At 42.1% G+C, this 72,089-nt stretch overlaps 4 protein-coding genes across 4 annotated transcripts; all 4 read right to left on the bottom strand.

Moving 5' to 3' along the window:
- Positions 1–15,259: 15,259 nt before the first annotated feature.
- Positions 15,260–18,332, bottom strand: LOC139823262 (uncharacterized). Its single transcript, XM_071795642.1, has 2 exons — positions 18,130–18,332; positions 15,260–17,828 (listed from the first exon to the last, which is right to left on the bottom strand). Exons 1-2 carry the CDS (start codon positions 18,330–18,332, stop codon positions 15,260–15,262), a joined length of 2,772 nt encoding a protein of 923 aa, XP_071651743.1.
- Positions 18,333–25,802: 7,470 nt separating this feature from the next.
- Positions 25,803–33,001, bottom strand: LOC139823263 (uncharacterized). Its single transcript, XM_071795643.1, has 2 exons — positions 32,207–33,001; positions 25,803–25,967 (listed from the first exon to the last, which is right to left on the bottom strand). Exons 1-2 carry the CDS (start codon positions 32,999–33,001, stop codon positions 25,803–25,805), a joined length of 960 nt encoding a protein of 319 aa, XP_071651744.1.
- A 6,887-nt stretch (positions 33,002–39,888) lies between these two features.
- On the bottom strand, positions 39,889–41,973 carry LOC139823264 (uncharacterized). Its single transcript, XM_071795644.1, has 4 exons — positions 41,163–41,973; positions 40,944–40,983; positions 40,505–40,895; positions 39,889–40,383 (listed from the first exon to the last, which is right to left on the bottom strand). The coding sequence occupies exons 1-4, from the start codon at positions 41,971–41,973 to the stop codon at positions 39,889–39,891; spliced, it is 1,737 nt and encodes a 578-aa protein (XP_071651745.1).
- Positions 41,974–42,163: 190 nt separating this feature from the next.
- LOC139823265 (uncharacterized) lies at positions 42,164–46,986 on the bottom strand. Its single transcript, XM_071795645.1, has 2 exons — positions 46,842–46,986; positions 42,164–43,113 (listed from the first exon to the last, which is right to left on the bottom strand). The coding sequence occupies exons 1-2, from the start codon at positions 46,984–46,986 to the stop codon at positions 42,164–42,166; spliced, it is 1,095 nt and encodes a 364-aa protein (XP_071651746.1).
- Positions 46,987–72,089: the final 25,103 nt, after the last annotated feature.

The raw sequence follows: 72,089 nt of genomic DNA on the forward strand, positions 1-72,089 counted from the left end.
CTGGTGGATAATGGATTTTTTCGTGATTGAGCGCATACACGATTCTCTCTATTTAGATACTAACTTTTTGAATTTGTTACACTTAGGGCCGGTTGTTCCACCTTTCGATAAATCTCGGCTTACTCGACAGATTACTACCTATAGGATAAATCTTACCGGGTAGTTTACCAGCTATTTAGTGAGCGTTGTTCCACGGTTATTAATCCTATACAAATTCTATATTATCATATTCGTTAAATAAATCTGGACGTGGACGAACTGTATATCGCTTGCGAAGCACCACTATATATATTTCTTCATCAGATTCTTCGTTATCATCTTCGTCACCATAAAGAAATTGATTTTCGCATAATCCTGGTTCCATTTTCGATACCGTCCGATACCGTCCGTTCGATAATATCCAAATTCTTTATCGCAAAATATTAATATACAAATGCGTGAAACGTCAGATACACCAGCGCTGCGCATCTCCCGCTGACGGGGTATGATTTCTAATCCCACTACGCATTTATCTTTCAGATAAACTATCTGGTAACTTATCTGATGGATAAAATGTCTGTAGAGCGTTGTTCCATTTCTCGGTAAAACTTAACTTCCTGATAAATGGCCACTATCGACAGATAAATTACACGGTACTTTGGGTACCGTGTAAGACTTATCTGACAGATAAATGCGTAGTGGGATTAGAAATCATACCCGTCAGCGGGAGATGCGCAGCGCTGGTGTATCTGACGTTTCACGCATTTGTATATTAATATTTTGCGATAAAGAATTTGGATATTATCGAACGGACGGTATCGGACGGTATCGAAAATGGAACCAGGATTATGCGAAAATCAATTTCTTTATGGTGACGAAGATGATAACGAAGAATCTGATGAAGAAATATATGTATAGTGGTGCTTCGCAAGCGATATACAGTTCGTCCACGTCCAGATTTATTTAACGAATATGATAATATAGAATTTGTATAGATTAATAACCGTGGAACAACGCTCACTAAATAGCTGGTAAACTACCCGGTAAGATTTATCCTATAAGTAGTAATCTGTCGAGTAAGCCGAGATTTATCGAAAGGTGGAACAACCGGCCCTAAGACTTATTTTGGGGTATGGCAAACTCTTTGGTAATAAAGTTTTTAACAAGGTAGGATTTAAGATTATGCAATATAATTATAATTAAATTATTGTTTGAGAATATTACATATAACATTAACATAATTATTTTTAAGATAATTATGAAGAAGAGGGGTTTTCTTACCGATTTGGCTGAAACTTCACAATTTTGTATATTTTGGTGCGTAAAACATAGATCTGTAAGTTAAAACTGTCGCTGTCAATTTTGGGAAAAATGTTAAGCACTAAATTGATTGTTGCGTGGTTAGGATGTTTGTTATACCATCATGATGTAGACGTACATGATCATGCATAGTGACGTAAAAGTACATGCAATTACAGTACTAGTGCAGTATAATAGTGATCTCTCATAATAGTTTGGCGCCTTTTATTATGTGCTATTATTTGACTTTGTATTTATATAGACTTTTCAATTTACCAATTATTTTCTGCTTTAAAAAAAGCATTGACTCTATTTCTATTATCTTTCTTAACTATATAGTTAAAGAAGATAATGTAAGTAGTTTTACTAGGCGGGTTCAGGCCCGGGGGCTCCGAGGGGAGGTGAGGGAGGGGGGGTATCGGATTTCGCGGGGGGTGAGGGGGAGGGGGAGGAGCGGGGTATCGGGTTACACAAGGATATCGGGTTACACAAGGATATCGGGTTACACAAAAGTATCGGATTTCGCGGGTAGAGGGGGGGGTTGACCTTGACATACCACCGGGATGACTCACCGGGATGAGTCACCGGGATTACTCACCGGGATGACTCACCCGCGCCGCGGGTTCGCGGTCGCGGTCGCGCCGCGGGGTCCGCGTGGGCCGCGGGGGCCGCGTGGAAGGGCCGCGGGGGCCGCGGGGGCCGCGGGGGCCGCGGGGTCCGTCGAGATGCGGGGGCCTCGTTCGCAACAACGCCGCTAGGCGGCGCACAATGGTAAGACTAACTCGATAGGGCACTGCGTAGTAGCGTGTTTTTTTGTCGATAACGCATCGAACCTGTCGGAACATGTTCGTCGTAAACAACATTTTTCTAGGAAAAGGGGGGCGGTTATCGCGTAGACTAAACAATCTATCTACGCAGTACGTGAAAGACAAAGGAAAAAATTACGTCATCGGGACGATGATCGACCCGATAACGCATCGAACCTGTCCAAACATGTTCGTCGTAAACAACATTTTTCTAGGAAAAGGGGGTGTTATCGCGTAGACTAAACAATCGATTATCTCATAGACTAAACAATCAAACCTGTCGGGACACGTTCGACGTAAACAACATTTTTCTAGGAAAAGGGGGGCGGTTATCGCGTAAACTAAACAATCTATCTACGCAGTACGTGAAAGATAAAGGAAAAAATGACGTCATCGGGACGATGATCGACCCGATAACGCATCGAACCTGTCGGAACATGTTCGTCGTAAACAACATATGATAAAAGTTAGGTATAGGGAAGGACATGCACGCAAAAGAAAAATACATCGTTCGTTTTAGGGTGTAAAAAAAACCTGTTTATTTAACTCTTTTTTTACATAATATATCTTACGTGCTAAAAAACTAAAGCTACGAGCTCACAATCGATGAGCTGATTCGTATTGAACGCATCGCTAGCGTATATTGCATTCGACGCTTCTGTGACGTCCTGGGTGATGCGAGGTGGCTCGATCCGGCAGAACGTCTCCGTCGAAATCAATTTTTATGGGTTCTTCTTGCAGTTAAGGAGGTAAAACCCCAGGATAATTAGCTGTTGGTCGGCGATGTAGATTATGGCTCCTTGGATCCGTCGAAGGTAGGTAATTCAATAATCTTTATCTTTCTTTTGATATAATAGAGTATGATATTTATTGTAGAACTTTTACGATACAAGTGGGTTATGTGGGAGGATGGAACAAGTATAAGATATGTGACCTTTCTTGGCTCGTTCCACACTCTCCGTCGAGAGGGTGAAAGATTCTGCTTTTAAACAATTTTGGAAACGGTAGTGGGAGGTGACCGCACCTCGTTACAATGAGTCATAAGGCGTTGTCTAGCGGATGTGAGTCTACTTCTAGGGGTGTGGCTCACTTGTCAGCAATGAGTCATAAGGTGGTATCTTGAAATTCATTACCTTATATGGTCATGCGTTGCGTTCTGCTTCGACATGTCCATATATGGTCTATGCGAAGACTAGATTCACTCGAATGAGTCATACAGGTGACTCATCTGAATTCTATTTTATTCTCTAGTCTAGCAGCGATTTGTATTGAGAGCGATACCTACTTTCATTATGAAATTTCAATATGACTTTTATCAAAAAGGAAAATAAGAAATCTTTAATATTTTAATTTTAAAATATGCAAATATATGTTGAATATTATTTAAGTTTCTTTAGACATACTTTACATAGGGTAGAATAATTCAATAGTACAATTAAAGTCATTATTAGTATGTCTAAAGTATAAAAGATATTGCTCTCTTCGTCTAACAGTTAATATGATATATCTGACTCTCTCTTTCTCTCTTTCAGATCGTACAATACTCGCATCTCGCTCGGATTCGCGTTCCTTATGCTACGCATATACAATTCTATCTTTTCAGGTTCGTGAGTGGCGCTTCAGTGTTTGACGCTCGAGACTTATATTAATTTTAGTAATGTGAATAGGAGAGGCAATTAGAGCCAAGCGCGGTAATCAAAGCGCAAACAATTTGTAAAAATAAATATATATATATTAACGTACGTTTCGACACATTATTCGTGTCCTCTTCAGCGTTAAAAGTTACATATACGAAGATTAACAAAAAGATAATAAAAAGAAGTCGTGTACAAGGCGTAGTCAATAGACGAACAAAGCATAAAAGACGCAGTCAAAATTAAAAAACAAGGATTGAAATCCTATGGATGTACCGTTGTCGAAAACACAGAAATTAATTTATTTTATTAATTAATTTTAGTAAATATATAGCGGCGGTAATAATGATTCTAATATCATGTTAATAATATACCGTGCAGGTAGAAATAGTCAGCATTCTCATTAGTACAGGAAATCAATGAAATTAAATTGTTCATATATATATATATAATAAGATTTTTATTATTTTTATATCTCGCGAATGGTTGGGAATTTGATAGGAGTGCATAGGAAACATATTGTAGGACTTTCACTAAAGTATAATATAGTATTGGAAAATTTTATTGTTGATATATGTATTTGTTAATAACAAATTATTAATTAAATAAATTGGTACTCTTTAATTCGCGTATTGATATTGTTATGTTCTTTTTATTTAAGAGGTTTTGAATTTCTAATATCATTTTGTTTATGAACATTCGTTATTTTATTGTTATAAATATTTCGTAAATAAACAATTGCAGAAATAAAAGTTATTATCATTTTTCGTAGGTGTACTGATGCAGAGTTTACGTGCGCGGTCAGAATTCGTGTTTACCCGGACGAGTTTTCATCCACATAATTGTTTCATTTTTATTTTAATTTATTAAGAGTCTATAGGGCTATCCTTGTCTTACTCTCTGTGAACTGGTATTAAGCTATCCTCGTCTTTCATGGGCGAATATTCAATTTTTAATCTTGTTTATTAGTTTAATTAATTTAAATAAAAAATCGGCGTTAACGTTACTGGTGTTTAGGAGTATGAGAGATTCCATTTTTATCATAATAATTAAGTGTCAAAATTTTCGTTCAGAAATGAAATTTTCTAGTCTTAAAATGTATAAAAGACTAAAATATTAATGTAAAAGTGATTTGGTCTTTGTAAGTCTAAAGGGTAGGAAATTCAAAATGGCGGACGTGAAACTTTAATAATTTATAACTCGAGAACGGTAAGAGATAAAAAAATGGGGTTTCTTTTGTTGTATTCAGACAATTAAGGACATTATTTTAGGTTGTTTAAAATTTCTGTGTTTTATGGATTTCCGTAATTTTTAATTATATCTCGGAATTAAGAAGAGATATGATGTGGGGTTTTTGTGAGGTTACTTGACATGCTCTGCTGAGTGTCTGCAGTGATTTTATATCATCTTTAATAATAATTTTATGATAAACTTTATTGTTAATTAGTTTATTTTGAGAGATACAATAATGGTTTATAACCAAAAGTTGTTTGACTTTTTGTGATAGTTCCAATAGTCACACTAACTAGGTCTGTTAATAATATAATTTAATTGTTTATAACAATCATGTTTGAGAAATGCTAGTAAGATAATTATTATTTTAGCGTGATAATATTCTTTGGGCACAAAAGGTTATGTTCTTATGAATAATCTGTTTTTAATTTATTTATTTATATTTTATTTTAATTTTCTGAGTTTATTCTTATGGATTATGCATTTATTCATGTGTTAAATTGAATTTATATTGCATAAAGAATCTCATAAGGCTTGTAATATTAATTTACGATCAAGTTTAGTGATTCTGGGGAGTTTTAACAAGCAATTGTCCAAAAGTTTATAGTGTGATTCATGAAAATGGGGCTTAAGCTTGAAAGGGTACCTTAAGGCGGCCATGTTCTCTAGGCTTGTGTCTACTACTTTAAGAACGCGTGTTCGCATCAGCTGAGTGATTGTTGTGACAGTTAATTTAAAGAGTGATTGTAATATTATAATATTGTTTTCAGATGCTGGGGACTTCTAGCAATAAAGGTAGAGAATCGAAAAATTTATGCGGGTGGAATATAGCGGTGATTATACCGTCAGACGTGACACTTCCCTGGGATCCGTCACGGTGGACGCGATATCGGAGAACTGCGCAAATTTTGCATCGACCGCCGCAAGGATTCTGACCAAACGATCGAATCTCGCTTCAATGCACCGATCGAAATCGAACATACGATGCAGCGTCGATTCGGTCATCATCAAGCGTACGTTTACAGATTCAAGACGTATGAGTTTGACGTTATTAACCGACGTACAAACTCTCACCGTTAGCGGTCCAACGTTTATAAAACTATGGGCATCTTTGAAGTCGTTGCGAAAGAAATTCTGAATATTTCGTCGTTGCTCGTAGAGTGCCTTCCACGTTTCGAGAGACAACAGCAGTTCCTTTCCTCGATGATCTCCAACGGCAATCTCCACATAGCTCGGTGGGCCCACGTTGATACCAATTTCGAGGAATTTGTATCCCGTAGCTGTCAGCGCGTATCGTCTGCTGAGTATGCGAACCGCGCGACGGTCCCCCGAAATGCTGGATAAAAGAAATGAAATTAGTTTTTTTATTTTTATAAGTATTACAATATGCAAAGATATAAAAACTGGGGGAGACTCTATATGTTAATTTTCTCTCAAACGAAACTTACCTATCATATCTGGCCTCATACGTTTGAGTTTCAACGTTGTGAATCGGCACGTAATAATTCACGGCATTCACGCGTTTTGCACCGTTGTTGCTGCTGCTGCTGTTGCATCCTTCAAAGGAGAACATTTTTCGCTCTCTAGGCTCTGAGAAGTTGTCCGTCAGTACAAGCGATCGCGACAAGCCTGCTCATATGAAATTACTCGAGTATACGCGACAACTCCAAAAAGTAATAATGTGGTGGTGAGGGAAGGGGGAGCGGGAGGGGGAATTAATGTTTATAGAACTGCGCAGTGGATTTTTTTTAGGAGAGAGGGAAGTAAAACCTACTCTAACGGTGATGATGGGGGAGGGGAGGAGGAGTAAGAAAGAAAACATAAAAAAGTTATATATAATATATTTATTAAAAAAAGATCGCAAATCTTTATGGCGTCGCGCGCGACCACCAATTAAATAGTTTTATTACATTTTGTAACGCGCAATTCTTTTCATGTTTTCCGCATCGCATAGTATTGGTGTCATCTAATTTATTCAAAGATTCGATATCTTCGTAATGCGCGTCCAGAGTCTCGACGATTAGGTTTTTTCGCGCATAATTCTCCAGCAGATCCACCAGCCATTCTCGTTTCTGGCATCCCTTGACGTACACGAGAGTCGGCATCTCGTCGTCATCGTCTTCTTCTTCTTCTTCTTCTTCTTCCATACCAAGCACGGCCGACGTAATCAGGCGTTTCACCATGCTGTACGGCACGTTTCCGTCTTCCCATCGTAATCCATGGTGATTGCGAATCAACCAGGTAGCGCACGATTTGTCCGATTTTGTGAGGAGATTCCACGGCATGGGGTACGTAAAGATATGATGCGTCAGAACGCAGCCTTTTCTCAGCACCGCCACCTCCTTCACGACAAATTTCATCCCGACGAGGAATCCTTGCAGGTCCACGAACGTTGGTACGGACATGACGAGATTTCTTTATCTCTCTATCTCCCTCGTCGATGCGTCAATCGAGAGGAATGACGCGCAACTCTGCAAACCGTCTCGCGACACTCTGATTTATACTTCCCCCTCCCTCCCTCCCTTGCCCCTCTAAATAATTGTATCGGAGACTGATGGAAAGAGAGAGAGAGAGAAAATAATATTCACGTCGACGTTGCCGCGAACACTCAGACTATTTTGCGCACCACGTTCGTCAACGGGTTGTACTCAATCACGCGGTCGTGTATGATGAGACAGTACGCGGAGGTATTCGGCGGTACGTTCTCCATGCAGTCGAATTCTATTCTGACATCCACGGTGGCGTTTTTGACGGATTCGTTTTGGCGGGAGCAATCGATGATCACGAACGGGCCGTTACGTAGAAAAGTCGAGACGGTGAGACTCGGCTCGAGATATTCGTATCCGTAGTAGCCCTTGCAGAAACGCGCATACATATCGTACAGAATCGCCCATTTGTGATTGCCAAAGTCCAAATTCAGATCGTCGTACGGATAAACTTCCGAGTTTAGATAGAGTTTCACGTTGGTCAAGTTGCAGTCGTCGAATCGGCTTGTGTCGGCGGACATGACATTCTTCCGACCCGTCTGCAGAGCGAAGACGTATCGCGGTTTCTCGAGCTGAGTCGCGGTTTTAATAGCCCACGAGTGCTTGGTCGTGTTCTGCAACAGGGGATACTCGTACAGATCCCACGAACGGAAACCTATACTCAGATATCGTCCGTCTTCCAAGGCGCGCAGCATCGACAGCTTGTTGATCTCGTTCAATACCACGTGAGGCATTCGCCATTGTATCTTGAGTATTTTGATAGTAGGCTCCAACGCGAGACTTCCCACTAGGGAATTGTTGTCGTTGCGCGCTCGTATCAAGATCAATTCGTGACGAGCGTTGATCACCACGCGTTTGTAATCCTCGTAAAATCCCAGTAACAAGTTGAGCGGTACGCAGAAATTGAAATATCCGTTCGGATTATTATGTGGTTCTTAGCCCGCGTTTCGCAGGATCACGCTTCTGTCGGACGATACCGTAACGTAGTTCTTGAGCGTGCTGGTTATTCCTACGTTTTTGCAACGATCAATCTCTATACCGTCGAGCTCGTATCGAATCTCATCGAACATAAACGCGACGCAATTAGTACCCAATACCACATTATCGACTTGGTCGGCTGCTCTGGTCACCGTCAATGTTCCTTCGATGTAGAGAAAACTTTCGCACGGCAACGTATACAGATCCTGCTGTTGTATGGGTATTCGTATCTCGTCGCTATAATCAAACGTTGTGTTAGCGTACGGGTTGTACGTGTGAGTCTCGATCTTGACGATGCGATCGTCAAAGACCGGCTCGCTTCCGATGTTGAGAATTTCAATCATCGTTCAGATGTTTCGCACCGCGAATCTCAGAGATTGTAAAAATTTAACGTTTGACGCGTTGAGCTTCTTTCTCGTCGCTTGTTTAACGCCACCGAATGTCGACTTGACGATATCGTCGATCGGTGCAGCCGTAAAGATATTACTGTTATCTGTCGCGTGCTCCGAGTCGTTCAACACTAGCATCTCATGTGTCGCGCGTACACTCACGCTCACGCATACACTGGCGCGTTATCGCTCTCGTCGTCGTACGTGCAATCTGACGGTGATCTCTTCTCCGCGAAAATCGAGCAATCGTCCGTCTTGATCAGCGACGCGTATCGTTAGATTTGTAACGCTCCGCGCGATGATCGGTAGATAAATGATCTGTGTGCGCCGGCGTTTCCGATATCTTATATCCCGGTGGTACGCTCGGTGAAAATTCGTGTATTGTATGAACACGTTTGCCGTTGCTGTACGCACCCGCGGTCACGTTACACTCCACGCGGATAATGTTTACGTTGATAATATTAATCGGTGCGTCCGATTCGTGCCACTGTCCCGGCTGCAATATACGCGTCGACGAGAATCCCAGCAGCGATCCGACGTTGTTCGGTTTGTTAAAATTCACTCTGAAAGCGCACTTGATCTCACTCTTTATCGTATTGTAATTTGCGCGAAGCACTATCGGGTATTCCGCGACCTCGTCTTCGTGCCGTTCGCGCGAACGGTCTCCTCTCGCGCGATATCCGCGATCGACGTACGACGATCGTCGTCGGAACGAACCACGCGTCGCGGACGTTTACGTTAAATTTCACGTTTCAAAAACTCGTGTATGGCTCGTATCTCGTACGATCCCTCGGGAATCGTAATTTCCGTGTCATCCTCGTCGAAATAAAATTTATTATTCGAAGAATTCACGTTCGGAATCGTGTGATAAGTCTCGAAACACGTTAGACCGAGCTCGTAGTCACCGTCGCTCAGATCCACGGCGGGAAAATAATGCTCCGCGAGGATGCTACTCTTCCCGGTCAGCGTAAACGTTATAGACATATCGGCGGAAGCTGGTCGACGAACACTGAGTCTCCGCACGGCGCGTCGTCAGGTTTTAAATTAGCGCCGATCGTCATCGATCGTCCGGAGAAATTGCAAGCACAACTGGCCACAGATGCTCTGATCGTAGCGCTGATAAGACGTGTGATTGTACTCAATTTTCGTCACACTCGGTCCGAAATATTGCACCAGTTCTTTCGGTGGTCGAAGATTGCCGAAACTGTCGAAATATACGACTCAATCTCCCCTCTTGGCGTACGCTACCCAATGAGTACCGGGGCCGGCTGCATCGTCCAAATTCACGATACCGCTCTCGTTTCGACGTACACCATCGACGATCGGTAACGAATCACGCATGAAAACACCTCTGAAGAACGGTACGCGCATTCGCCTTGCCAGTCGACTCAATTGTACGTTAGTCGTAACACCCGTGGGCATATTTAACGTCTTCTTTGATGTTTTTTTTTTAATCTTCAACGCTACTCCTCGCCCGCGTTTGTGCGGGCCGAGATACAGTCCCTGTCCATATTTGTACGGAGCGAGATAAAGTCCGCGACCTTCCATGGCGCGATTGTGACGTTGCGTCTCTTCCAGCTGACGTCGCGCGGCTTTGCTAGCGTTCATCGCCGTTGTAATTCCGGCCGCTCCGCCGGCCAGAGAACCGAGAACTCCCAACAACGGTAGAATCGGCAATACGCCGCCTCGTTTCGCTGCCGAAAGTATCCGTTTTTTTGAATCCGCTCTTTTCTTCATCTTCATCTTCGTCTGGGTCTTCGCCTTCGTCTTCGCCTTTATTTTCAAACCCATTCCGAGCTTCGTCTTAGCCTTCATGGCCGCCCAGACGGCTGTAGCGGCAGCTCTCTCTCCGAGAGTCGAATCTCTCGCGATGACGCGTCCCAACGCTCTCTCGGCGAGTATCTCGTCCGCCGCGTGTCTCTCGGTGAGGCCTTTGTTACGCGAATAGTCTATGTCGTGCTCGCGACACGCCGCGTCCAATGGATTTACACCCGGATCACCTCTAGCCAATCGTTCTCGCAAACGAGTTCCCAGACCGCAATACTGATAGCCGGGAATGTGCAGTTCGAACGTAAGTGCACCTATCGCGCGATTAAACAGGCCTCTACCTGTTTTTATTTTTTTCGTTGACATTCGCCGCAATCCTTTATCATTGGCGCGGGACCGTCGATGTGCGTTCGCTGCCACGGTTGATTGTAATGTGCGTCACAGCGACGATAGGTCTGAACCTCCAAATCCGCCTTTATATGCTGCGGAAGCTTGTCCCACACATAGTAGACGTGATCACCGCACACTTGCAATAGAACGGCTTTCGGCACGAATTGCAGCTGTTCGGCGCTAAAATCGCGAATGTCCGAAGGTCTCGACAGCAGGACGAACATCTTTGCGACTGAGCGATTCGCGGTGTCGCGCACCTATAAATAGACGTTCGAACGAGAAAGTTCGATTCAGTTGTACAAAGTGTGAGGAAAAAAATGAGATTCGTGCGGCAATTTTTAGCGATTCGCGTGACGAATTGCGACGACAGATCACGGTCGATGGAGGGCAACGCGGATAGGCGTAGACACGGTACGATGCTGCCGGCTACTATACGCGCGATCATTTGCGGTCCCTCGAATTGCGGTAAAACCAACGTGCTGATAAGTTTGCTGGAAAGTCCGCACGGTGTACGTTTCGAGAACGTGTACGTGTACTCGAAATCGCTGCAACAACCGAAATACCGATATCTGGAGAATTTATTGACATCAATCGACGAAATCGGCTACTACACCTTCTCCAATAACAGTGACGTCATTCCACCGAGCGACGCGTGTCCGAACTCGATATTCGTCTTCGACGACGTGGCGTGCGATAAGCAAGACACTGTGAGAGAGTATTTCTCGATGGGCAGGCACTCGAACGTCGACTGGTTTTATCTCTGTCAGACGTACGCGAGAATACCTAAACATCTGATACGCGACAACGCGAATCTGCTGATCCTGTTCAAACAGGATGGTACTAATTTGAAACACGTGTACAACGATCACGTAAATACCGACATGTCGTACGATGAATTTTGCTCGTTGTGCCACGATTGTTGGCAATGCAAGTACGGATTCGTAGTAATAGACAAGGACAGCGCACTTTCAAACGGTCGATACAGAAAAGGATTTAACGTGTTCGCGATACCGCAAAAGCGGTCAGTCGTCGCCGATACGTCGTCGAAGGTGAAACAACGTTAGTATTACGGAGAAAGAGATCGACACTCTGCTTTGTCCCCCCCCCCCCACGATGGCTGCGATCGACGGGAGCGAGACGATTCGCGAACGCGAGAAGATTGTGAAAGATATTGCGAAAACGAGTAATTTGATTCGCAAGAAACTTCGCGCTTTGAAGACCGGTAAGATCGAGAAGGACATTGAGTTGGACACGCACTTTAAACCTCTCATCGAGCCGTTGAAAAAGATCGTCGACAACTCGAGCTTGATCGCGGTGAAAAAAGAGGAGCCGACGGAGAGCGACGCTGACGTGAAAATCGAACCGCTATCCGTTCAACAGCGCGAGGAGGAGGTGGAGGATGCTACACCGAAGAGAAAGAAGAAACGATTAGACTCCAGGTCGGATCTGTCATCGACACCGCGTAAATCTAATCAATCGATTGTACTACCGATAACCTCTACACCGATAACCTCTACACCGATAACCTCTACACCGATAACCTCTACACCGACGCTAACCGTGCAAAGTACAAGTCCCGAGTTTCTCAAAATCGTGGATGTTATCGAAACCACGGACGACTCGATCGGGACGACCGTTAAAAAGCGGTTGCAAACGTCGAAGGATCGAGAATGGTTTATAGAATCGGTGCAAGATCACTTGGGTTCCCTGAGCCGAATTTACATCGCGTCTGCTTTGAGCGCCTATCCAACGATAGACACCACATACGGCGTTTATCTCGGCAAGAATGAATTGATGCTTGGTAATAAACGTTTTGACGTGGATAAAGCGGATAACATTTATATCGACGGCGTACAATACGCCGGCACACCCGGTATTTACGTGTTGATCTTCAAGAAAATACCCGATTACGATATCTACACGGAGGACGATATGCAAAAGTACAGGAGCATACTGTTGGCAACGAGTGCTCATAAATACAAGCACGATCCTCACAAACCACGAAAGGGCAACGTGGGATACTAGTACACACAGGTAATCGCACCGTTGATGTCGACCGAATCCAAGAAGAAAAAATCCGGAAAGGGATTAATCGCGCCTCGCGCGATGACGCTAACCGACAATAAGATCGACTACGTGCACTGGGACGACCCCAACGAGCTGGTGGATCGTCTGCGATTGCTCGACGCTTCGCGTCAAGCTGGCAACAATGCCCACGACAATGAGATCATGTCGATCATCGAGGAACTTCGCGAGGCTGGGCTTATTATAAATTAAACGGTGCGACAGCGATCCGTTCAATCGGTGTCGAAATGCCGATCAATAAATTTGGATTGTTCGAGCAGCGCGAAGACGCAACGAATACCATTTCCTATCATTATCGGTGGAACGGATTAGTGAGAAATTTCGTGCGCGACAACGCTCTCTGTCGCGCCGCCACGGACTTTGATGCAAGATCGCGCAAGATTCGTCGCGTAGCGCAACCTGAGACTGACGGTGACGCTGTTAACAAAATATACGTTGATCAGTGCTTTAAACGATTGGAAACGGCTAATGAAGGATGAAGAAACGGTTCAGCAGAAACGACTATCGAACGGCGACGAGTGAAGAGAAGCAACGGTTAATTAACGACGGTGACGAACAGCAACAAACGATTCGAGAACAGTTGTCTGACGGCTGTCGAGCGGTTCAAGAACGGTTGTCGGACGGTTGTCGAACGGTTCAAAAACAGGTTAGGAACGATTACGAGCGGTTTAGAAACAGCTGTGAACTACGCGGAGACAGGAAAGGCTACAAACGGCTAAAGAACGTCGACGACGACGACGACGATGAGTGACAAGAAACAGTTAACTGACAACAACGAACGACAACGAACGGTTCGAGAACGGCTCGAAATCGTTTCTGAGCGGTTCAGAAACAGCGATGAACGATGCAGAAACATAAACAGAAACGGTTACGTACAGCCAAAGAACGACGACCGACAGCCAACGAAACGCTAACCGAACATGAGACCGTTAAAATCGACCGATGTGGATAAAAATATCGAAAAGCGACGGTTGGTGGACGAATTGCACGCACCGGCGAGAAGAAATTTTCCCCGCAGACACGTCATAGTGCGAGGGTACGACGACCTGTGGCAGGCTGATATCATCGAGATGCGTCCGTACTCGCGTTTCAACGGAGGCTACCACTACATACTCACCGTCATCGATGTGTTGAGCAAGTACGCCTGAGCCGTGCCGCTCAAGGGTAAAAGCGGCAGCGAGACAGCTGACGCAATCGCTGAGATAATTCGAGATAGCGGGAGGTGCCCTAGTAATCTACAAACCGACATGGGGAAGGAATTTTACAACACCGACGTGCAACGTCTCGTGAGAAAACACGGTATAAATCATTATTCCACGTATTCGGTGATGAAGGCGTCGGTCGTCGAGCGATTCAATTGCACGTTAAAAAACAACATGTGGAAAATGTTTACGCTCAATGGAACTTACAAGTGGTTTGACGCGTTATCACGAGACGTGTCGGATTACAACGCGCGCAAGCATCGAACGATCGGCATGCGACCCGTCGACGTTACCCCCGCGATCGCCGAAAGACTCTTGGCTACGGTGTACAGCGCGATAAAGATCGCGGGTCTGGCAAAGTTTAAAACGGGCGACTCGGTACGCGTCAGCAAATACAAGACAATTTTCGAGAAGGGTTACACGCCGAATTGGACCACCGAGGTGTTTAAGATCGTTAAAGTGCAGCATACCAATCCCGTAACCTACCTACTCGAGGACTATCGTGGAAAATCCGTCGCTGGAGCGTTCTACGAGTACGAGTTGCATCGCGCGACTTATCCTGACGTGTATCTCGTGGAGAAAGTACTGCGCAGGAGGGGCGACGAGGTTTACGTGAAATGGCTGGGATTCGATGGATCACACAACTCATGGATACACAAGGACAATGTGATTTAATTCGTTCAAACTGTATTTTATTCTTAATATAAAAAATGATACATGTAAAGTGTTTGAAATATGTTATACATATACAGTATATAATAAAAAATATTAAATACTAAATACATGTGCGATATCTTTATTAATATCCCTTCTCATATATAATACGATATTTACTCGAGGACTATTTCTTACATACATACATATATGTTATACTACATACATTACATACATACATATATATGCATACATACATTATATTACATATACTACATACATACATTTATATGTTATACTACATAGATATATATACATACATACATACATACATTATATTACATTATATACATTACGTTATATTCGGTAATGTCCCCACGGCAACGTATCGGTCGAATCCGGAACAATATATCGCTTATCGTCGTACGGACTCAGAGCGATTTTCGTCTCGCTAATAGTGTACACTTCGTGCATTTTCGATCTTATGCACGACTGTGGTCGAGTCATTTCGATCTCATCGTTCAGACATCGCGTGTAGTCGTCGAATGTGATGGTGCGCGCGATGACGTTGCTTTTGACACCTTTCGCTTTTTTACAATCTTTTTTGCCATCGACTCGTAAGGCGTACATTTTCGCCCTAAGTCCAACGAATTCGGTCATAATGACCCCGTTGTTTTCATCCTTCATCAGGCTCGGCACTTTTTTATTGACGAGAGGCATATCATAAGCGTTATCTACCGCATAGTCACTTGTGTCGAACCTGACTATATCATGTTTCATGTTCTCGTACGCGTCGTCGCACTTGATATGATAAATCAAACTATCCGTGTCGGTATACATGATTCTACACGAGTCGCGGTACAGGGGAGACATGTATTCGTGGTGAAATTCGTACAGGCACACCTTCGACAAGTCGAGGATGCACATGCCGACATAGATCGGTTTGTCGAATTTCACCTCGAGTTTGCGCAGTTCGATGGCTACCAGATTTTCTGAAAACACGCTACTGCTGTGGAAATTCGGTCGCGCGATCATTGCCTCCGCGCCGTATCTACCCTTCCACGTCGTCACTAATTTTACATCGACGTGGTTTCGTACATTCTCCATTGTTTTCCCAAAAACAGCGTTATTCATTAATTTATATAATGTTTTTTCGAACTCATTTTTGGCTTGTGTCCTGAATTTTGTATTGAGTTCGATGTAAGAGCGGAGCCACTCAGATTGAGCAAATTGTAATACGCGATGTATTTTAGTGACGCGAAGGCCATGGCGCATGCACTGTTGCAAATTGCGATAATGAATAACATAACGCTCCTTATCGTGCAGCGTGGCGAGAAGTTTGTCCTGCTGTTTGCCGGGCGGTTTATCGTGCATCGGACAGAACGGTAGGTCAGCGTGCGCGTCATGTTTATCCTGCGGATACTCGAGATCGACCTCGAGAATATAGCCCGTAGGCGAATCCAAAGCGATCGCGTTAACGTCGAAATTTGACGCGTCTTCGACCCATCGAAACTCCGCGTAGGGCAGTGGCTTACACATCGCCCAGTCGTATAAGTTGTTGACATCGAAGTACATTAGGTACAACGACGGTTTCGATGAATCGTACGACTCCATATACTTGTTGTTGGCCTTCGCGTATCTGCCGGAACATTGACTCAGGCCGCCGCGTATACCACGTTCGATAAACATGACCATGTCAACGTCGGTCAACAGTTCAAAATTGATACACGTATGTTTCAACATGGCGTTCCACGTAAAGCCTGGTAAAGTGTAGTAGTACGCGGGATCAAGTCCGTAACTCGCGACGCAGCTGTCGCGGAAATTTTCAAACACGTCGGCCAACAGCAAGACATCGGTTTTCAGATATAGATCGCTGTATTCGCCCAGGGTTCGAACGGAGAATCGCTGCCATACGTTCGCGGCGTGCGCGTAATCGCTCTCGGATACGGTGTCACCGGTCAAGGAACTGTAAAATGAATCGCGCGGCGGTAAACACGTATCCTCCAGCTTTTTGACGCTGTCCACGTATTCGTATGGAAAGACACCTTTTCGCGTCAATAATTTGAAATCGTTGTCGGATAACGTGGAAAATTTTGAACGTATAATTTTTAATTTATTATTATCTAGGAAGGATGCCAATTTTGCGAGACTCGCGCTAAGAAATTTATATGAGTCGATAAATCTTAACTGTATATCGTTTCGCGAATCAGATTTTTCCGCGGTGTCTTTCACGTGTTTAGTAAATGAGATGTACTTTTCCTTTGTTATAGGCAGTACATCGATCTTGCCTTCGAACGCGGCAGCTATCTCCTTGATAATAAAGTGTGCGTCATAGCCCGACAGATTGTGAAATATTACTGGGATGAAGTGAGAATCCTTATAATTCAGATTGCACGTCGAGTGTGCTGGACCTCTGTACCGCCCGGTCAGGTGGCAATGATCGCGCACTTTATTATCATCAGGCGCGAACTGTTGTTCGCATATATGACATTTCGTCGCGCTGTGAAATGTCTCCCACTCGTCTCGCGTTAGGTCTACCATGCATACAATGTCGGACAAGATGTTCTTTACGCGATGCGCCAATCCGTTGAGTTCCTCGACGAACCACGCGACACAGTCGTTATCGCGACGAAATCGATACGTCGATAACGTTTCGTCGTACGAACACTGTACGTAGTATGCTATACTACATACCCGATGATGTTGATAGGCGTATGACGCGTGTTCCGTATCCGGTTGTGTCTTCTGCAGCACGCACTCCAGATCGGCGTACACCACGAAGGGAAGTCGCTCTTTCCTGCTGTGGTTCTTGAAGCTGAGCCACTTGTTGTCCTCGCTCGGTAGTCGGATTGCGCATTTGTTTACCTTTCGACATTCCACGGTGTGGGCTTCCAATTTCATGCTCGAACTAAAGTAGTGAAGACATCTGCAAAAAAGAAACACAAATATTATAAATTTTTTTACAAAAAATATAAAATGATATATACAGGGTGAATTTTAATGGATGTCCCATCCTTTTACCATCAATACTTCATCGAGCATCCTTTTTTTGATAAAGAGCACTTCACTTATATAGAATAATTGTTAAACTTTACGTCTTCGTTACAAAATGGAAAATTTTTTTATATATATAGAAAGAAAATTGAGACAAATTGGCAGATGACAATTGGAATGGGACATCCATTAAAATTCACCCTGTATATTATTAAAAAAGTACAGGTACTTACCGATCGCAAAAAAATTTTTTGTTCTTTTTTTTGCTCAATTGCGAGCTCACGAGACGGGATAGATGTTTAATCCACGCGAAATGTCCAACATTGTCGTCTCGTGGGTCCTGCATGTACAGCAGATTCACATGTTTTTTATCACTCGTGCGGTCGGTAAGCCGGGAGAACGTTTGAAGTCTTCTGTCCCTCGATGATATAGACATTGACGGATATATCGGTGAGTCGTTCGAACTATTTAATTTGACTCAACGTCATTGGAAACTCAATGGTTTGTAAATTCAGTACCCTTGAATAATGCGGGTATGATGATTCCCGTTCTGGATGTCTTTCGGCTGGATGCAAGCAGCCGTCACGGCCCACGCAAAACACGCATTGTCCATTGATCGCACATTGATCACCGCGTGCTTCACTTTAATGTCTTTAGGCAATTCCAAGTGACACCCCGCGCGCAAAGGATTGTACTTGTTGACGCTCACCGTCAAATTGAGGATTCGAGTCAACGCCCAACCACTGTCGCGTTCCTGGAACTCCTCGAGTTTCGCTAATGTGGGCTCGATAACATGTAGCTCGTACCACTCGCGCAAGTGCGATGTATCACAGAGTTCTATGTTATTTGTACATATACTCTTATTAGCACGTTTATCACCCGCCACAAACTCCCCGTTGAACGCGGTGTTCGCTTTGACACAGTTATGTGTTTTTATAATGTCTCGCACTCGCTTGCACACGACGCTGCAGGCGTCTTCCAAAAATTGTCGCGGTTCTATATGGTCTGTATTAATTACCGCACCGGTCATTATACGCTTTTCGAACCCGGCGTCGATTTCTCGCCATACAAGTTCTGTCGCGCGCGTGTCGCCACTGGTACCGGCGTTCGCATAATTACCACCGCTATGGATAAATTGTCTTTCCAATCGCGACTTCACACCCTCGAGTCGCGCTATTCGGGCAACCATTGATTGCCTCTGCCCGATCGTTGGATTGTTGGAGAGCCGCTGACGTTTGGCACTACAGCGTGTCTCGAGCTGCTCGACGAATTCCGCGCATTGCAGCGCCCATGTGAAAAATTCACCCACGGTAGCTACTTGGTCGGACAGCTCCAATAGATCGCGTTCGGTTTGCTCGAATTGATCCATGTTTGATCACTTTCGCACCAGTTCTTTTATTATATCACTTCACAGCACTTGCACGTGATAACGTGATAACGTGTTTAACCACACAATAAATCTCGATACTCTTTGACCGATGTATCGCTCTAAAATCTCACTAATGCGGCTCGATGCGCTTCATCCCTCATATATACCCTTTGCTCTCTCTCTCGCTCCAACTGATTTTTTTGAAAGATCTTTTTCTTTGTCTCGCGTACTGCGTCGTAAAAAATAGCGCGAAATTGTTTAGTCTACGCGATAACACCCCCTTTTCCTAGAAAACATTTGCTTACGACAAACGTGTCCCGACAGGTTCGATGCGTTATCGGGTCGATCATCGTCCCGATGACGTCATTTCTTTCTTTGTTTTTTACGTACTACGTAGATATAGCAGTTCTCCGATATCGCGTCCACCGTGACGGATCTCAGGGAAGCGTCGAATGCAATATACGCTAGCGATGCGTTCAATACGAATCAGCTCATCGATTGTGAGCTCGCAGCTTTAGTTTTTTAGCACGTAAGATATATTGTGTAAAAGAAGAGTTAAATAAACAGGCTTTTTTTACACCTTAACGAACGATGTATTTTCTTTGCGTGCCTGTCCTTCCCTATACCTAACTTTTATCATATGTTGTTTACGACGAACATGTTCCGACAGGTTCGATGCGTTATCGGGTCGATCATCGTCCCGATGACGTCATTTTTTTCCTTTGTCTTTCACGTACTGCGTAGATAGATTGTTTAGTTTACGCGATAACCGCCCCCTTTTTCCTAGAAAAATGTTGTTTACGTCGAACGTGTCCCGACAAGTTCGATTGTTTAGTCTATGAGATAATCGATTGTTTAGTCTACGCGATAACACCCCCTTTTCCTAGAAAAATGTTGTTTACGACGAACATGTTTGGACAGGTTCGATGCGTTATCGGGTCGATCATCGTCCCGATGACGTAATTTTTTCTTTTGTCTTTCACGTACTGCGTAGATAGATTGTTTAGTCTACGCGATAACCGCCCCCCTTTTCCTAGAAAAATGTTGTTTACGACGAACATGTTCCGACAGGTTCGATGCGTTATCGACAAAAAACACGCTACTACGCAATGCCCTATCGAGTTAGTCTTACCATTGTGCGCCGCCTAGCGGCGTCGTTGCGAACGAGGCCCCGCGGCCCGACGGACCCCGCGGCCCCTCCACGCGGCCCCCGCGGACCCTCACGCGGCCCCCGCGGCCCACGCGGACCCCGCGGCGCGACCGCGACCGCGAACCCGCGGCGCGGGTGAATCATCCCGGTGAGTAATCCCGGTGACTCATCCCGGTGAATCATCCCGGTGAGTCATCCCGGTGGTATGTCAAGGTCAACCCCCTCCCCCCCCTCTTCCCCGCGAAATCCGATACCCTTGTGTAACCCGATACCCTTGTGTAACCCGATATCCTTGTGTAACCCGATATCCTTGTGTAACCCGATACCCCGCTCCTCCCCCCTCCCCCTCACCCTTCGCGAAATCCGATACCCCCCCCCCTCACCCCCCCCCCCCTCGGAGCCCCCGGGCCTGAACCCGCCTAGTACAACTACTAATGTAGGAACTATAGTATAATGCGGCATAGCAACAGATCGATCGTCCTTCGGTCGCGTAAATATTTTCGTGTCCGCTTCGCGACAAAAGCGTTAGTCTTCTGTTTGGTAGTTTTTTTTTGTTTAGAAGCATCGCGGCCCGGCAACGAGCAAACAGGCTCAGTCCTGCAACGACCGCCGTAAGAGTCAGTCTCGTTTCACGGATCTGTATCAGCTAATAAATCCTGATTATTATTAAGCGTATTAACAAGTGGCTTCCTTCCCTTACAAATTCAGAAATGGGATCGGTATTCGGGTGTTGGTGCAACGCAGTGAACTAATAACGCCGTGATAAACTGCCGGGTAATTCCAAGCACGAAACCGCGTCGGTGAGGTGTCCGTCAGTGTTCCAATCTTCCATATCGCTATCGGAAACGTGATGGCCCTATACAAGTGTAAAGTGCTCCAGCTCAAAGAGTTGCTGCAAGAACGGCAGTTGCCGACATCGGGCAGCAAGGCGGAGTTGATAACCCGATTACAAGCAGCAGAGCCAGATAACGACTGGATTAACGTCTTAAGAGCGATCGGTGTGGTACAGAATCAAGAGGAAAGCGAGATGAAGGAGCTTGCACCGGCAGGAGATCGGCGTCGAGAGGCGGAGCATACTTCGATAAGTGATACCGAGCATACAAGTGAGTGTGTGTCGGTAAGAAATCGACGCGCGAACCACCGCGGGACTCTGCCAGAAGACGTGATGCGTGAAATGGAATTCATGCGGCGAAAACAAGCGTTAATGGGACGAGAGATGCGGATGCTGGAGAGAGAGAACCAGATGTTGCGTAATGCTCCGCGGAACGATGCAGGACCGGAAGTGTCATCGAAACATAGCGTGAAAGCAATATGTAAATTATTGAGCGATTTTTATGGAAGAGAGGGCATGTTCCGAAATTGGGAGAAGCAAGCCCGATTATTATTAATTGCAACATATCATTTAGATGACAACAGTGCGAAGATTCTCATAGGAGCGCGTCTTAAGGACAAAGCGTTAGAGTGGTTTCACTCTCGCCCCGAGCATGTCAAGCTCAACGCGAATGATATACTTCTTGAAATGCGCAAGATGTACGATCACCGTCAAAGTAAATTGAAGCTGCGGAAGCAGTTCAAAGAAAAAAAGTGGAAGCAGGGAGAAGCATTTAGTGCATATTACCACGAGAAGATTATACTTGCTAATCGCGTTTCAGTAGATAAGGAAGAAATTTTGGAATACATTATCGAGGGTATATTGAGTTTGCAGTTATGTAATCAAGCGAAGCTTCAACAGTTCGCATCGAAATAAGACGAGCTGCTAATGGCGTTTGAAAGTGTCAACCTGATGGAGGAGAAAAGTCGTCCGGAACGAGAGCTGAAGTGGAAGAACAAGGAGCAGAAGGACGTGCGGTCTCATACGAAGGTGTCGGAGGGAAAGGATGCGTCGACGGAGTCAAGTGCGTCACAGCCTAAAATACGGTGCTACAATTGCAGCAAATTTGGACATTTGTCTAAAGACTGTAAGTCGCCTAAGAGAGAGAAAGGTACCTGTTTCAAATCCGAAGAAAAGGGACATGTAATGAGCGAGTGTAACGGTAAGAATAAATCAGAACAAGTTAATTACGTAGATGCCACATTGATTAGTAATGAATTTCAAAAAGTAGTTACGATAAAATTAAGTTATTCTATTGCGAAGTATGAAACTAAAGTAGATGCATTGATTGATACTGGGAGTCCAATAAGTTTTGTAAAAGAAAAGATTATTTCTAATTGTTTTATTAATTGTAAGGGGTTACATACGTTCCTCGGCCCTGAAAAGTGGTCCAATAATTATGAGGGATCGGAAAACTATTAGACCGATTAAGTTGAGTCTTTTTTTATTGTTAAAAGTGTCTTTTGCAGGAAAGAAAACATACACTAAAAAAAATACAAAAAATGTAGCGGCTTCTCGTTTTTCTCGAAACACCACTTTTTAAAACGGTGGACATGATAACTGCCTCAGCATTCGTCCGATTAACTTCATTTTTTAAATACATATTCCTAATGAGATTTTTTATCGTGTCACGGGGGATTTTATTGATAAGTTTAATCATGTTTTAATAATAAAAAATGTAACAACTTTTTCAGAAAAAATCACAATTTTTTGAAAGTGTGATCATATCCGTAATTTTTTTTTTTTTTAAATCCCTCTCGTGACACGATAAAGAATCTCATTAGGAATATGTATTAAAAAAATGAAGTTAATCGGACGAATGCTGAGGCAGTTATATCCCCATCGTTTTGAAAAGTGGTATTTCGAGAAAAACGAGAAGCCGCTACAATTTTGTATTTGTTTTTCTTAGTGTATGTTTTCTTTCCTGAAAAAGACACTCTTTACAATAAAAAAAGATTTAACTTAATCGGTCTAATAGTTTTCTGGCAATCCCTCAACCACTTTTCAGGGCCGAGAAACGTATATGACCCCTTAAGCCGACTGACGATGGAAATAAATTCTGAGGAATTGACGGCAGTAAGCTAAGCATAGTCGGAACTATTACAATTGATATTCATTACAATCAAATCAGTGAAATCAAATTAGTGAAGCTAACGTGTCAGTATACGTGGTTGCTGATAATACTACGTCATTCTCTCACGTTTCTTATGGAAAACCGGTCCCGGTGGATTTGGCTGAAACTTTGGAAATTTGTAGTTTACGTGATCCTGATAAAAAGTTCTCATTGCCCCAACTTGATTCATTGAGCCGTATGAGCTCTAGAGACCGTCGAAAGTAGGAAATAGGCGACTGCCACTGCCACCGTGTAGGCAACCATCTGTCAATTCTTTCCTTTCCTTCACCCCTCCCCCTCCTCTCCCCCTTTTCACTTATCTTTCTTTCTTTCCCTCTCCCCTCCTCTCTTTATCACCTCGCCTTTCCCTTTTACCTCTCTCTTCTGCTCTTCCATTAGTTTCCGTTATTTTACGTTAGTTTACTTTATTTTACGTTATTTTACATGATTTATCCGAACACCTTCTCTTACGAGCAAGGAGCGCGGATTCAACGTTATGTCAGATCCAATCGAATCTTCCGGATTATTGGAATCTGAATGTGTCACTTTAAAGGGTTTTACCGTCGGCATTAGCGTTACCCAATGTGCACACCACGGGGAGGTTGCGCGATCGGAATTTGCACATCATATGGCCCTGGCACATCATATGAAAAGGGCTATTTTGTGTGAATGTGTGTGTGTGTGTGTGTGTGTGTGTGTGTGTGTGTGTGCGTGCGCGCGCGCGCGTGTTATGTCAGCAGAAATAAGGACCCCGCGAATCGTCACTCCCGCAGTATTTTATGACTCCAAAGCCTCTCTGCTTTGTGTGAATGTGTGTGTGTGTGTGTGCGCGCGCGCGCGTGCGCGTATGCGTATGCGTGTGCGTGTGTGTATGTAGAACAATTAACTAATGTTCAAACGTCAACAACATCTGGTACATTATCAGGATTTTCTTGCGGTGGCCTATTTGCTGCATCGTAGATAGCATGAAGAAGCCTCGTTGAAGGGTACCGAATATGTTGTTCATGCCGTGCGTATCCAATGAACTGAATGAACCATAAAATACTCGCAATGTGTGCACATGTAGAGTTCGAGCACCGGATTTGCAAGTGCAGTAGTAACCTTGGATAGGAGAGCCGTCTTGAACATTCATTCCATCATCTATATCATGATCGTCTGTCGGTCGGTATGATATCCATAATTGGTATTTCGCTGCATTACGAAATCGAGAGTACACTCTAACTCTTATTAAACCAGGTTGTGGTATCCTCTGTACGTCCCTCAACATTTCAAGCTGGAATTCTTCCGACTCCTCTCTTTGTAGCTTGTCCTGTATATACGATGGTGCCAAATGGATTTGGTAAATACCAACAGTAAGATCCCGCAGAAAATCTAAGTCCAAAATTGGAAAATCGGGAACGTGTTGAGCATTCAAGCGTACCCATCTCTGAGCGTTACGAGATGTTCAGATGTTCAGCCTCCACAAGTGCTTGGACAACATTCACTTCATTTGCTTTTTCCAGTAATTGACGAGCCAACTGCTCATTATAGCTCCTTCCATTTGAACGGAAGGACGATACCTATTGATTATCGCACCAGCAATACGGTAAAAATCACCCAAATTAGGAAGATGGGGAATCGGTATCGTCTGCTGGAAGAATTTAAAGATAGATTTGATGTGGCCATTCCTGGCCTCCACGATCCATCTCGTCTTAGTGATTATCCGTGAATCATTAGCTTCATCTGTAGAGAGTTGACTTTGTCCTGGTTCGATAAGTGCTGGCATCCTCCACCGAATCCCAAGGCGAGTGAGTAGCTCTGTAGCATCCCGATATCCTCTATCTACTATCATTAGATCTCCTTCTTGGAACCATTCTGTCATTCTCTCAACATCCCTATGAAATTCATTCTGGAGGATCGCAGCGTCATTGTTTCGACTGTCTGAAAAGTATGGACCTTGAATGTCCAGTATGTAGCCATCGGGTGCGACTATCAGCACAGGTTTGAGTAAATGTCGTCCCTTATAAAGAGAAAATGACTGTCGGAGAGTACGAAAATTACCACGCTTAGGAACGTAGCTATAAGTACTGTCAATGTATGCGATTACACGAGGAATATGTGGTTCGGGATTGTATAATTCATTCGCGAAATCGGTTACATGTCTCTGGACATAATCTCTTCTTGTGATTGCATCCAAACCGATGTTCGTAGGAACAAAACGTTGCATCTGTCGAACAATGGAAACGGCTAAACTCGTTGCTTGTCTACTCGGGTACTCGAACATAACTTTAAGAAAATCATCAGAGAGTCCTTGTCGCATCTTGCATAAGAACGTTAACAAGTCTTTTTTAGAAACATATCTGTAGCTGTCTGGATAAGGCACCCTATCACAATAATTAAATAATTCCAGAAACTGCCGTTTTGTCACTGGAGAAAAGGATTCGAACTCAGCATCTGTGAAAATCTGTTCTCATCAACGAATCTTCTTTGATCCCTTGCCACATTTCGGAGTCCTTGCAGGAACATTTGAAGTTGCAGTCCTTTGATGACGTAAGGTCTGTTAATGGACCGCAAGCCAAGTAGCAATGCCTGAAAAAAGAAACCTCGATCATCGAAATGATGTTGACATGATCTGGTATTTTCAGGAATGAAAATATTCCGCAAAACAAAAACGTTTACTCTGCATTCAAGCGTAATCCTGTGAACATCGGCATCAGCATTACAAATCACACAAGTACGATTCGCAGTTTGTGTCAATACATTGAGTCGCAGGCAAGTAGGATCGCGTTCCATTTCTGTTATTTCGTTGCGAATAGATTGATTACAGGTGATACAAATCTTCGTAAGATCTGTCACGGCAAGAGGTGGCCTCTGGAATTCATCACGTCTACGGATGGCAATCTCGCATTTGTTTTTATATTGTTACGGTATCGTATTATATTGTATCTGCGATTCGCCGTATTGGGAATTTGAATCATATCTAGTATGGCTTGGAGAAACCGTTTGAGGTGTTACATTTGCGACAGAGGTTTTTTACCGAATCGAATGAGTCGAATAGATGGAGATGAAAATGCTGACAAATGCGAGATTGCCATCCGTAGACGTGATGAATTCCAGAGGCCACCTCTTGCCGTGGCCAGCACTTATCGAACCAGGACAAAGTCAACTCTCTACAGATGAAGCTAATGATTCACGGATAATCACTAAGACGAGATGGATCGTGGAGGCCAGGAATGGCCACATCAAATCTATCTTTAAATTCTTCCAGCAGACGATACCGATTCCCCATCTTCCTAATTTGGGTGATTTTTACCGTATTGCTGGTGCGATAATCAATAGGTATCGTCCTTCCGTTCAAATGGAAGGAGCTATAATGAGCAGTTGGCTCGTCAATTACTGGAAAAAGCAAATGAAGTGAATGTTGTCCAAGCACTTGTGGAGGCTGAACATCTGAACATCTCGTAACGCTCAGAGATGGGTACGCTTGAATGCTCAACACGTTCCCGATTTTCCAATTTTGGACTTAGATTTTCTGCGGGATCTTACTGTTGGTATTTACCAAATCCATTTGGCACCATCGTATATACAGGACAAGCTACAAAGAGAGGAGTCGGAAGAATTCCAGCTTGAAATGTTGAGGGACGTACAGAGGATACCACAACCTGGTTTAATAAGAGTTAGAGTGTACTCTCGATTTCGTAATGCAGCGAAATACCAATTATGGATATCATACCGACCGACAGACGATCATGATATAGATGATGGAATGAATGTTCAAGACGGCTCTCCTATCCAAGGTTACTACTGCACTTGCAAATCCGGTGCTCGAACTCTACATGTGCACACATTGCGAGTATTTTATGGTTCATTCAGTTCATTGGATACGCACGGCATGAACAACATATTCGGTACCCTTCAACGAGGCTTCTTCATGCTATCTACGATGCAGCAAATAGGCCACCGCAAGAAAATCCTGATAATGTACCAGATGTTGTTGACGTTTGAACATTAGTTAATTGTTCTACATACACACACGCACACGCATACGCATACGCGCACGCGCGCGCGCGCACACACCACACACACACATTCACACAAAGCAGAGAGGCTTTGGAGTCATAAAATACTGCGGGAGTGACGATTCGCGGGGTCCTTATTTCTGCTGACATAACACGCGCGCGCGCACGCACACGCACACACACACACACACACACACACACACACACACACACACATTCACACAAAATAGCCCTTTTCATATGATGTGCCAGGGCCATATGATGTGCAAATTCCGATCGCGCAACCTCCCCGTGGTGTGCACATTGGGTAACGCTAATGCCGACGGTAAAACCCTTTAAAGTGACACATTCAGATTCCAATAATCCGGAAGATTCGATTGGATCTGACATAACGTTGAATCCGCGCTCCTTGCTCGTAAGAGAAGGTGTTCGGATAAATCATGTAAAATAACGTAAAATAAAGTAAACTAACGTAAAATAACGGAAACTAATGGAAGAGCAGAAGAGAGAGGTAAAAGGGAAAGGCGAGGTGATAAAGAGAGGAGGGGAGAGGGAAAGAAAGAAAGATAAGTGAAAAGGGGGAGAGGAGGGGGAGGGGTGAAGGAAAGGAAAGAATTGACAGATGGTTGCCTACACGGTGGCAGTGGCAGTCGCCTATTTCCTACTTTCGACGGTCTCTAGAGCTCATACGGCTCAATGAATCAAGTTGGGGCAATGAGAACTTTTTATCAGGATCACGTAAACTACAAATTTCCAAAGTTTCAGCCAAATCCACCGGGACCGGTTTTCCATAAGAAACGTGCGGGGTCCGTCCTGCTAAACAGTTAAAGTTTAAAAAATTGTTCGAAAAAAAATATGTATTGCCAAAACGTCCTTTAAAGCTCAAGGTTAATGCGGAACTAACATTAAAGTTTGATAATGTAAAAAGTTTCAATTTCTCACCGAGAAGATTATCGTATAGTGAAAGAGAACAGTTGAAGAAAATTTTGGACGAATTATTAGCGAAGGGAATCATTAGACCTAGTAACTCCGAATATGCGTCGCCGGTTGTACTTGTACGTAAAAAAAAGGAGTGTACTGAATGTGTATCGATTATCGAACTTTAAACAAATATATATTACGAGATAATTCTCCAATTCCAGTGACAGAAGATCAATTAAATGTTCTTAGAGATAAAGGATATTTTAGTGTCTTATGTTATAAGTTCATTAATATCAGAACAAATATATATATCAGGAGAATGTCTTTATTGCGTGTGTCTGTGGCAGCCATTACAGTGGAGTGCTGGCGCGCAACCTTGCCAGTGGTGCCACCTTAATTTAGTCACTAGCAAGTGATGGCCAACATTAGAACGATAATCTATAATCATTATTACATCTCCCTTTTTTTTATTTGCTCTGTTTCCGGAGAATGACAAAAGAAATACTTCACAACGTCTTATGGTATCAACTGAACACAAAATGGACTTTGAATATAACGCAAGATAAAATAAACTTAGAATATAACGCAACTACAAGTACTGGGTTGTTTTGTTTCAGACAAAATCTTTTAGATACGCTGGTTTTTTAATAATGCGACCAGATCTTGTAGTTACTGTTCGCTCGCTAGTTCGAGTATTATTTACAGGCTGTTGCAAGGTCTTGGGACCTACTTGTCTTTGACTTACATTCTCGTTTGAAACTCTAACACTTGAGTCTCCTACCTCCGTTACATTATTCGTATTTTCCTTATTATTACTATCGCTATGGTATTGCACCTCTTGGTTATTGGTCTCTCTTATCTGTTCAAAGATTTTATCAAACTCTTGTCTGCTATTGAACCTATCCGTGTTTCTCTTTCTCAGAAACTTTCTATTTCTAATGTACGTTTGTCCATTTTCCTCTAGTCTGACTACATACGATCTTGGACGGCTCGAATCTATTTTTACTATTCTACCCGGTTTCCATTCTTTATTATCCCACTGGATCATAATCTTATCCCCTATGTTTAACTCGGGCAAATCTCTCGCAGTTTTATTATAATGAGATTTTTGTTTTTCTTGGTAACTTTTCCGACTTACAATTCTAGTCTTATCTCTACACGGGTTTAACAGCTCCTCCCTTACAGGTACATAACCCTTTAATCTTCTCCCAAACAGGATTTGCGCTGGTGATGGAACTGTTTTACTTATCGGTGTATTACGGTATTCAAGTAATGTTAAGTACATATCTCGCTTATCATATAACGTTTTTTTTAGAATTCTTTTTATCGTTTGAACGTGTCGTTCTATAAAACCATTCGATTGTGGATATCTAGGCGAGTTCGTTTGTTGTGTAATTTCCCACTCTTCAAGAAACCTTTGAAACGCATTGTTTACAAATTGAGGGCCGTTATCCGAATGTAATACATCTGGCTTACCATGCCTCGCAAAAATTGATTTTACAGCTGAGATGACTCGGTCGTGAGTAGTATTCTGATTTAGACAAACTACTTCTGGATATCGTGAGTACATGTCTACTAGTAATAGGTATTCTTTCTCATCAAAATGAAATAAATCTACTGCGACACTACTCCAAGGACGATCAGCGGTCTCCCTGTTTATTAACGACTCTTTTTGATTGTTATTTTGGTATTTTAAACAAGCTGGGCAACTATTGATTACGTCCGTAATTTCTTTACCTATAAAAAGCCAATAGACGGTTTCTTGCGCTCTTAAAAGAGTTTTCTCAATGCCCATATGATTATAATGTAACCGGTTTAGAATATCCGCTCGCAAAATTTTTGGGATTACGACTCTGTTACCTCTACACACTACATCTTTTATAATAACGAGCTCGTCTCGAATTATCCAATACGGCCTAATTAAAAGATCTACTTCACTTTTCTGTTTTGGCCACCCTTCTTTTATGATTTTCATTAATTCTTTCAATTCTGGATCTTTACTAGTCTCTTCTCTAATTATTTCAAATTTCTTTGGCGTAATACTAACATAGTTTATCAAATCTACTTGTGCCTCTACCGCCGATTCAATTACATCAAAATTTTCATCATTATAATGCGCACGAGATAGTGTATCTGCAAGATACAATTGCGATCCCGGTTTATATTTAACCACAAAGGAATAATTTTGCAGACTAATTCTTAATCTTTGTAATCGCAGCGGACATTTATCTAGTGGTTTTTTGAAAATCGCTTCGAGTGGTTTATGGTCAGTTTCTACTATAAATTCTTTGCCAAACAAAAACTGGTGGAATCTCTGACAACCAAAAACTATTGCTAAAAGCTCCTTCTCTATTTGCGCTTAATTTTGCTGGTTTAACGTTAATGATTTTGACGCGTAGGCTATCGGTTTATTTTCTTGCAGAATTACTGCTCCCATGCCATCTTTAGAAGTATCTACTGAAAGTACTATCTGTTTATCTTTGTCAAAGTATCTCAAAACCGGCGCTTTCATCAGTTTCTGTTTGAGTACTTCAAATTCATTTCTATGTAGTGGCAACCACGACCATAACTGATCTTTTTTTGTTAAGGCTCTTAAATTTGAAGTTAGCTTGGATAAGTTCGGGATAAACTTTGCCACATACGTTACCATCCCTAAGAAGCGACTTAACTCATTCGCATTAGTTGGTTCCGGAATTCTTTTAATTGCTTCAATTTTTTCCTCGTCAATACTAATACCGTTTTCGGAGAGTATGTGTCCCACGTATCTAACTTGTTTTTTCTTAAACTTACATTTACTTAAGTTAAACTTAACTCCGTATTCCCTCGCTCTTCTGAAAACCTTTTGCAAGATATCATCGTGCTCTTGTTCATTTTTCGCGTGAATTATTACATCATCAAAGTAAACTTCAACACCTTCAATATCTCCGAAAATATCAATAAAGGTTCGTTGAAATATCTCTGGGGCATTTGACGGACCGAACGGCATTCTTAAAAATCTGTACCTTCCGAAAGGGGTCGCAAACGTTGTTAACTTTAACGAGTTTTCCGATAGCTCTATTTGCCAGAAGCCCTTATTTGCATCTAATGTACTAAAAATCTTAGATCCTGACATGTCACGCGTGAGCTCTTCGAATGTCGGAATTACGAAATGTTCTCGTAGTATTGCTTCGTTAAGATTTTGAGGGTCTAAGCATATTCTTAAATCACCATTTTCTTTTCTAACTAAAACGATTGGGTTTACAAATTCAGTTGCTTCTGTGACCTTCACAATAATCTTATCTTGAACCATTCTTTGAAGTTCTTTTTCTAACTTTGGTAATAATTGAAACGGAACTCTTCGACACGAAATAACTACTGCCTGATAATCTGGTTTAAGTTTAAATTCACACGGTTTCATTTTAATTTTACCTGTTCCTTGAAACAAATCTTTTTCTTACTCAACTAAATCTTTAACTGCTTTTATTTCATGTAAACTGTTTCTTGTAATTAAGCCTAAGTCTTGGATGCTTCTGATGCCTAGAATGGGGGGAGATTTGTCAAGCGTTTTTACAATTACAAAATTAATAGTTGTTTTTTTTGATTACCAACTTCAACTTTTAAATCGCAAATGCCTCTAACTTCGAGCTTTTGGCCGCTATAGTTTGAAACTATCATATTTGTTTTCTTTAACTCTTTGTTAATTCCCAAAGTATCAAAAATGTATTGGGGGATAACGTTTACATGAGCCCCCGAGTCAAGCTTGAATTTTACGCGTTTATTACAATCAAGTAGCTTAATCGTTTCATACCAACTTATATCGGGCGCGTTTGATCCTAACGTATCAATTACATACGAACTTCGCGACTCAGTTTCTTCCCCGACTGCGTAAACATTTTCGTTTTTACAAACCTTTGCGAAATGATTTACTTTTTTACATTTCATACAAGTTTTGCCCCACGCTGGGCATTTATAACCGTGTTTATAGCCGCATCGGTGACAGTCGTTCCGCTGTGATGCCTCTCTGTAGTCACGTTGTCCGTTGGTCTGCATTCCGCCTCTCTTCTTATGCCTGACGCCCTGATTCACGTTTGGCTTGGTCTTCTTCCCTGCCTTTTTCGTCTCATTTGATTGTTGTTTGACTCCATGAACATCCAGCTTCGTAGTTCCCTCGCAAAGTTGTTTTATCTGTAGATCTGCTTGCTCTGCTGCTCTGCATATATCAATGGCTTTCGTTAAATTTAAATCTTTTTCTCGCAGAAGCCTGTCACGCACTTTCGAATCGCGTACACCACACACAATTCGGTCTTTTATTAACTGCTCTTTAAGTGCGCCAAATTCACAATTCGCTGCCAGTCTACGTAAATCTGCAACGAACGAGTCCATGTCTTCTCCTGCTCCTTGCGTACGGGTATTGAACTTGTGACTCTCCACACTCGGATTTGATTTTGGGACAAAGTATTCTTCTAGTTTCCGCTTGAGTAACGTGATGTCGGTTTTTTCGGTATCCGTCATGACAATCGTCTCGACTATTTCACGAACATCTTCTCCAATACAATGTAGCAACGCTGCCGCCTGAATCTTAGTGGTCTTCGCGTCTAATCCTGAGGCTACCGAGAAAAGCTCAAAGTTCGCCTTGAATTTCTTCCATCCCTTTCCGGGATCCCCTTCTAACGACATCGGATTCGGTTGCTTGAAAGAGTCCATCTTTCTCTGTTCGGAATTACGTCTTACTCGTCACTTTGTCCGGCTCTTGGTGTCACTGTGCTTTCTACCACTGTTCTTCTTCCTGACACTCACGGTTTTTTGCAATTCGTAAGGTTCGCTTTCGACTGCGCCATGTTATAAGTTCATTAATATCAGAACAAATATATATATCAGGAGAATGTCTTTATTGCGTGTGTCTGTGGCAGCCATTACAGTGGAGTGCTGGCGCGCAACCTTGCCAGTGGTGCCACCTTAATTTAGTCACTAGCAAGTGATGGCCAACGTTAGAACGATAATCTATAATCTATTACATCTTAGACCTAAAGGATGGATTTTTCTACATTTATATGTCCAAAGAGTCTATTAAATATACTGCATTTGTTACACCATTCGGCCAATTTGAGTTCGTTGTAGTGCCGTTTGGATTAAAAACAGCGCCGACTAGATTCCAAAAATTTGTAAATGATATATTACAGGAGCTGATCCGTGAGGGAGATGTAATAGCGTACTTCGATGACTTCTTGATAGCTACTAAGTCGTTAGAACGTCATCTCTATGTATTAAAACGTGTATTTAGATTATTAATCAAAAATAGATGTAATCTGCGAATTGACAAATGTAAATTCTTATTTACCAAAATAGAGTATTTAGGCTACACCATCTCTTCACAGGGCATAAGTCCGACTGACAGTGGCATTGAGGCTGTTTTAAAATTTCCCGTTCCTCAAAGTGTGCGCAATGTGCAATGCTTTCTCGGGTTATGTTCGTACTTTCGCAAATTTTGAAGGATTTGCATTAATCGCTAAGCCTTTGTATGACATACTGACAGCGCCGATATTGGCTATTTATGATCCTCATGATTATACCGAATTACATTGTGACGCTAGTTCACACGGCTTCGGAGCCGTACTAGTACAGCGTAAGTCAGACCGTAAACTACAACCGATTTTTTATTTCTCTAAACGAAGAACACCAATAACAGAGAGCAAATATCACAGTTTCGAGCTAGAGACATTAGCTATAGTATATGCTTTGAAAAGATTTAGAATATATTTAGTCGGTATATTTTTCAAGATCATTACAGATTGCAATGCTCTTAAATTGACGTTACAAAAGAAGGATATTAATCCTAGAATTGCCCGCTGGGCCTTAGAGTTGCAAAATTTTGAATATACAGTAGAACACAGGCCGGGCAATCGTATGAAGCACGTGGACGCACTCAGTAGATCCTTTAATATTTGCGTCATAGAAGATAATCCGTTCGAATATAACTTATTTGTTTGCCAATCGCAAGATAAAGATATTATTGAACTAGTAGGAAAATTAGAGAAATTGGAAAGTCCGTTCTTCGAGATGCGTAATAGATTGGTTTCGTAAAAAGAATAATGATCTGCTCTTTTTTACGTTCCTCAAAATATGGAAAATAATATCTTATTCAGATATCATGATCAAATGGGGCATCTGGGGGTAGAGAAAACAATGGAGGTAAACTAAAAAGTTATTGGTTTCCTGATTTAAAATCGAAAGTAAGAGCGCATATTTCTAATTGTTTGAAATGCTTAGCATATTCTCCACATTCGGGAAAAACGGAAGGCATTTTGCATCCGATACCTAAAGGAAACATTCCCCTGGACGTATAGTCTAAGAGCTGGCTACATAAAAATGCAAGGTATAAGGAATATAAAATATTTATAGCTAGAGAGGTTTCATTAGCACTCCCGAACACTGAGTGACCAGTCTGCGCGCTTAAGAAAATTAAGGCGGGGGCGGACGGTCAAAAATGACAAATTTTACAAGGAAAAAATGATAAAACTCAGGGATAAAAATTATAGGAATGTTAAGTATATGTTGCTACGAAACGCGGAAAATTATTGGCAGACGATTTCGTGGAAGAGAAAGCGCCGGCAGACTGCAACAAAACGGCGTTAACTTTTGTAAAAAAAATGATAAGCCTCATGATTAAAAATTATTGGTAATAATTATTAAACTGTTAACGAAGTTATGTGCTAAATGGCAGACGAAAAAACTGAAGACAACATCGGGGCAGACTGTGATGAAGAGCGCGCTTAATGAGGTAGTTTCGTACGATGCGCTACTATATGTTATTTTGTTATTTATATGAATATATTACGTGTTTCTCTTTTTCATTAATGGATTCAGTTTTGTATAGGAACTGAGTATCAAACCTTTTATTCGAAGGGAAGGAAAGAACGATGCCTTAATTGCTTAATGAATCAATTATACTTTATTTGGCAGAATCTCATAGAATACCAACATTCGTTGCACGGGTAAGGAAAACTGCCAAAAACCTTACCAGTATTCATAAAATAAAAGTACAATGTTTATATCATTTTATAACAAAATCAAAATATTACATTCGGTTGTGCAGGAATGCAGCAATTAATGTTTATCTCAATTAGACAATGTCAAAGTAATTTAAACGAAATCAAATTAATGCACAATATAATAAACAGTCATAAACATATGCAAAGAACGTAAATCATAAAAGAACAATGCAGTAAAGGATTATATTGAATTGTTGTCATTTATGATTGAAGTTTTTCTTTGTTACTTTTTATCAGATATTTAATCTTTCTTTTACCAATCAAACTACTAAGTTCAAGTAATGTTTCAGCATAGAACGTCGAATAAGAATATAATTTCTTAAATGAAATATTATGCTATAATAGTGTATTGTACTTCAATCATTATTGACCTGGATAAACTTATATAAGTTGAATATAAACTAATATTGCAAATTATTACCAAATATATACAGAAAAACACGCAAGAAATAGAATAATAATAATTACGGTTAATAAAAATAAAGGAATATAGTTTCTCGAACAGAGAATTTCGACAGCATTTACCACTTGTATCACCCGATATTAATATCTATATTGACTTTAGTCACGCTTAGTACACGCTAAGTATTATGCTTAGGATACGCAATGTCGTATTAGATTAACACGGTATATCACGCTCAAATCACGCAATGTTTCACGCCTCAGATATTCCGTTGTCACGCGCCGAACACGCTATATGTTATACTGATAGAAGCACGAATAGCCTTATACTATTCGTCTTCTGGAAAGTTCACGAAGGAACTGAGCTCTCGAGAAAAGGCCTTTCGATCGTATTATTTTATGCACGCCACAATTGTATTACTTTATGCGCGCCACGAAATGCAATCGTGAAAATCTCACTATATTCTCAGTAACCAATATCCGAGGATTAGGCTACGTATAGCCTGAATATAATGTCAACCCAAGAACGGTTTTACCAAATAAAATGATAAGGTTACCTTGCAATTAGCCAAAATTAGGCTTGTTCCAGAATAGAATAACTGGAATTCTATCATCAGAAGTATACTTATCAAGTACAAGACGACGCAAGGGATCCTCGTCCTTCAAAAATATATCTCGGGATTAATGGCCGCCCTCGTCTTTACTATCGGAATTCCCTCGTTTCCTTTTCAGCAGTCAGAAAGTCCAGAGACAAGGTTTCGTCTTTCCCAAATAATGATGTAGCTGTATATAACAGCTCTGCTTCCTCAGAAGCCGAGATATTACGGATTTTACGATTATAGGAAGTAGCGTATCTACGCAATATCAAAGCAATAACTAACATGCTCACTCGTTGAGCGTCCGAAAAGAAGTGACGACGAGATCGTCGTTGTTTGCGCGGTAAGATCAGGGAACGCCTGCGCGTCAGCGTTGCGCACGAATATAGAAAAGAAACACGACTCATGCGTTAAATTGGACGGATGCCTCGCAGCGCGACAACAGCAGTAACGCTGCCCGATAGATAGCGCGCTTACGGGAGGTCGATAACAAATAAATCTATCTATAGATTTCTCTCTGCTCATGGCTCTGTTTTACCCCAGGTAGCTCTGCTCGTCCTTACTCCCAATTCGAATAAATACTAGATTCTGAACAAGTTTGTATTCATTCTTTTATTGTTAAAAATAAAATGATTATTTTATTTATTATATTGAATCTAAATTGTTACTAATTAATCTCATAACATTTTTTATCTGCAGTTGAAAACTATATATAAACATTTTTCTACAAGTTTTAAAATAATATATTGAGGTTTTGATAGATTGAGAGATTCGAAAATTATATTCAAAAATTCAACGCAGGTATAAAAATTGTTTGAAACGGTTCAGAGGGTCCAAGCGGCCGAGAAACAGCTGTATAGTAGGGGCTGGAGAAAGTCATTTATGAGAAGAGGGTTCAGTATACTCGAAAACTCGACAGTGAACAGACGTCCAACGTGTATTGTGCCGAATTTTATTTTTCTTCAGTGGCTTTTAGAATCTTTATTTATTAAAATAATAATTTAGGACTCTCGAAATTGGAAATTCGTAATAGGATGGCTATGAGAGTCAAACGCAGTTGTCTGTGCGTAGATGATCAGAATCACTGATTTATTCCAAATCCATTGAACTTGCTTCAAGCAGAAAACTTACCACTTTGGAATGGAGAACTGTGCAATATTTTAATTTTATTCGTCGTTTGATATCGCTGAAGATGGCTCGATCTATGAGCTGAAACGTTCGATTGTATTTCATTTGGAATGGATTTGGAATAAATCAGTGATTCTGATCATCTACGCACAGACAACTGCGTTTGACTCTCATAGCCATCCTATTACTTTATTTATTATTTATATTTTGCAAATGTCAGTAAACTATTGCAAAATGAGTTCGGAGCAAAAGTGTGTATTTTGTAACAACAGTAGTGAAACTAAAATCACACTTTTTAACGATAAAATTTTGGAAAAATGCAGGGAGATTTTAAAAATTCGTGTGACCTACAAGCTAAAGTATAATGAACTTATTTTACCAACAACTCCAGATAAAATCAATGGGTACCATGGAAATTGTTATAGTAATTTCACGGCTATTAAAAGAAAGTATGTTGACAAATACAGTGAATTGGTGAAATTACAGCAGTCTGGAAATACAATACCGGAACCTGATCCTAGTAAGTACATAAATTCTTATATGACTTTTTCAATACATTGTTGATAAATAATAAAACTAATTTATTGTTTATTTTATGTAACTAATAACGAATCGACTGCCTCATCTTCTGAGAGTCAAGCTACACTGTCTTGTCAGCCCAGCACGAGTTTGACAGGTAATAATTACAATTTGTTTATATTTAAATTAGTGTAGAACTAGACGCCGAGAGAGCCACGAAAAGGGACGCTATGGGCCCGGCTTGGTGCGGTAAGAATCGGCAGACTGTTTTCCCTCTCTCTTGACCTAAGGAAAACGTGCTTCTTCCTCCTCCGGGGAAAGTTCCGAAAAACCTCTCGTACATTTCTTATTCGAAAAATGTAAATTTTTGAAATGAAATTTTTTGTTAAGTAAAATAAAGTAACGAATTATATTTTATTTTACAGAAAATGTTGAAGAGTTAGACAATAACATGTCACAGTTATCTTCGCACGAAGAATAAGTAGATAGCGGCAATGTAATTTTTTTTTTTTGCGATAAAAGTCACGTAAAGTTCAAAATTATAAAGTAGTTCCGATTATTAAATCTGTGTCCGAAATGTTGATCGAGAAAAGCGTGACAAATGCCACTGCTCTAAACGATACGTAAATGTTAAGTAAAATTAAAGATGTACGATCGCAAAATTTAATTCATTACCATAACGCATGTAATAGTATATTGTGCACCAAGGGGCGAAATTCGGCTCGGGCGGCAAACTTCACACTCGTCTGAAAAAGCTTTTGCCCCGAGGTGCACACGATATTTTTCACAATATCTTTACGAAAAGTTCGACCTCCATGCCTAGAGAGAGGCGAGAGTGGCCATTTCACGTCAGGACGGCATAGCGGGACGAAAGTAACCACTTTCCGATGTGAAGGACGCGCGTGGAAGGTGTTAACTAAATATTCACTTTATTTTTGTGTAACTCAGACCACAGTCTGAGCCGTCTTTAATGCGTCAAAATTGATACAATCTGACCTGAGAGTGATGAGCGGTGAACAAAATGAGGTGTATATAGTCCGTGTAAATGAGAGGCAATTATATTAATTGCCGTCCTCTTCGATGAATCGCCCGTGAGCCGGTGAGACACGTGGCGGTCGGCACTCGCGCACATGTGAGCCTGAGTCGTCGTGTTGATGTACCCGAGTAGAGCTGGATGAGCGGTCGCTTTACATGTTAATGCAGTATCTCGGCAGCTGTAATCACTGCGTTGGGCACTTCAATGTGTAGTCACAATCGAAAATGCACAGAGCACACGTCGTGCGTCTGATCACTGCGCGGCCATTTGTACGACTCTGAATATCGCGAGGAAGACGTTGGCGATGAGCGCGCCCGTGCGGGCGCAAGCTGCCGCGGAGATCGGGAATCGATACCCGATCGATGCTGCCATCTGATCGGACGGCGCAACTTTAACGGAATCTCGAACATTCCGCCCGCCATCAGCAACCTTGTTGATGATTCCTTACTCTTGATCCTTCATCCGGTTGATTTGGGTAATATGGCAAGCTTGGCACTTGGCCGAGTGAGTGTCGTGGTGGCCGTCTTGAGGGTAACCACCCTGGTGACTCCATCCTTGCTGGGGTGCAAAGCTGTTACTCTGGCGAGTGGCCATTTGCACGGTGGAGAGCGTTCGTCGGTGAGCAGCACGATGGAACCCACCTTGATGTTGTTAGGATGATGTCACTTGGATATCGCCTGCTGGCGTTGCAGATAATGAGCCGACCATTGTGCCCAAAAATGTTGAACACGCTGCTGGATGAGCTGCCACCGAGATAGTCGTGAGGTTGCTAGGTCAATCAGAGATGGCTCGGGTATGGTAGTGATTGGACCTCCAATGAGGAAATGACCTGGTGTGAGCGCTGAGACGTCTTCAGGGTCGTCACTCAACGGTTCTAAAGGCCGCGAGTTGAAAATGGCCTCGATTTGCGTAAACAACGTTGTGAGTTCTTTCGTCGTGAGTAGAGCCTCCCCGATAGTCCGTCTCAGTTGAAACTTCAGACTTTACTACCGCCTCCCACTTGCCCCCCATGTGTGGAGCGCCTGGTGGGTTGAACTCCCATCTGATGCGATCATGCTGTAGAATTTGAGTGATTCGTTGATGTTCTTGGGAACTCTGGATGAACATTTTCTTAAGCGCGGCGTCTGCTCCAATGAATGTGGTCCCGCAATCCGAATACATGGTCTGAGCAATTCCCCTTCTGGCTGAGAATTTTCGGAAGGTTGCTATGAATCCTTCTGATGAGTAGTCACTGACTACTTCGAGGTGAATTGCGGAGGTGGAGAAGTAGACGAATACACAGATCCATCCCTTGTATGTTTTCGCACCTCGTCCTTTCCATGTTTTTGATGGTGAGCGGTCCGGCATAGTCAACTCCTGTATGAGTAAACGGACGTGACGGCGTAACCCGAGAGAGAGGTAGTTGGCCCATCAGTTGATGAGCACGGATCCCCCTCTGCCGAGCACACACGACACACCGTAAAATATGAGACTTCACCGGAGCTCGTCCGCCGATGATCCAGTATTGTTGCCTGACATGAGCCAATGTCAGCTGTGTTCCTCCATGCAAGGTACGCAGATGGGCGTGTGCAATGATCAGGGTTGAGAACCGTGAGTGGCGAGGCAAAATCGCCTGATGTTTGTTGTCTTGAGCTAGTGCTGATTGGTTGAGGCGGCCGCCAACTCGGATGATCCCTTGAGCGTCTATATACGCAGTCAATCGACTGAATGCGTGAGCAGTTGGTAGTCTCAAGTTGGCCGTGAGCATCTTGATCTCGTACGTGAAGTATGCCGCTTGAGTAGCCTTGATCCAGAAAAATCTGGCCTTCTCCAAAGCAGAGTGCGAGTCCAACGACCCGTCCCAGAACCCTCTCAAGAGAGCGATAAACCTGAAACAAAGAGCTGTTATTTTCAATTATTTATTGAGGGTTGAGTACCTGTATATGAGATCCCAATGATCGTCCGGCTGAGATGCAGCTGCATATAGAGCAATGCCAGGACGAGCCTCATGACCGTTCAACTCGTCCGGAACGCGGGTTGAGATGGACATGCTTCAGGTGTGAGAATCCACGGTGGTCCCGTCCACCATAATGAGTGGCTTTGGAGTTGAGCAGTACTTAATCCTCGTGATGCGCAGTCGGCTGGGTTGGACGTACCTGGTACGTATTTCCAATGTGCGTTCGCAGTGAGCTCTTGAATTTGAGAAACTCGATTTCTCACGAAATCCTTCCAGCGCGATGCATGAGATTTGATCCACGTGAGTGTCACAACAGAGTCCGTCCACAGGTGAGTTGCTGTAACGTTCAACTTCAAGGTGGCTTGAACGTATGGCATGAGTCTTGAGAGCAGCTGTGCTGCGGTGAGTTCAAGTCTCGGGATGGTGAGCCGCTTGAGCGGTGCTACCTTGGTTTTGGAGCACACCAATGAAATCGTGGCGCCATTCGAGCCGTGGACGGTGATAAATACGACTGCAGCCATTGCCAGTTGAGAAGTATAAAAAAAGCCGTGAAATTCCACTGATGAGGTACTCCATGTGGTTTGAGAGGTGTTACCTTGGATGTACCACCGAGGTATTGAGAGCTTGCAAACTTGTGAGTTCTTTTCTGATAATGAGCCACCGTGATGAGAGCTGGGATGGCAGTGGTTCATCCCATTTGGAGTTTCATGTAGCCAAAGCTCCTGCAAGAGCATCTTCGCCTTGATCACCACTGGTGATAGAAAGCCCAGTGGATCGAGTATCTGAGCCACTTCAGACCAAGCAAGGCGTTTGGTGAGATGATCGGTGTGCGACGAGATCCTTGTTGAGAATGTGAATGAATCTTTTTGAGGAAGCCATCTTAATCCGAGTCTTTTGGTTACGCAATCGTCAAATGTAATTTGTGAGCCCTGGTCTTTTTCTGCTTGAACCGCAGTGAGTACGTTTTGATGAGTCGCGTGCCACCTTGTTAATGGGAAGCCGCCCGCCATGCACAAGTCCGTTGAGCAGTATTGATTCTACTACCTGCTGAACGGTGTCGGCGCCTCCAGAATTGTCATCAACATATCGACCGTTGTTAGATGATATGGCACTTCATTGAGTTGTTCATCTATCCAGCGAGTCCGTTGTAAATTTCAGTCATCTTCATGCACGTTGATCTGCCTACACCCGTTGGTGATGTCAGTGGCAACTAAGTGTCGAAGTTGTCGAGTCCAGAGCAAAACATCTGATGTCTAGGTGCTGTGATGCAGATGCATTCGAGCCATCAAATACCACGCGTAATGTTGTGGTTGCACTGTCTGGTCTGAGTACTCCGTGATGTGGCAAATAATATTGTGTGTGCTGACTGGAAGCCTTCTTCATGTGATTGAGCTCTCGATATTCTGTCATAAACTGATGATACAGACGTCGATAGTTGTCATCTCGTGAGAGTCTTGTTTGTAAACTTTTCAAACATCGATGCGCAGTGAGATACGAATCGCCAAGAGTATCAGGTGATGATTTTAGTGGAAGTCGAACTGTGTATCGACCTGTTGAATCCCGTGAAACAGTACTCTTGAAATGTTCTTCACATTTTTGCTCGTCAGGAGTAAGATCGAGATTGTTGCTCGCAGGCACTTCTTCCTGTGTCCAGAATCTCGACAGTAACTCGTCGAGAGCATTTTCCCTCTCCTGAATCGATGCATGATGCACTGCAGCAGATGCCGATGCTGATGTGTCGACAGGTCCGAGAACGAGCCATCCGAAAATTGAGAGCTGCGCAATTGGCATCAATGTATCTTGTTTGATGATGTTGGGCTTGATGATCTGCCCATATGAGTCAGCTCCAATGATAATATCCACTGGCCGTGGTGTCAGAAAATCTGGATCAGCCAAGGTTAACTTGGAGAGATGCGGCCATTCCTGTGGTGCAGCGTTGAATGATGGCAGGATGTTCGCTGACGCCTGCAGAACGTGAGCTTGAATAATGACGTCTGATCTTGAGTGAAGTGAGCGGAGCTTAAGCAATGCAATTTCTCGAGTTTGCGTCGCCTTTCCGCCACCAATTCCAGTGATGAGAATGACGGAATGATGACGAATGATGTTGAGCTGGCGAACGAGAGATTCTGAAACAAAGGTAAGTTCTGAACCTGAATCAATGAGAGGCCATATGCATTGAGTATGAACAGATGAGCTGATCTGAGCCAGGGCCGTAGCTAGTAATGTTGAGTGTAATGAGCGGACCAAAGATGAGTGAGCGACGATTGCACCATCTTTCTATTGAGCTGACGCAGCTGAGCTGGTGATCGGCTTCGCTGATGAGTTCGACTGATGAGCCTCATGCAGCATCGTGTCGGTTGGTGCACTTCTTGCACCCCCGTGAGACTTTACATGAGCGGCCGTTGTGGCGGCCGAGGCATTTGAACCAAAGCCTCCGTGGTATGACTAATTTTTGTCAATCGCCTGTTGAAAGATCCCTAAATTACGTGCACATCACAATGAAGTGAGTGCCGTTGCAACAATCGCACGGGTAAATTAGATGCTGCCGTGCGGGCCGGTTGAGCTGCCACATGCTGAGCTGTCAACGTGCGCTTTGCTGTTGAATGAGCGCCGACGGCTGTGAGGCTTTGTCACGTTCGACGGTATAATCACCGCTATATTCCAGCCGCATAAATTTTTCGATTTCCATCCTAATTGCACAGCACCTGAAAACAATATAAGAATAAATAATCACACCTTAACTTAACTGTCACAACAATCACTCAGCTGATGCGAGCACGCGTTCTTAAAGTAATAGACACAAGCCTAGAGAACATGGCTGCCTTAAGGTATCCTTTCAAGCTTAAGCCCCATTTTCATGAATCACACTATAAACTTTTGGACAATCGCTTGTTAAGATTCCCCAGCATCACTAAAATTGATCGTAAATGAATATTACCAGCTTTATGAAATCCTTTATGCAATATAAATTCAATTCAACACACGAATAAATACATGTTCCATAAGAATAAACTCAGAAAATTAAATAAAATATAAATAAATTAATTAAAAGTAGATTAATCATAAGAACATAACCTTTTGTGCCTAAAGAATATTATCATGCTAAAATAATAATTATCTTACTAACATTTCTCAAACATGATTGTTATAAACAATTTAATTATATTATTAACAAACCTAGCTAATGTGACTGCTGGAACTATCATAAAAAGTCAAACAACTTTTGGTTATAAACCATTATTGTATCTCTCAAAATAAACTAATTAACAATAAAATTTATCATAAAATTATTATTAAAAATGATGAATAAAATCACTGCAGACACTCAGCAGAGCATGTCAAGTAACCTCACAAAAACCCCCACGTCATATCTCTTCTTAATTCCGAGATATAATTAAAAATTACGGAAATCCATAAAACACAGAAATTTTAAACAACCTAAAATAATGCCCTTAATTATCTGAACACAATAAAAGAAACCCCATCTTTTTATCTCTTACCGTTCTCGAGTTATAAATTATTAAAGTTTCACGTCCGCCATTTTGAATTTCCTACCCTTTAGACTTAAAAAGACCAAATCACTTTTACATTAATATTTTAGTCTTTTATACATTTTAAAACCGAAAAATTTCATTTCTGAACAAAAATTTTGACACCTAATTATTATGATAAAAATAGAATCTCTCATACTCCTAAACACCAGTAACGTTAACGACGATTTTCTATTTAAATTAATTAAATTAATAAACGAGATTGAAAATTGAACATTCACTCCATGAAAGACGAGGATAGTTTAATGCCAGTTCACAGAGAGTAAGACAAGGATAGCCACATAAACTCTTAATAAATTAAAATAAAATAGAAAACGAATAGTTTGAAATAAAAACAATACAGACGTGTATAAGAAATAATCATTAGAACCGTTCAATAGAAAAACATTTACTATATAGTTATTTAATTTTGCAACTTACTTGTATAAACAATCATAAACAAATTATTGACCATGTCAATAAATATTTTTAACTTATACCTCAGATCATATATAATAACTTTCATATAAGCCAAAACCTTATTACTCCATTAACGAAGGCTACACAAGTTTTTTTAGAAAATACAGGGTTGGATAATGAATTTTCCGATTTAGCGGGAAAATTCTGGCAACCCAGGTCGAACTGCTTGCATAACTATAAAAACCCGTTTCGGTAAATACGAATTTTGACCGCGCACGTAAACTCTGCATCAGTACACCTACGAAATAATAATAACTTTTATTTCTGCAATTGTTTATTTACAAAATATTTATAACAATAAAATAACGAATGCTTATAAACAAGATGATATTAGAAATTCAAAACCTCTTAAATAAAGAGAACATAACAATATTAATACGCAAATTAAAAAGTATCAATTTATTTAATTAATAATTTGTTATTAACAAATACATATATTAACAATAAAATTTTCCAATGCTATATTATTCTTTAGTGAAAGTCCTACAATATATTTCCTATATACTCCTATCAAATTCCCAACCATTTGCGAGATATAAAAATAATAAAAAATCTATATATATATATATATATATATATATATATATATAAACAATTTAATTTCATTGATTTCCTGTACTAATGAGAATGCTGACCATTTCTATCTGCACGATATATTATTAACCTGATATTAGAATCATTATTAACACCGCTAACATCGCTTTTATTAATATTACTATTAACAAATATATATATACTTACCAAAATTAATATAAATATCGAGCGTCAAGCGCCGAAGCGTTACTCACGAACCTGAGAAAGATAAAATTGTATTATGCGTAGCATAAGGAACACGAATCCAAGCGAGATGCGAGTATTGTACGATCTGAAAGAGAGAAAGAGAGAGTCAAATATACTATAGTAACTGTTAGACGAAGAGAGCAATATCTTTTATACTTTAGACATGCTAATAATGACTTTAATTGTACTATTAAATTATTCTACTATATGTAAAGTATGTCTGAAGAAACTTAAATAATATTCAACATATATTTGCACATTTTAAAAATTAAAATATTAAAGATTTCTTATATTCCTTTGTGATAAAAGTCATACCGAAATTTCATAATGAAAGAAGGTATCGCTCTCAATACAAATCGCTGTTAGACTAGAGAATAAAAATAGAATTCAGACGAGTCACCTGTATGACTCATTCGAGTGAATCTAGTCTTCGCATAGACCATATATGGACATGTCGAAGCAGAGCGCAACGCATGACCATATAAGGTAATGAATTTCAAGATACCACCCTATGACTCATTGCTGGCAAGCGAGCCACACCCCTAGAAGTAGACTCACATCCGCTAGACAACGCCTTATGACTCATTGTAACGAGGTGCGGTCACCTCCCACCACCGTTTCCAAAATTGTATAAAAGCGGAATCTTTCACCCTCTCGACGGAGAGTGTGGAACGAGCCAGGAAAGGTCACATATCTTATACTTGTTCCATCCTCCCACATAAGCCACTTGTATCGTAAAAGTTCTACAATAAATATCATACTCTTTTATATCAAAAAAAAGATAAAGATTATTAAATTACCTACCTTCGACGGATCCAAGGAGCCATAATCTACATTGCCGACCAACAGCTAATTATCCTGGGGTTTTACCTCCTTAACTGCAAGAAGAACCCATAAAAATTGATTTTGACGGAGACGTTCTGCCGGATCGAGCCACCTCGCATCACCCAGGACGTCACAGCTTCAAGATATGCATGCTCCTTGAGAAACGCCTTGTTCGCCTCTTCGAGATGCATTGAGATTTGGATGACCTCCTCTAACGGCATGTCCTCTGCACAAGTTGGCAGCGTGTCGCCAATATTCCGCACCGTCGCCAGGCGGTTCATTTAGGATGAGCTCCGTGGACAAGCGCACGGGTGAGGCTTGGCGTTCCGATGTGCGAGCCGGTGGTACCTCGAGCAGCGGCGTCGTGGTCTCCTTACCGCCCGTACCCGCCTTTGCGGGTTCCGTCATGTTGAGCCTTCCCTGAGCTGCGCACGATGAAATACCTAAGAAATGTCGAGACACGTGTAAGAAATGCTGCACGAACCGAGAACGTTCGAGAGACGCGTGAGAAAAACACTATGCAAATCGAGAGTCTACAATGTCATGTATTGAGCACGTGAAAATGTCTATTTACACTCGCGGGAGCGCGTGAACAGGTTTTCGTAACACTCGGGAGCGTGCGTGAGAATGTCTGTCCTTCACTCGCGGAAGCGCGCGATAATGTCCACGTGGCATGTCGTGAAAGGCATGCGCTGTTCACATGATCTGTGTCCGAGCTACAATTTAAGTTCCACGCATCCGGCTCGAAGGACCAAATGTTCGCGAAATCGCTGATTAATCCCGGCGATGGAAGCGGGATGAGAAGGACGCGCGTGGAAGGTGTTAACTAAATATTCACTTTATTTTTGTGTAACTCAGACCACAGTCTGAGCCGTCTTTAATGCGTCTTTAATGCGTCAAAATTGATACAATCTGACCTGAGAGTGATGAGCGGTGAACAAAATGAGGTGTATATAGTCCGTGTAAATGAGAGGCAATTATATTAATTGCCGTCCTCTTCGATGAATCGCCCGTGAGCCGGTGAGACACGTGGCGGTCGGCACTCGCGCACATGTGAGCCTGAGTCGTCGTGTTGATGTACCCGAGTAGAGCTGGATGAGCGGTCGCTTTACATGTTAATGCAGTATCTCGGCAGCTGTAATCACTGCGGTGGGCACTTCAATGTGTAGTCACAATCGAAAATGCACGGAGCACACGTCGTGCGTCTGATCACTGCGCGGCCATTTGTACGACTCTGAATATCGCGAGGAAGACGTTGGCGATGAGCGCGCCCGTGCGGGCGCAAGCTGCCGCGGAGATCGGGAATCGATACCCGATCGATGCTGCCATCTGATCGGACGGCGCAACTTTAACGGAATCTCGAACACCTCCCTAGGGCGGAAAGTGATCACTTTCGTCCTTCACTTTCGTCCCGCTAAATAAGGACGAAAGTGATCACTTTCCGCCCTAGGGAGGAAAGTGGTTACTTTCGTCCCGCTAATGCCGTCCTGGCGTGAAATTGGTCACTTTCGCCCCTCTCTACAGGCATAGAAAGTCGAACTTTCCGTGGAGGTGTTGTGAAAATTAAGTTATTTTAAAAAACATATATTAGCTCAGACTACTCAAAAATCAGAGTGGCACGGTATAAAAGAAGTTCATGTTTTAGTTGATAATGAAATTTATGATTTAATAACACACAATACGATAGAAAATAAACAATGCTATTTATTGAAGTATCTTGTAGAATAATGCAAAAAATGCTTTATATAAGTTAGGTGTAGAAAATTACGAGTCTTACAAATCAACTTTAACAAGCAATTATTTGTTAGAAAAGTTAACAAAAAAATTTGGCGATAATTTACAAGTAATAACGTTTCACAATAGAAAAATTATTGCACGAAAAGACGGCTCTGTGATTACAGATAAAACTTTCGGCGAATGTGAGGAGCTAGAAGTATTAGAGCGTGCGGCATTTATATTGCGAAAAAAATGTTATCGATTAAAGCTCAGCCTCTATCAGGCAATATAACAGCGCTCGATTTAATTAAGGGGGAATGCGAATTGTTTCGCAATTTTTCCGTTCAGTAATTTGCGGTAATGATCCAAGAACTGTAAAAAGTTGTAACTGCACTCACAAAGTAAAGTCAATCGTCCAAGACCTTATTTACGCAGTAAGTCATGGAAAAATTAAAACTTCTAAGCACATAACGCTTGGAATGACATTGAAAAGTATCACAAATAGTAGAAAAGTAATTAACATTATAAATAAATACGGGTACTGCTGCAGTTACAATACTATCGAGGAATTGGAAACTGAAGCTACGTTTGCCTCTTGTAGTAAATTGATTATTTGTCCCAAAGATATTTACTTATCGTCTAATTTTGTACAGGAGCAGCCTTCGACAATTACGATCGATTCGTTGAAACTTGTAGCGGTAAGGATACGTTACACGATACTGTCGGTATAATTTACCAAAATGTTGATACAGATATTTGCGATGCGCGCACATGTGATATGGAACGTACTGTAAATGAACCTCCCGCCAAAAGAAGACGGACGTTTTGACGCTATATGTCCGGAATTGGTTACTTACGCCAAAAAACCAAAATGAATGAAAAATTACTGCCCATTGATAGCGAACTGCGTACAGTTAATAACAGTAATTACACTTTTTACGAAAGGCTAGATGTAATATGGGTTTTATCTCATTATTTTAAAATTGCAAACACGCCAATGTGGGTTGAGTTTAACAGTAAAATCGTAGTAGCTAAATCAATCAAACAAAAAGTATCGTATCTTACACCGATCAATGCCTCGCCGACAAATATTTCCGTAGTATATGAAACGATGCGTCAAAGTCAGAGAATTGCGGAAGAGTTGCAACAACAATATATTCAAGTTACTTACGATTTAGCGATAGCCAAAGTGGCTTATCAAATCCAATCAATTGAGCATCCACAATTTAACAATCTATTTATTTTTGTTAGTGCATTTCATATAATGATGGCGTATTTTAAAGCTGTTGGCAAATTTATAGATGAGCTCACGACGGGCTCACTTATATTATGGTTGAAAGCGGATTATTAGTTTCCGGCTCGGTCAATGGATTTATCAGCGGAAAACATTTTAATCGATGTAAGCGTTTACATTCTTTAGTGTCGCTAGGATTGCAAGTTTTGTTGTTTGAAGATTTTTTAACCAAGCAATATATCAATGTAGAAGTAAATGTACTCGAAGTTATCAAAAAATTTCAGTCGAATAAGATTTCAAATTCGAAAATTTTGAATCCAACTCTCGATAAATTGTTAACAGATTTTTTAGATTATAAAAAAAGGCATTGAATGGAGACTTTGGAAAAACGCCGCAGTATTACGTTATGTACATTAATTTTGTCGATTACTATCTAATGTTTACGCGCAATATCCGCGCATCGGTGATTTTGAACTTTTTAAATAAGTTATTCCAAAAATAGCCAATTTATTTTTTATGTTTAATCAAGGAAACTATTCTTGGTGGTTAGTAAAATACCATGATATGCATCTATTGAAAGTTCAGGAAACACATCCAGGTTTAGAAATTCAATTTCGAAATGGGTTTTTCGGTGTCAAAAGGACAGATAAACCTTTCTCTAAAAATCATATAAATTTGACACTCAAACAGACGGTCAATGACGATGCTGCAAGGAGATTAACCGGAATAACACACTTTACGAATTCGATTAATGCTCGTCAAAGATGGTTAAAAAGTCACAGCATACGCTCAACACTGATATCGCATACGTACGAAGAAACTGGTTTAAAAAGAGCTCAAGATATTACTTGAGATTTGGAAAAACATAAAATAAAAAAGGATTCCGTTCAGTTGCAAAATTTCATAAATTTATTAAAGCAAAATTTTAATTCGTTTAACAGTGAAAATATCAAACGTGATTTTTTATATAACATTGGCACCGGACGAGCAGCTTCCGAAGAAGTTTGTAACTTTTTATTAAATGCAGAGAAAAATGGTAATTCGTTGAGAGAGACATTTATTTCTAAATGCGCAGAATCGCTAAATAGATTTGAAGCGACGATCAAACAAAATAAAATACTTAATTTTGCAAATTCAACCGCAAAGGGAGAGAAAAAGATCACAATTAACAACAAAGTGCAAGAAATAAGGTTACAGCGGAATTTATTTGGGCGCATGTTAGCCATTTCAATGAATGAAAATACAAACATAGAAAAGATTCTTACTTTTCCATTAACAGTTCCGATGTAATTGTGCCATTTAAACGGATCAATATTTAAGACTGATAAATCAGTTTTTTTACTTAAGCTACTAGAACATTACAAGCGCGCGCTACGCGCGCGCCATTTAGCTTTTTTTCTATATTATTACACAAAACAACATTTGCAACGCTATTGCTCTTTAATAATAACACATTAAGAAAAATTTAACGGTATATATATAACAACATGACTTTCAAATGACTTTGTACAGAAAAATCTTTATTTAAATTAATTTCATGTTTTTTGCAACGATATAACACTTTTAATAATTAATTAAAAACCTCGAAAAAAATACGTACAATTTTTATATACAAAATTTTTAACATGCTTCTTATCTCTTTGATTACGAAAGTGAATTCTTAACTCTCCGGCCCCGCCTCTCTCTCTCGTTCTCTCTGTTTTTTCTTTTTCTTTCTCTCTGTCTCTCTCGACCTTTCTTCTTTTTCTTTTAGTTGTCATCTTTAACTTTGTCATATCCAATCATGGAGAACGAAGAAATTACGAACACACATGCTATCACCATCTTTATCGTCGACGATTTACGCACAATATAAGTTTAATTATTTTTTTAAAACTTATTTCCTTTTCTTTTCCTCCATCTTTCTCTCTTTTTTCTTTGTCTCCTTTTTCTCTTGTTCATCATCTTTAAATAACTTTGTAATATCTAATCACAAAGAATGAAAAAATTATGAACAAACACGTTATCATCTTCATCGTAAATGAGTTACGCACAATATAAGTTTAATTATTAGTTTAAGGTTTACCTCTCACTTTTTTCTCCTCTCTCTCCTTCTCTTTCTTTCTCTTTTTTGACACTTTTCAATTTGCACACACTGTCTGCACTGAGCGCACACGTGCGTATATATGCTGCCTCTTTTCAATATTCTCAAACGTTATCAGGTTTCAAGATAACAACCGTTCACAGACGCGCGCTGCGCGCGCGTTATTTAGCTCTTTAAATTTTATACTTTTTATTATAATTTAACTTTTAACTACTATTATTTGATTTTTACCACGTTACACTATTATACTCACACGACAATACGCTAACGTTCAAACTGTCAAAACACACTCCGCGATGACAGTCTCTCATGGGATGAAACAAGCTACGGCGCGGCAATCAATCGAGATAACCAATCAGCATCGCGGTAAAAAGGCAACAATAAATTCGACTATCGACTTAACACGCCTTTTTTAAGAGTGGATTAGAAAAGGATGTTAAAAGTGTAGCTCCAACACACGCGGACGTTTGTTTGATAGACGGCTTTTATCTAATACATTGTATGAAAGACATACCAAATTTTTTTAGAAATATATCTAAAAAAATATTGCAGATGGTAACAACAAATAATAAAGCTCGAGAAATACACGTCATTTTTGATAGATATTTCACGCCCTCAATTAAAGATTATGAAAGATCTCTTCGAGGCGGTAACTGTAATGAGCGTATGTATGTGATTTCTGGACCTGATCAAACGAGACCCGCAGATTTTGTCAAAGAGCTTAGAAATTTTAAGGAAGCTCTTGTCCGTTTTTTAATTGTACATTGGCAGAGTACAGAAATGATACCATTTTTTGGAAATAAAACAGTTTTACTGAACTTCGATCAGTGTTATAAAGTTGATAATGAGACTGTTTTATTTTTGATAAATGATATATCTACACGCTAGAAGCTCATGAAGAAGCTGATACGAAAATAGTTTTTCACGCGTGTAATATTCCGAAAGAAGCTCACATTATAATAAAGTGTTCCGACACGGACATACTTATTATAATGCTAGCCAACATGAATAAGTTAAAAAACAATAGTAAAGTTTGGATTCAAACGGGAATTTTAAACAGACAGCGTATAATTGACGTGTCAGCACTGTATGATAGACACGGCGAATTATTTTGTAAATCTTTAGCAGGGTTTCATGTATTCACTGGATGTGACTTCAATCCAGCTTTTTTTTAAAAAGGTAAACACTTACCTTTAAAATTAAAGGTAAGTGTTTAAAATTATTACTATATATTTAGCGAACGATTTCAAAGCGCATTTGCTGAATTGGGCAGTGAAGAATGTGATAGAATAAATGTATTTCGAGATATTGAAAAATTTGTCTGTTTACTATATGCGATGAAATCACTTGATTCCGTAGATAATGCTCGCTTTGCGCTATTTTTAAAAAGATTAAAAGTTAATGACGTCAATAAACCATTAAAAAAAAAAGCTACAAAATTTTGACGCTTTATCGATACCTCCTTGTGCAGCTGAATTAAGACCGCAATTCTTAAGATCTATGTATATCGCCAGATTATGGAGCCACGCTCACAAGAAAATTCCGACTTTTTTGGTACCAGAAGACTGCGGATGGGTGATAATCAACTCCAAATACCAGTTCCGATGGTTCGATGGACCTCAGATACCATCTAGTGTTAAAGACATTGTTTATTGATCAAGAACAATCTGAAAGTACAAATCTTGGCACACGCTTTCAATCTCATATTTGTTAATAGTCATTTTTAATTTTTAATGTCTTTTTTCAGCAGATATCAACGAAATCGAATCTGAGGATGATATCGATTGTGAAAGCGAAGAAGATATGCAGTACGATGAATCCAATGCAAACAGCGAAATAGAATAAGTCTACAATTTTTTATAGTATTTTTTGTTAATAAAAAAATTATTCTAATGTTAAACATATCTTTTAGCACTTATTATATATATAATATAGAAATTGTTATCTTATTGTCGACATAATATAATTAACAAAATAACATATTGTAGTAACGCATCCTAAAAAGACTCAGGCCTCACGCTGTGATGACTATCGCATGATTAGTCTCATGTCTCATGTTCTAAAAATATTTCTTAGAATAATTCACACCCGAATCTTCAGGAAATGCGAGTACCAGCTGGATGAAACCCAATTCGGATTCAGGAATGGTCTGGAAACCGGGAAGCGTTGTTCTCCTTGAACGTACTAACACAAAGATGCAGAGACATGAACATCAATGTATTTGCATGCTTCATTGACTATAGAAAAGCATTCGACTACGTCAAACATCATAAGATGATAGAGATCCTCAGAGCGACTGGGATCGACAGAGAAGAAATACGCTTAATCTCAAACCTCTACTGGCAACAAACCGCAGAAGTTAGACTGGAATGTCGGATCAGCAATGTCGGAAACAACTCTCATCAAGAAAGGAGTGCGGCAGGGATGTGTCTTATCACCACTACTATTCAATATATACTCGGAGGCTATTTTCAAGGAAGCTCTAGGTCTAGAGGGAATTACTGGTGGATTCAGGATTAATGGCAGGACGATTAATAATATCAGATATGCTGATGATACCGTTGTGTTAGCAGAGAACATGCATGACTTGCAAAACATGATGGACCGCATAGTTCGACACAGTGAAAGCTTTGACCTCTTCACGAATACTACAAAAACCAAAACCATGGTTTTCTCTAACAATAAGACACATGTGCGTGCACATCTGATTATTAAGGGGGCAACTGTGGAACAAGTCTCGTCCTTCAAATATCTTGGAACCATCATGACCAGTCTATATGACCCTAAGAAAGAGATCAGATCAGGAATCGAGCAGGCTAGGAGAACATTTACGAATATAAAGACGTTCTTCACGAGATCGGATCTAAGTTTGGACCTCAGGGTCCGTATGATCAGATGCTACATATTCTCTACCCGTTATACGCGGTTGCGAAAGCTGGAATCTTGATCCAAATACGGAAAAGAAAATAGATGCTTTCGAAATGTATCTGTATCGTCGTATATTGCGCATATCATGGGTAAATAAAATAACCAATAAGGAAGTCCTCAGCCGTATGCAGAAACAGAAGGAACTCATGTTGGCAATCAGGGAGAGAAAGACGAGATATATAGGACACCTGATGCGAGGAGAAGATACGAACTCCTGCGACTGATCATCCAAGGCAAGATTCAAGGGAAGACATCCATCGGCAGGCGCCAAAATTTCTGGCTGAAACACATCAGAAGATGTTTGGCTGTACTTCAGTAAACATCTTTCGCATGGCCGTATCTAAGACTATGTTTGGATCGCCAACCTTCGAAAGGAGACGGCGTCATAAGAGGAAGAAGTAACGCATCGTACGGAACTAACTCGTTAAGCGCGATCGAGACCGCGCTCTTCATCACAGTCTGTCTCGATGTTGTCTTCAGTTTTTTCGTCTGCCATTTAGCACATAGCTTCGTTAACAGTTTAGTAATTATTACCAATAATTTTTAAGCATGAGGCTTATCATTTTTTTTTCACAAAAGTTAACGCCGCCTTGTTGCAGCTGCCGGCGCTTTCTCTTCCACGAAATCGTCTGCCAATAATTTTCCGCGTTTCGTAGCAACAAATACTTAACATTCCTATAATTTTTATCCCTGAGCTTTATCATTTTTTTCCTTGTAAAATTTGTCATTTTTGACCGTCTATTCCCGCCTTAATCTTCCTAAGCGCGCAGGCAGACTGGTCACTCAGTGTTCGGGAGCGCTAATGGAACCTCTCTAGCTATAAATATTTTATGTTCCTTATATCTTGCATTTTTATGTAGCCAGCTCTCAGTCTAGTATTGCACATTGACCATTTAGGACCCATCGACAAACAGTGTAATAAAATCGAGGACGATTCTAAGTCAGGATTGCCGAAACTGTAGGAACTATAGTATAATGCGGCATGTACTACGTTTACGCGAGCGTTACTTCTGTAGTAACTTACGATATATCACTCGTTTACGCGGAGTAAATTATCGTAAGTTACTACAAAATCCCGTTTACGCGAAGGAATTATCGTAAGTTGCTACAGAAGTAACGCTCGCGTAAACGTAGTAATAGCAACAGATCGATCGTCCTTCGGTCGCGTAAATATTTTCGTGTCCGCTTCGCGACAAAAGCGTTAGTCTTCTGTTTGGTAGTTTTTTTTGTTTAGAAGCATCGCGGCCCGGCAACGGGCGAACAGGCTCAGTCCTGCAACGACCGCCGCCGCACCGTAAGAGTCAGTCTCGTTTCACGGATCTGTATCAGCTAATAAATCCTGATTATTATTAAATGTATTAACGAGTGGCTTCCTCCCCTTACAATAATAGAAATAGAGTTTATACTTTTTTTTAAAGCAGAATAATTGGTATATTAAAAAGTCTATATAAATACAAAGTATAATAAATACAAAGTCAAATAATAACACATAATTAAAGTCAGGCGCCAGACTATTGTAGGACAGATTGCCGTTATACTGTATTATTACTGTAATTTAATGCACTTTTACGTCACTATGCATGATCATGTGCGTCTAAATCATGGCAGTATGACAGACATTCTAACCACGCAACTGTAAATTTTAGTATTTAATAATTTTTTCCCTAATGGAGAGCGACAATTTTAACTTACAGATTTATGTTTTACGCACCAAAATACACAAAATTGAAATTTTAGCCAAATCGGTGAGGAAGCTCTTTTCCTTCATAATTACCTTTTATAAACCACATTTAACTGCAATAATTAAATTATTTATATTCAACCAATTAATAATTTTTAAAATATAAGTAAGTTACCTAAGACTATTTATTTATTATTGAATAAATTAACAATTATTTTCCATTGATTATTAATTTTCAAATAAATAGTAATTAATTTTTTATAAACTATCTATTAATTATTTTAATAATAAAAAAATTATTTTTACTAATTACCAGTGTACAAAAGAAATTAATTCATTTTCACCTAAATACTAACTTTCACGAACTAGAAATTTTTCTCTGACAAATTACCAATTCTTTAAGTAATCTACACTTCTTACAAAATTAAAGGAACACTAAATTTATCTTTAAAAATAGGCAAAATTCAAGCAGCTGTAACTTTTAAAAAAAATGAATAAAATTTAAATTTAAAAAGAGGATTTTAAAGCTTAAAACCTCTACTTTCGAAAGGTTACTATTATTTTTTAGTTTCTGTGAGTTTGGTAATTTTTAGGGTTATGTGGGGTAATGTGCAACACGTTCACGCGTTGCTCGGAAAACATATCCAAAAATCAAATTCTTGAATATATCATGGCTGTATAATGTAGAGAAAGAAAAATACTACAATTCTGCGTGATTAGATTTTCAAAATTTTAAATTTTTTCTAAAAATTTTTCGAGTTTTCAAAAAAACGTCTGTTTTAGCATTTTCAAATTTTCTTGGGGTGATGTGCAACACAGGTAAAATTAAGGTAAAAAATGCATGAATATCGACATCAATCGACTTAAATGTTAAATTTGGGCTTCTTAAATACAAATTAATCGAATAATGAAAGGAAAAATGCAAAAAACTTTATTTTTCATCATCTGAATCGCAGTTGTCACAAGTATAATAGTTGCGACCTTGCATGTCGACACATTTCAAATGATAAGGAATGTCGCAAGTGTTACAGTAAATTGAATTGTTGCGATTTTTTTTTTTTCCATATACACATGTTCAATCGTAAAATAGCGATAAACTAGCGAAAAATGAGTGTTGCACATCACCCCAAAAAAAGTGTTGCACATAACCCCAAACACGCTATTTTGCGCGGACTGGCGTGACACCAACACAACGTAAGAAAATCACAAAATCGCTGTGGATTATCAAAAGTACTTAAAAAACTAACAATATAAAAAATTTACCTATAAGATGACCTAAAACCAATTCACGAAATCACTATGAATGTGAAAAGCGAAAATTACATTGAGCTCGAGAAATTTAACTCGCTTTTCGTACAGCAAACCAGGGTGCGTGCCATCTCGCGAGTTATTTATCTAAAACAAGGTACTATTGACACAAATAGATGGCAGTATGCGGTTCTGTCAAATGTCGACATGCAGACCAGGAATCGGAAACGTTGCATATCACCCCATGTTGCACATCACCCCACACAACCCTACATATAGAAAGCTACGAGCTGGACAAAAGAAAATTTTCCTCTCACTTTGTGGGATGTGTATGAAGTTAGCATATCAATTGTCAGCATATAAAAAAAAAGTAGAATTCTCTTTGCATACAACCGAGTTCTATAGTTCCTGATAAATTTTAACAATAGTTCTGGTCATTTAACATAAATAAACGGAAGTTGAGAAATGATATGCTAACTTTCCGCGAAGTCAGCATATCATATAATTTTTTCGAAAATTCTCCAATGAATTTTATAGTTTTTGACGAGTTCTATAGTTCTGTAACATAGTTCTGACCATTAACAATTTCTAAATAATTATTAACAATTATTATCAGCATATCACTCATACTGCAGTGATATGCTATGCTTCTGCGATAAGTTCTCGGCTCGTACGAGGTTTTAAACAATAATTTTAAACCTTCTGACGATAGTTCCGTACAGTTCTGACCACTGGCTATTTTTAAATAATTATTAACAATTATTATCAGCATATCACTCGTGCTACAGTGATATGCTATGCTTCTGCGATAAGTTCTAGGCTGGTTCGAGATTTTAAACAGTTCTAAACTCCCTGACGATAGTTCCGTACAGTTCTTATCACTGCTTACCTCTCAATAATTACACAGGCACACAAAAAATAAAAATTGTCTTGGCCGAGACACTACACTAGTGTATTTCCATGTATTTTGACCCGCTGAATCCGAATCCGAAGTCAGAATTGTCAGATTGGCTCTCAGTTCCGAGCAAACCTCAAAAAAAAGTATTCGTTTTGTGGAGTTTTGAACTTTTTTTGAGGTTTGCTCGGAACTGAGAGCCAATCTGACAATTCTGACTATGGATTCGGATTCAGCGGGTCAAAATACATAGGAATATACTAGTCTGGTATACAGGCTAACCCACTTTTTTTTGTGTGTGCCTGTGCACAGGCATACCAAAAAAAAAGTGGGTTGGCCTGTATACCAGACTAGTATATTCCTATGTATTTTGACCCGCTGAATCCGAATCCGAAGTCAGAATTGTCAGTTTGGTTCTCAGTTCCGAGCAAACCTCAAAAAAAGTGTTCGTTTCGTTGAGTTTTGAGGTTTGCTCGGAACTGACGAGGAGACTTACGGAAGTGTAACTCACCGATTTTAATGAAACTTGGCATACTTGTAGAACATCGAAAAATAATCGACACTTATTTTTTTATTTCGGCAATGGTGCGAGTTTAAGGGGAGGTAACCGTTCAGAGGCCCAAAAAATGCATGAATTTCAGGAATTTTTTTTTGTATAAAATAAATGAATTTGAAAAAAACTTTTAAGGGGTTTTATTCTTGTACTGTTACATAAGAAATTATTATTTTTTCATGTCAAAATAACGGCTCTTGCTTCCACGCCATGAAGCTACAAACGACGTGAGTTTATGCGCGCAAAGCGCTCCACAGTCTTGCCAGCTAATCTGAAACAAAAAACACAAAAAATTTATTAAACTAGACTAAATTTGGGGGGCCTTATGGTTTTCCGATTTTTAAAAAACCCCCGGAAAACAAAATGGCAGCTATTTGAAAAAAAAACCCATTTAACGGAAACAATGGTTTTTTTTCAAATGGCTGCCATTTTGTTTTCCGGGGGTTTTTTAAAAATCGGAAAACCATAAGGCCCCTCAAATTTAGTCTAGTTTAATACATTTTTTGTGTTTTTTGTTTCAGATTAGCTGGCAAGACTGTGGAGCGCTTCGCGCGCATAAACTCACGTCGTTTGTGGCTTCATGGCGTGGAAGCAAGAGCCGTTATTTTGACATAAAAAAATAATAATTTTTTATGTAACAGTACAAGAATAAAACCCCTTAAAAGTTTTTTTTAAATTCATTTATTTTATATAAAAAAAATTCCTGAAATTCATGCATTTTTTGGGCCTCTGAACGGTTACCTCCACTTAAACTCGCACCATTGCCGAATTAAAAAAAATACGTGTCAATTATTTTTCGATGTTCTACAAGTATGCCAAGTTTCATTAAAATCGGTGAGTTACACTTCCGTAAGTCTCCTCGTGAGAGCCAATCTGACAATTCTGACTTCGGATTCGGATTCAGCGGGTCAAAATACATGGGAATACACTAGTGTAGTGTCTCGGCCAAGACACTTTTTATTTTTTGTGTGCCTGTGTTATTAACAATTATTATCAGCATATCACTCCTACTACAGTGTTATGCTATACTTCTGCGACAAGTTCTCGGCTCGTTCGAGGTTTTAAACAATAGTTCTAAACTCCCTGATGATAGTTCCGTACAGTTCTTACCACTCCCTACTTTTAAATAATTTCAATAGTAATTATTAATTCACCAGTGTAGAAAAAATATATAGTCGGGATGTAGTCAGCCTTCGTCTTTCAAGCGGGATTGTCATGTTCTTCCAACGAATTTTACCCGCATGACTCAATTTTAACGTAATTTGACGCACAATGATTTATCTTTGTTAATTATCTAAACTTGAAAAGGACCCAAAGTAAGGGTCGAAACGTCGTTTATAAATAAATTACTGCCAGTCAGGCTGACTTACATCCCGACTATATATTTTAAATAATTATTAACAATTATTATCAGCATATCACTCCTACTACAGTGATATGCTATGCTTCTGCGACAAGTTCTCGGCTCGTTCGAGGTTTTAAACAATAGTTCTAAACTTACTGACGATAGTTCCGTACAGTTCTTACCACTCCCTACTTTTAAATAATTATTAACAATTATTATCAGCATATCACTTGTGCTACAGTAATATGCTATGCTTCTGCGACAAGTTCTCGTCTTGTTTGAGATTTTAAACAATAGTTCTGAACTCCCTGACGATAGTTCCGTACAGTTCTGACCACTGACTACCTTTAGAACACTTAGGAGATTTTGATGTTTACAGACGGTTTCTACTATGGCATAAATCCCGCTCGCTAAAAATGCCGTATATCTGAAACAGGTGGAATATACAAAATATCAAGCTGAACAAAGAATACAAGAGCTATGCACTTGTATTTTGTTGTACTCTATTCTTTACTATTTCTCTACACTTATGTATCATGAAAAGATTATTGAACTTTTTACATTTTTTACAGTAACTATTTTACGTGGGTCGTAATATATGATCACGCTTACTGCATTGAGAAATCGATTCAATTCACGACTGTTTCGTTAATATTAATAGAAGGAACTGAAATTACAACACAATACTGATTATAGCATAAAGACACATGACAGAGTGATTGTGAGCATATACCTCGATTTTTATTTTTTCTGACTTTTACAACATAAATCCCCGCGCAGCGTAAATACCGAAGTTATTATTATAATGTTGCAGTCAAATGTCTAAAATTTTTAGAAAAGTATCTTTATGTGGTAAAAGAGGTCAAGATATTGTCAATAGTGGATATTGTATATAGAGTTTACACTACTATTTTTTATATTAATTTTCCCCACTCTCTGTCGAATCCAGAACCACGAACACCTACCAAATATTTCGGCTACCGCTATGAGAAGCGCCCATCCAAAGTCCGTAACTACAATTGGTGGAATCGGTAAATTCGCGGCGAGGATCAAACGTAACAAATTAGCTATATTCAGCGCTCGATGATTAGCCGTCACCATCTGCAGTGTAGGCACGCTTCCTTGGTTCGTTATAAGCGTACATTGGTACAGAAAAACATGTGGATCGTGTGATTTTTCACGTTTGACAATTCTACCCGTGGCATCAAGAGCGAGCGTTGCGTTTCTGTTGTTACGGCAGCGGGCTGAATAAATTTGTGCTTGTTCTGGCGTCCAATAAATGCAATTAAATTTCAGCAATGCTATAAAATGAATATACCCAGCATACTTACCGTTTTGAAAGCTGTTGTATAAATTTAATGCAGGATTTGAGAATGTTAAGTCATACTTTGCCAAGAAGCGCTGTTCTTTGGCTTTGCGCAAGACTGCGGTACTTGGCAAAATCGGTGGATTTTTTCCGCCAAATTTCTTCAACCGACCAGCCTCTTCGCGTCGTAAAATTACCGCGTTTTTTCTTCCATCGATCATAGCATCGGCCATTTTGCGACGCCTTTCTCCCTTCAAGTGCCTTCGTTTCTTTTCTGAATGCATGCGAGAATTAATACCCTCGATGCGACATGTCAGCACTACATCAACCGCTTTTGCTGGCTCTTTTAACAAGCTACCATTGATTGTGATTTTACATTCGACGCAGTACCCAAAAACGTTAAAAATTGACGTCTAATGGCACTACGATAAACGCTGTTATTTTTAAAACAGAACACACAGTCGATCTCGTGCCGTACCCAGATTGCTTCAGCAATTACGTCTGACCATCCTGTGCGCAACTTCCAATAATTACGCTTCCCGGGAAAAAAAAATAATTATTTTTAAAAACAATATATTAAAAATATATAAAAATATATATATATATATAAAAAAATTTTAAAACATAAAAAAATATATAAAAATATAAAAATATAAAAATAAAAAAAATAAAAAAAGGAACCGATTCCCCATCACGTCCGCGTTCGTGGTTCTGGATTCGACAGAAAGTGGGGAAAATTAATATAAAAAATAGTAGCTGTAAACTTTATATACAATATTTACTATTGACAATATCTTGACCTCTTTTACCACATAAAAATACTTTTCTAAAAATTTTAGACATTTAACTGTAACATTATAATAATAACTTCGGTATTTACGCCGCGCGGGGATTTATGTCGCAAAAGTCAGAAAAAATAAAAAATTTGAGGTATTTGCTCGCAATCACTCTGTCATGTGTCTTTATGCTATAATCAGTATTGTGTTGTGATTTTAGTTCCTTCTATTAATATTAACGAAACAGTCATAAATTTAATCGATTTCTCAATGCAGTAAGCGTGATCATATATTACGACCCACGTAAAATAGTTACTGTAAAAAATGTAAAAAGTTCTTACATCTTGAAATAATCTTTTCATGATACATAAGTGTAGAGAAATAGTAAAGAATGGAATACAACAAAATACAAGTGCATAGCTCTTGTATCCTTTGTTCAGCTTGATATTTTGTATATTTTACCTGTTTCAGATATACGGCATTTTTAGCGAGCGAGATTTATGCCATAGTAGAAACAATCTGTAAACATCAAAATCTCCTAAGTGCTCTAAAGGTAGTCAGTGGTCAGAACTGTACGGAACTATCGTCAGGGAGTTTAGAACTATTGTTTAAAATCTCGAACAAGCCGAAAACTTGTCGCAGAAGCATAGCATATCACTGTAGCACAAGTGATATGCTGATAATAATTGTTAATAATTATTTAAAAGTAGAGAGTGGTAAGAACTGTACGGAACTATCGTCAGTAAGTTTAGAACTATAGTTTAAAACCTCGAACGAGCCGAAAACTTGTCGCAGAAACATAGCATATTACTGTAGTATGAGTGATATGCTGATAATAATTGTTAATAGTATTTAGAGATAGTTAATGGTCAGAACTATGTTATAGAACTATAGAACTCGTCAAAAACTATAAAATTCATTAGAGTAATTTTCGAAAAAATTATATAATATGCTGACTTCGCGGAAAGTTAGCACAACATTTCTCAACTTCCGTCTATTTATGTTAAATGACCAGAACTATTGTTAAAATTTATCAGGAACTATAGAACTCGGTTGTATGCAAAGAAAACTCTACCTTTTTTTTTATGTGCTGACAATTGATATGCTAACTTCATACACATCCCATAAAGTGAGAGGAAAATTTACTATTTTGTCCAGCTCGTAGCTTCCTATATGTAATGTCACGTCTTTTTTTGCACGACAGATCAAAAGGGGCTAAGAAGAGTAAGGTGGTAGGCCTCTCCGACGGTTCTCTCGCACAGTCCGACTATTCAATAACCGAAATTTCTGGTGTTGGGCGCCAGACGCGTAAATTCGCGTCCACTAATGTACGCTAAGATTGCGAAGAACCAGAGAGAGACGCAAGACGTGATAATTTCGGTGTGCGAGGAATCGGTTAGCTCGACCTTGGAACCGGTAGCTAAAGCCTCCGTTCCAGCGTCGAGCCCTTCTCGCAGCGGCGGTACTTCCCGACACATGGACAGGTCCACGGCGTCAGCTGGGGATCCCGGTGCTGCAGAGCTGACGGGGGGAGCCGACCAATCGGCCAACGAGACGATCGAGGAGGTCGAGATCTTTGAGGACTAGGGCCTATCGCAGCGCGAGCTGTTCGAGGAGGTGCCTGTGGCCCAAGTTGAGCAGATCATAGAGGAGAGCGGGATACAGCCCGCGGCGGTTCCCGGCGTAAACCGCTTCAGGGACTCACCGTTGTGGTGGATGGTGTCTCTGTGGAAGTGGGGCCCAGGTCAAGTACCTGGGTTTTAACATAGATGGACAATGGAGCTTCGGCGAACACATAGCTCGTCTTGCTCCCCGCATTGGGGGGGGGGGGGGTTGCGGCCTCCCTGGGGAGGCTTCTGCCCAACGTACCGTGGTCCGGGAGGTCGCGCCCGTCGATTATTTGACGGAATGGTGAGTTCCATTGCTTTCTATGGGGCGCCCATATGGGCGGGGAGGGTCGCCGCCAATCGCACGCTGTGCAAGAAATTGCGCAGCGTGCAGCGGAAGGTGGCCCTCCGAGTGGCGCGGTGCTACCGCACCGTGTCGTACGAGGCGGCCACGGTCCTCGCGGGCCTTCCGCCTCTGAAGCTGGTCGCGGAATCGTACGCGTTTGTGTACCGAGCGCATGCGCCAGCTCCATGCGGAAGCGAGGGATAGAGGTGACGTGCTCGCTTCTAGCGTGCGCGGTGCGGTGAAGGAACGCGCCAAACGGGCCATGCTCGCGAAGTGGGCGGAGCAATTGGCCGCCCCAGGGCTGTCCAATCGGACAGTGGGAGCGGTCGCTCCGCTTCTTCGCGAGTGGCTCGAGCGGATGAAAGGGGGGGGGTCTCCTTCCAGATGGCACAGGTGCTCAGAGGGCACGGTTGCTTCGGCGACTACCTGTGTCGGATCCGGAAGGACCCCACCCCGCAGTGTCAGCACTGCGGAAATGAGCTAGACACGGCCCAGCATACGCTAGCCGTGTGTCCGGCGTGGGGAGCTGAGCGAGCGGCGCTCGAGGCCCAGATAGGGCAGGACCTCTCCCTCCCGGCGATCGTAAGAGCGATGCTGGGGGAAGAGGCGAACTGGAGGGCATTTGTTTCCTTCTGTGAGGTCGTCATCTCACAGAAGGAGCAGGCCGAGTGAGAGCGTAGGGGAAAGGTGTCCGCGGCGGGACACCAGTCGCCGCCGCTACAGCCTTTCCCACAACCGCCTCTTAGAGACGACGGGGTAGCCGGGGGACCCCCGGGTGATGGGCGTGATGACAATCACGCCCACCCGGGACCCCCCCGAGCTAAAAGGAGCGGGAGACCTCCGGGCGGTGGGCGCGGCGCAAGCCGCGCCCGCCCGGGGCCCCCGCGTAGACCGCGCATAAATCGCGCGGCGCACCTGCGCGACCACGTGGCGCTGCTACAGCGCCGTGGAGAGGGCGGATGACCGGGAGGTGGAGTGGGCGCTTAACCTGGTTTAAAAGCCGCGTAACGGCTCCCGGTATAAAGTCCGACGGAGTATCGTCGGTCTCGCCCGCCCCACCCTCCGTGGCAGCATCCGGATATGGAAGAGGGCCGTCGCCCGTGGTGCGTGGGCATGGCGCACACCAGCGCCGCGCACGTGGCGCCACGGGCATCGACCGGAGAGAGGGAGGGGATGTGGAGTGGGGAAGTGCTCCACCTCCCTGATGCCTCCCAGGAGTTGGGCGACGGAGTCGGAGGTGATGTCCCCGACCCGTCGTGGAGTAGGAAGGATTCCCCCAATATAAAAAAAATGATGGGACTGGGGGGAGGGGTACCTCCCATGAGATACCTCTCCTCCCTCCCCAGGGATTAACGGCGCGGGGGGTGCCCGGAAGCATGCTGCTCAGCGATTCCCGGGCACCCTCCAATTAAATGCCAGAGGTGGACACCCGCAGGGGTTTTTAGTGGGTAGGCCCATTAGGGAGAGTCCCACATAACCCCGGTCCTATCACCCAGGGCTGGGGTATGCGTAAAGCATTTCCCCTGCGATAAAAAAAAACCAGGTCCCCCGGCGGAGCAGGGGAGCGCTCGTGGCAAGGACCCCGTAGGGACCACGCCCAAGCCCCCCCTCCCGCTACGCTCTACCTCTGTCAGCTTGGAGAACGGGGCGGCCGAGGACCCTAGGGCTCCCAGGCCATCCCGCCCTCCCCCTCTCCTGTAACTGGAGCCGAAACTCCCACTAGGGAGGCGAGCTCCTCTCTCATCCTCGGAGCCCGCCTCCCCTCCCCCCATTAGTCTTCGGGCGGGAACACCCAGCCCTCCCCCCAGCCGATGCCCAGCCGGCAACCCCGAATCTGCGCAAAGCGGACATTTCGGGGCCGCCGCAGAGCAACGGCTAGCCCGGTGGCCGCTAACTTCGCAGCGGTAGCAAAGCCCGCTGCGGTCCACCGGGGAGGCGCACAGGGCTCAGACGTGACCCACGTCTAGGCACCTATAACACCTCAGGGGCCGAGTCTGGAGCAGCTATACCTTCGGTTGTAACCGTACGGAGGTGTGATGCCCCCCGCAATATCACTATTAGTGTCACCGACACGGTCGCCACTCGATTTTATCCCGAGAAACCGAGAAAGGATTATGAAATATATTGGAAGAAGTTCCCGACCTTTCGACGCCCTGCTGATTCCTCTTTCCTCCTTCTGTTTCAGGTCGCCCCGTTGCCGCTGGATCTAGGATCGCCGCTGGACCAAGCACCTCGGATCTCCTCTGGACTGCAGCTGTGCACCGCTGACTGTGTCTTTGGACCTTCGCTGGACCGCCTTAGGATCTCCCCGAACGGACGCAGGATCGCCAACAGGTAAGTATCAGGATCAGGTAGGTATGTCGATTAGGTGAGTTGACCGCACACGAGTGAATTTAAATGACTGTATTTCTTTTTAACTGGTAAAATATCATTTATTTTACTCTATTTCCAGACAATACAAGCTTTTCGTACTCGAAAGTCTTATGATTTAACGCGTCTACAGCGGGATAGTCTACGCCGAGTACAAGTACATACCACGAAGTACTCATAGAGATCAAAGACGAATCGACCGTACTACTCGGAGTCCCGACGAAGAATCCTCGAACCATGGGGTTCGCTCCGGCTCCCGACTCCAGAGCTGGTACCCCACTCTCGCGTGGGCACGCCCTTTTACATGTATGTAACGCGTGCTTATCACACGTCCGCATGTGGCGTTCTTCGCTTCCGCGTTCCTTACTCATTGTTCGCCGTGCCAGATGTGACCGCGAACAAAAGGCTCTTTGTTACGCTTCACTTGTTATTCGCGCACCTGTACAAGTAAACAGCTTTCTAAACATGTGTCGACGCATACCTTCTCGATTATTCCTTTCGACATTTCTACGCAGCGTTCCATTTCCCGAACTCTTTAATTAATATTTAATTAATTTAACCATTTGTACTGTTATTGGCTCACCATAGAAGTGGAACTCTGCGTTTACATGATTTATTTTCCCGATTGTCGCGCGATACATTTTTACGTGACGCCTTCCGCACACCTGGGTCACCCGTGCCTCCCTACGACTTCCGGATCGCGCTGTCGTATCTCCGTATGGTGCCACGTGGTACCGTCTTATGGTAACCCTACGTGCTCGACGCTAATTTGACTACAGTTATCGACTGCCCTTGACCATCGCGCGGCCTCTAACCATTTGACCCGATGATCGGCTCACGCCGATATAGCGCCCCATGTACCGTGGATCGCGTATCCGCGTACCGCTTCGGCCGGTGGGACGGCTTCGCCTCGCGCATGTTCGCTTAGCATGATTATGCGTACCCACGTTCCTATTTTCCTCCTTGGATCGCAGGATCCGCGGGCACCCATACCACCCATTTCGGGGTGCGGGGATCGCCCTAAACGCGCCAACGGCCTACCCTTCGCCTTTCGCGTTTCGCATCTATTTCGTGACGGGTGTTTACGTGGATTGTATACCCGGTACACGTTCGACGCGCCTATCCGATATATACGGTGACCACTTTGATATGTGCCGCCCGTGGTTTCGGTTTTACATGATCTGAGCGTCCGACTCGCCGACCGCTGGTTGCTATTTCTTAATTAGGCTACCGTTAATGCATCTACGTCGTGTTTCACCCGATCGGACTATCGGTTAGCCAAAACCTCTGACCACCACCCCGTGGTGTCCGCCTCTCGGACAGTGAACGGCTCGCGCGCGCTCTCATCGCTGATTCCGCAATTAGCCGCGTTGTTAATTCTCATTCCGGGAATAGGAAAAGGTATTCGCAAGTATAACTCTATTTTTAATGTCCATACCGGCTCGTGCATACCGGGTGTGACATCCGTGTTTATTGACCGTTTCGCGTTGTCGGCCCGCCTTTAGCTGTACTCGCGCGCTTTCGCGTAGTCTGGACTTAATGCCCGTCTTACACCGCTTGTTCGTTTTAACAGCGGTCTCGAATATACACAACAAAACTCGATTTTTTAATCTCTGATTGTTCTCTGGTAATTCAAACCTTTTTTGAAATTCACTGAATCTTTTGATTTGCACGGAACCTTTTCTATTAAGCCAAAATCAAAACCAAAATTTTTGTCTGTTATAAAATAAACGTTTTTGTATCTGTCAAGCTTACGCTCGCTTCTTGACCCCTCTATGGGGATCGGACTAGTGAAACTAATATCACTTTATAAACCAAATCGGGTTATCATTTCTCGTTAATCTCTAAATGTAAACTTATAATCAAGGGAAAAGGAACAAAGAAAGTACCATTGTTGGCTATATATATACACACGCACTTAACACTAATTAAACGTTTTTATTTGACAGCTGACACGACACCCTTGTCGCATCTCGTATCGCCGCGTGGATCATCCTATGCTGCGCCCGCAGGTCAGTCGGGCTGGCTTTGCCGGTCTTTACCTCCGGCGGTTGGACAACCGGCTTCTTCCCCGTCGTCTTTCTCGGCGTGATGAGTGGCTGTGGGAGTATTCGGTCCTCCAGGACGGTTGGCCCTTGCTTCCGCATCGCGAAAGTCGGCACGGGGATCACGGTCTGCCGATGATTCCTCGCTCGTGAACTCGATCGTGGTCGACTGCCGCTGCTTCTTCAGCTGTTGAGCTTCGCGCCGTTTGGCAAGGTGTTCGGCGTGCTCCAACTCGTATATTGTACGCGTCCTGCGGCGTGCTTTGCGAGCCGCTGCGCGTTTGCCGGTCCTCTGGGTCGTGAGCACGACACTCTGTTCGTGCCTGTATTGCACCCGAATCTCGCTCGCGTACTTGTCACCGGCTGTCGGTTCGCTGTCCTCCTGGTCACTTCCGAGATCGCTGGAGTCGCTCTCCCGTACCGAGCGCGGGTCTTGGAGCGTCGCGGATTCACCCTCTTGACATTCCGCGTCGTCGTCGTTGTCATCCTCCTCGCACCCGGGATCGCTCGCTCGACTCCTTCTCCGCTGGTACTCGGCTGTGGTGTTGGTTGTCTGAGCGGTGACCTCAGCTCGGCCCTCACACACGTTTGCCTCGTGGTTGTCGTCGTGTTCCGTTCCGGTGACGGTTCCTCCAGGTCATACTTGTTTAATCGTTCGGGCCTGAATTTAGTCCGAGCGTACACCTGTGGATCACGTTCGCCGAACAAGTCGTTCTGAAGATCACACTGGATCCCCATACTGTTCGTCGATCCTTGCGACGGTGGTTTGGCCGTCGCGGGAATGTCACCTAAAATGTGTTCCGGCGTCACCGGCCCCTTGTCGTTGTTGTTGGTGTCGGCTTTTGGCGCCTCGTCGTTTCCGCTGGTCATCTCCGTGGCAATGTTGACCGAACGTCCGTCAACATCGATAATGACGCGGAACGGCATTCGGTCCTCCTCGTCGGTGTATCTCGCCGAGATGGCCACCAGAGCGCTCGCTTTGACGGTATGGTCCAGTGGATCATGTACGTCCACGTTTACACACCGTCTAAAGTGCTGACTTTTAATTTTCTCCAATTTAAGGATGGCTTGAATCATGTTCTGACTCTCGATCGCCTCCTGTCGCAGTGTCTCATGATCCGTGATGTACGAATTGCTTGGCAAATTGTGCGCGTACTCCTCGGCCAAATGGAGCATTTGGTCGATTCGCAATCGTTGCTCGGTCGCTATGGTGTTGTTCCTTACCTTACGCATTATCGCGTCACGCCCTTCACGATTCGCGATTAATCGGTGATCCATCTTGATCGCGAAATTTCGCTTGCTCCACAATGTGTACTCACGCTTCAACGAATTACGATCGACTGGCTTTCTTTTTCGGTCGCGCGTCGCGGTTGTGGTCTTCGCGCGCGCCGCGCTTTGTTGACGTTTCGTGCTACGCGTTTTCGTACGTACCGCGTCTCTCGAGCGTCTCGCACTTTTCACCGTCGTTATCTTATCGGTTGGCACAATATTCATTTTTGCGAATCTGCCGTGACCGTCGTGCTTTTTGGTTTTCGCGCGCACTTTTGCACGCCACTTGAGCGTTTTTGGGTTACACGGTGGCGACTTTAGGGTTTTTCGCGCACTTGCGTTATCTCTCCCCGTCATTGTCGGTCGTGCATTTACCGTTTTCACGTCTGCGTCCTCGTTTTCAACGTAATCGATCGTCATTTCTTGTTTGATCGTGATTTTCACTAATTTTTCTTTTTTTTTTTTAGGTCGTCGTTGGATCGTGCCTTTTCCCCTTGGATGGGTTCGTCATGGTCGTGGGATTCCTCCATCTGTTCGCTCACCGGGGTAAGTACTCCGTTTTCTCTCTTGGTTTTTATATATAATTTCCCTTTTTCTTTCAGGTTGCTGTGAATCCTGAGTCCCTGATAGAAGTCCTCGTAGTCCACGGTGGTTGCGTCGCTGTCGTCCTCGTCCTTCCACATCGCGTTCAGCCACGCTACCCCTGGGTCGTCAGAATCTGAGATTTCGATGACGTCGTCTCGTGGTTGTTCGTCTTCTCTTCCTTCATCGTCGGATGACTGTAATAGCCGGTCCAAGATCGCTCTCCAGCGTTCTTCTGGCACGCTCCTATCGCCGTTTGGCTCGGGATTGGTCGGATCGTTGATCTCCACGGTGTCGTCTCGTTTCTGGTTCAAGCCCAGATCTTCGTTGCTGGATGATTGAATCTCAATTATCTCTTCCGTTATTCGCGGTCGGTTTATCGTTCGCTCGATTTCGTACGCTGAGTCACCGTCCGCGTCACTCTCCGCCTCTGATGGTGCGTAACTTGCGTCGCTCTCGCGGTCCGCTAGCCCACTGTCTGGTCTTTCCGCTTCGTCGACACTTTGATCCTCGATATCCCCACCATCGTCGTTCCATATTTCGTCGTACCTGTTGTCGTCTTCGTCGTCTTTATCGCTGATTTGGTCAGTGCCGTACAAATCTGCGGGATCTTCCCCCTCGTCGTCGTCGGAATGCATCTGGTCGTCGTCGGACTCCCCGTCATTTTCGACTTGGCCAGGTCCGTCATGCCGTTCGTCATCGTTGTCGTCCTCTTCCATCTCTCGCAATCTTGCCACTCGATGAGGTTTGATTTGTCTTGCATTAAAGACACCGATGTTTTGGCCATCGAGATCCTCAACGAGGTATGCGTTTGGTCTGATGATTCGCTGTATCCTGTACGGCCCTTCGTATACCAGATGTATTTTCCTCGTTAACTTACGACTGGCATCCGATCTGCGGTAGAGTTTCACCCAGATTTTCTGTCCCTCGTGATACGTGGCTGCCCCATGTTTGTCCGCCTAAATTTTCCTCTTTCGCGCCGCTTCCGCAAGCCGTTGTCTTGCTCGCTCGACCTTGTCAGCCCATGGTTGCTCCTCCGGGTCTTCTCGAGGAATCAGCGCCGGATGTATCGCGCTTAAATGTCCGTTCTGACCGTTGTTCAGCTCCACCGGGGTGAAGCCGTGCGACCCGTGTCGAGTGTGATTGATCACCTCCTCCGCACGGTCAATGATTTTATGCCACGCGTGCTGACGCTGGCTAGCATACGCGCGTATAATACGACCTAATTCGCGCATCACGCGTTCGACTGGATTCGACTGGGAATGTACGGCGACGTTCGCCTAACCGCGAAACCCTTTTCGGCGGCGAATTCTCGCCATCGCTCGGTCAAGAATTGGCCCCCGTTATCGATTAGGATAGTTTGCGGTATGCCTATCTCTCGAAAGAATCGGTCTTCCAAATTTTGCACAATGGTATCGAGTCGCTAATTTTTCATCGGAAATAATCGTATGAATTTAGAAAATTGATCCATTATTACTAATACGTATTTATATCCGTGGTGCGTAGCCGGTAGTGGCCCGAATATGT

The sequence above is a fragment of the Temnothorax longispinosus genome, chromosome 12, assembly GCF_030848805.1.
Source record: "Temnothorax longispinosus isolate EJ_2023e chromosome 12, Tlon_JGU_v1, whole genome shotgun sequence".
NCBI lineage: Eukaryota > Metazoa > Arthropoda > Insecta > Hymenoptera > Formicidae > Temnothorax > Temnothorax longispinosus.

Excerpts from the sequence above, each read along its gene's own strand:
- LOC139823262 (XM_071795642.1), bottom strand. The coding sequence starts at position 18,332 with ATGTCTATATCATCGAGGGACAGAAGACTTCAAACGTTCTCCCGGCTT. Across the intron at positions 17,829-18,129 it reads AAAAAATTTTTTTGCGATCG|ATGTCTTCACTACTTTAGTT; the intron begins GTAAGTACCTGT and ends TCTTTTTTGCAG.
- LOC139823263 (XM_071795643.1), bottom strand. The coding sequence starts at position 33,001 with ATGGACTCTTTCAAGCAACCGAATCCGATGTCGTTAGAAGGGGATCCC. Across the intron at positions 25,968-32,206 it reads AAGTAAATCATTTCGCAAAG|GCATTGCTACTTGGCTTGCG; the intron begins GTTTGTAAAAAC and ends TTCTTTTTTCAG.
- LOC139823264 (XM_071795644.1), bottom strand. The coding sequence starts at position 41,973 with ATGGCGGGCGGCTTCCCATTAACAAGGTGGCACGCGACTCATCAAAAC. Across the intron at positions 40,984-41,162 it reads ACATTGGAAATACGTACCAG|CTGCATCTCAGCCGGACGAT; the intron begins GTACGTCCAACC and ends CTCTATATGCAG. Across the intron at positions 40,384-40,504 it reads TCATCGGCGGACGAGCTCCG|GAGTTGACTATGCCGGACCG; the intron begins GTGAAGTCTCAT and ends TTACTCATACAG.
- LOC139823265 (XM_071795645.1), bottom strand. The coding sequence starts at position 46,986 with ATGACGGAACCCGCAAAGGCGGGTACGGGCGGTAAGGAGACCACGACG. Across the intron at positions 43,114-46,841 it reads AAATGAACCGCCTGGCGACG|GTTCAGAACTTACCTTTGTT; the intron begins GTGCGGAATATT and ends TCATTGATTCAG.